The 72,089-nt window shown below is 38.2% G+C and overlaps 2 protein-coding genes and 1 long non-coding RNA gene across 3 annotated transcripts in view; 2 read left to right on the top strand and 1 right to left on the bottom strand.

Annotated features, from left to right (window-relative positions):
• Positions 1-4,482: 4,482 nt before the first annotated feature.
• bend3 (BEN domain containing 3) lies at positions 4,483-25,172 on the top strand. Its single transcript, XM_039747879.1, has 4 exons — positions 4,483-5,069; positions 14,212-14,266; positions 20,818-21,038; positions 21,965-25,172. Exons 2-4 carry the CDS (start codon positions 14,215-14,217, stop codon positions 24,224-24,226), a joined length of 2,535 nt encoding a protein of 844 aa, XP_039603813.1. The 5' UTR covers positions 4,483-5,069; positions 14,212-14,214; the 3' UTR covers positions 24,227-25,172.
• A 20,854-nt stretch (positions 25,173-46,026) lies between these two features.
• Positions 46,027-63,297, bottom strand: mtres1 (mitochondrial transcription rescue factor 1). The gene is made up of 4 exons (XM_039747878.1): positions 63,204-63,297; positions 62,368-62,800; positions 50,394-50,466; positions 46,027-46,675 (listed from the first exon to the last, which is right to left on the bottom strand). Exons 2-4 carry the CDS (start codon positions 62,790-62,792, stop codon positions 46,496-46,498), a joined length of 678 nt encoding a protein of 225 aa, XP_039603812.1. The 5' UTR covers positions 62,793-62,800; positions 63,204-63,297; the 3' UTR covers positions 46,027-46,495.
• A 6,281-nt stretch (positions 63,298-69,578) lies between these two features.
• LOC120525516 overlaps positions 69,579-72,089 on the top strand; it is a 9,286-nt gene continuing 6,775 nt past the window's right edge. The window contains exon 1 of the long non-coding RNA XR_005632967.1: positions 69,579-69,733. This is a non-coding gene — a long non-coding RNA (uncharacterized LOC120525516). The remainder of the gene's footprint in view (positions 69,734-72,089) is intronic.

The following is a 72,089-nucleotide window of genomic DNA, read 5'->3' as shown; positions in this document are numbered from 1 at the left end:
AAGGCAAGTCTTACTGTAGTTTGTCAGGCTAAAATTACTTGGTCTCTTTGTCAAAGAACATTGAACAGACATTTCCTCCTTAATCCAGCTCAATATATACAGTATACGTATATAATATAGGAGAATGAATGGATTACATGCTTTATATTAATCTACCTCTCCAAATAGTAATTTTTGTTAACCTTACACGTTTTAATTACCCCTTAAACCTCTACACACGCTGTACAGAATGGTTTTATTGGGCCTTGGGTTTTCAGCCTGGCAGGGACAACAGCCTTCCACATTTGTCTTAATCTTTGCATTCCCTCACAGTAAACAATATGTTCATTGTTTCATAAAGTTCCTTCCGGAATGGCTTCTATCACTGCAATCCAGCGTGATGATGTTCTCGTTTCCATCTTCTCGGTTGTGACTCCTGTTACTGAAATCAAATGAAACATCTTTTTTCCATTCAAGTCTTAACTGACAACTCCTGTCACTTTGTGTTAAGCGAATCTAAAGAATTCTTTTATCGTGTGTATTTGCTCAGAGAGTGTGAATTACTGTACTGCTGACTCAAGGCTGGCAGGCTTGAAAAATTATGTTTGCCTTGAACAAGACCCTCCTAGGAAAAGAGGATTTGTAAATGACTCATAAACTGATAAGTCAGGCATGTTTTGCTGTTAAATGTCTGAACTTCTTTTTTAAAAAATAAATTAGGACCTCTAAAAGTATGCCATATGGTGAGATGTATTATTAAGCTATCTAAGCTATTATACATTTACAGAAATCCTTAAAATGTATGTAACAACATGAGAAGTATTTTACAAGGTTTTGTTGTGCTACAGACATAATGAAACACTAATGTACTTTTTATGTAAATACCCATTCCATAAGCTATTTTATCATACTTGATGTTTCTTCCATATAAAGTACAGCATCTTTACCTATGAGTAGCATCTTATAAAATCACATTTATTTCATTTTCTAAATCTTAAAACATTACAACAAAAACCAAAAACAAACACTATGCCAAATTTTAAGTTTTATTCTTCCTAACATTAAGTACAATTGGGATATGGGAGGAGAACATGAGGAAAGGTTATGTGAACAGCTTTACAGGTGTCCTGGCCAGGGACCTTGAGTCAACAAGGCTGTGATGCTAACTACCATGACACCATGCTGCCGACATTATACAAAACCAGCTTTGTTTATAGGTAATGGCCATAAAATTGGAAACACATAAATTAAAGTCTTTTCATTGTACATTAAACCACCATTTCTGACCAAAAAAAACTTGTACAAAATTTAAATAACTTTGCAGAGATGTTTTCACTTTGACATTAAATAGTCTTTTTCTGTTTATCAGTGTCAGAAACACTGCTGTGATTCAATGGAAGAATTCTTCCAAATTGTAACGTTTATAATTAATTTTCAAGCTACTAATCACACCTTCATACTCAAAGGATGTTATGTTTAAGGAGACCAATAAATACACAGTGCTCCTTACTATTGGCTGATATCTTGTCCAGAATCAATTCCTAGCACTCAGTAATACATTATATTCTGGCTGTTTAATAATAATCGTAATTAGAACTGAGATGTAGGCTGCATACAATAAAACAACAAAAACAAGACAAAATACATTCTACTCTATATTTTATCTATACAAAATAATTACATAAAAAGCACTGTAAATCTATAAAATATATATATTGTATTTTTAAACTTAAAACACTATCAACAAACTTTCAACATTGTAAAAGTACACCATGTAAAATATGCATAAGGCAACAAAACTCATTTGGATAAAAACATGAAATGTTTGCTTTTAAATTTAATTTTAGCAAGATTCAATATGCGTTTGCTTTCTGATGAAAATCTCAGACATCAAAAGTAATATATTTTTTTTTTTTTTACAAAATATTGAACTGATGAGTCACTGAACATCTACCAAAAGAAGTAATAGGTAAGTGCCATTTCCATGCAGAAAAAAATATTATCATTTAAAAACACTGTATTTCACAGGAGGTGCATTCAACAAATGCTAAGTATACAGTAAGTTTATATCATTTAGTATTAATTTACCTTTAATTTATCCTACAATATAATCATCTTTGAAAGCTGTTGTGAAAATGATCAAATTAGTCCAATCCTTACAGCATTTAAATCTACAAGCTAATTGGTAATACAACTACATACTGCAATAACAACATACAGCATACACATTATACATACTGTGCCATATTATGTCCACTGATGCAGTAACATTTGTGTTACAGAATTTAGGTCTAGCCTGGCTGCCTACCACTTTGATTGGAGTTTGCACATTCGATTCAGGGGCACATGCTTACTTTTGAAGGTCAAATATGTGTTGCCAGGTAAACTAATAATAAACTGCATTATGTCCCAAATGTGCGCTTTACAAAACTGCCAGTCTTTTCTTGTTTATACTTGTCACTGCTGTGACCATCCGTCTATTTTCTAACCCACTCATCTACAAAGTGTTACTACCTCTGGATGGAGCACTGGTTCATTGTAAGACACTTATTCACCCTGGGCCAAATTAGTTATAAATACATTTAACATGAATGCCATTGAGGTGTAGGAGGAAAACTGACATAGACATCTGGAGAACATGCAAACTCCACACTGGCAGTGCTCAGGCCAGAACTTGAACACAGGCTTTCTGTACCTTTAAAGCCACTTGTGATATTATATACTGCAGAGAACTATAACTAAGAAGGACCCCATCCCAAAAAAATCAATATATTCAGAACATATTGCAATTCTAACATATTCTAATATTCATATTGCAGGACTTTGCTTTCAGCAAGGCCAAACTATGTTATTTCAACTGTAACATAAAGTATCACCTAATAGTACTCAATGTATGTTCCATAGTGAAGTATACACATGTATATACTGTAACTTTTCAAACTGTGCACACCAGCAGCAGATGAGAATTTTTTTTACAAACTGAACCACAGGTGAGATTTGAATCAGCATCCTTGATGCATACTTCTTTAGGTACCAGATGGCATACTTTCATATAAATGAATAAAAGTGTCCAGTCTTTTCTAGTTATTAGATTCACTTCCTTGATAGTACACAACTTTTAATATTTTAATGTCTAAATGTTATCAGGCTCTAGACTTTCATTCCCAAATCATAAGAACAACAGTTCCAAGAACTCATTATTTTTAGGTTTTAGAAGTATTCAGGACTCTATGTAATTTATTATCGTGTCCCATCTGATGTATGTAAGTAATGGGAATACTAGTCACGATTTCTAATAGTAATGTTTTTCATGTTTTAGTTACTGGTTACTACTGCACCAAAACAAACGAGATGATTGTGGTTTTCAGGTGGAAACAACAGAGGAAATACACTACACTTATAATCTATGGGTCACTGAAGGAAAGAGTTAGCAGCTATAGTGTCTTGGTGAGGACCTTGCATGAATCATTGACACTTCCAATCTAGTGCAGAAAGCAAGGCATCACCTCTGGCAACTGAGGAAATTCTGCTTCTCTTTCGCCATACTAACACCCTTCAGCACTACTGTAGGGTTTGAGTTTACTGGGTGCATTACTGCCTGGTTTGGTAGCTCCAACTCCCGGGAGCACAAAGCCTTGCATAAAGTGATTCAGTGTGCTGATCGGATCATCGAGACAACACTGCCAAACCTGCAGGATGTTTAAATCAATCAGTGCAGTTCTAGAGCAAAACGGATAATGGCAGACATATTTCACCTAAGCCATGAACATATCTAGTGGCTGCATTCAGGAAAATGCCTCCATAGCCATATGGTCAGGATTATGAGAGGTTGAGGATTTTTTTATTCCCTCAGGCCATACAGAATCTAAACTCTCCTTAATCACTGTCATTTTACTCTGCATTTGGGCACCACGCTACAAGAACAGCAAAACAGCACTTGAAGCTGTGCAGATGAGAGTAACCAGGTGCACCCTAGGACTTAAGAACTTGTTATACTATGACAAACAGAGAATTAAACCTGTTGAGTCTTACGCAGAAGAGACTTTGTGGGGACCTAATTCGGGTTTTCAAAATTCCCAAAGGTATTGATAAAGTAGATCCAGCAACTGTGGAAATTAAGGGGAAGGGCATTTAGCACAGAAGCCAAGAAAAATTTCTATGTGCAAAGAGTTGAAGAAATATGGAATAAACAATCAAGACACGTAGTTGCAACAGAAACCTTGACAACCTTTAAGAAGTCTCTGGATGACATATTGGGACAGTTTAGCTATTATAAACAGACGAGCCTGATGGACTGAATGGTCTCTTTTCAATATGTTCTGTGCAACTCAGGCTATGTGGACTTTTAAGTTATGCCAATTAAGTCACTTTACACCACATCTTCACTTTATACTTATTATATCAAGAATAAGGTTTTTGCATTTAACTTGTACACTGGTATATTTGTTTTTATGCTTAGTGATGGTACTGTTTTTACCAAAACAACGTATTACTGCCATTGTATTGCACAATTGTGTATGTGACAAATATTATATGATACAATCAAATTTCCCAATGGGTTAACCAAGTCTTTTCTTTTAAACTTTTTTTTTAATTTTACCTGTATCCATTTTATTACCGTTTTGCTACACCACTGCCCACATTATTTCTTTATGTAAGCCAGTAATCTCAAAACATTCTTTTTTTTTTTTTTTCCTGAGACCCACCTCCCTTCCAAAAGTGCAGTTCACACGCCCGGGCCTCTGCGTGTCTGTCTCGAGCTTCTGGAGAGGGCGCGTTTCATTTTGCATGTGCTTACTTTTGGAAGGCCGAACTGGTGGCACCTTCTTTCAACTTCGAATCTGCCGGCGTGGCTGGCCAGTTAAAAGCAGACTGAAAGTTGCGCATCTCACACGACTGCCTCCCCATTCCCTCCCTGCGAAATCTTTCCACACACACCGAGCTCCCCACAGACACCCACAGCTGTGCGGAAATGACACAGCAGACATGCAGCGTCACGTCGCGTCGCGTCACGCGGGAGGGCACGCGCTGCAGAAAAACACGGCGGACAGGAACACGGACACCACGCAGCAAGCGCGGGGCTCGAAGCGGTAGGTTTATGTGGCCAGTCATATTTTTACAAAGTCGCTCTGTCGGCAGAAGAAAGTAGAAATAATCGCGCACCGAGTAAGAAGTGCACTGGTGATGATGAGGGTAGAGGGGGGGGATAAAAAAAAAAGTCGTCTGCAAAGGTGTCCCCTGCGCGTGACGCGCCGCAAAGCCATTCGGACGGCGCCCGTGCTTCGTGGAGCCACGCCGCTCTCCTGTTTGTGCATTTTTAAAGTGCGTCTCCTCGGCGTGCAGCCTATCGCGTTTTGGCAGCTCCCTCCCTAGTATTGGCACTTATTATTAATATGCAGATATTCCGCTTCGTGGGCTCCTAACACGTCGTGAAGAACAAGGAAGTATCGGGAGAGTTTAGATTTCACCGAGTGGAGTCACAGCGCCTCTTCTCGTGCTACTGCAAACTGATATTATGAAAGAATAAGACCCGGCAGTTCTACGTTTCACAGACGGGAAGCGGGCAGTGCGGTGACGTGAAGCCCAGGCCGGCGCACCCGGGCCGCGGCTGGCTGGATGGCCGGCCGACCGACCGGCCTTGCGCTGCGCGCTGGAATCGCCGGAAGCAGCCCAGACCCCGACGCGCAGCACGCAAGCACGTCCTCACGTAGGGCGCGCTCGGCTCAAGTGGAGTACCCGCCTGGAATCGCGCACGCCTCAGGAGAGGCTGGCTATTTGGCAACTACTCCGCAGCAGTGGGGCGGGAAGGAGATGGGCCTTTCCGCAACAAATAGCGCGATGCGAATGTCAATGTTCGCTTCTCTTTTGTAAAATCAGAACCATGAAAAAGTTTTTTTTTTTTTTAAACTCTGGAAAACATCGGAAATACAGTTTTGATGCTTTCAGTACAGGCCAGAAGAAAGACACTGGCAAAAGTTATGATTAGGCATGAGACAGTAGCTTAGCCCACGATATCCTATTGCGATTCAGGCTTAACGATGCAATACTCTCATGATAAGACATTTTCAGAAATGAAATGTATTGCATGTTTAGTGTTACCTATTATTAGACCATCGTATATCAAATAATTGTAAAATAAATATAAATCGTTATGCACATACACCAGTTTTAATGTGGTTGTAGTTTTTTTCTGTTAAAATACGTTAGTACTTATGATTACTGTATTTTCCCTGCATTAAATAAAACGTAGTGTATGTTGATTACAATGTGCAACTAAGAATTTCCCTGCAGTCTGTTATGTGACAGTAAATGCTTTCAAACTATAATATAAAGTTACTGCAGAGCAAAACCATCCACATTCTGACTTCTCTCTTTTTTTTTAATTGACATCAATCATGTCCTCAAAAATGGCTATCCTTTTATTTCTTGTTTGAATGCTGTAACGATCCATTATCTGTGTGTCCTGACTGGATTTAAAAAGAAGTTGTAAGATTATATTTTCTTTTAAGAAAAATCAGAATGCCAGCTCTCTGCCTAAAGCTCTGAGACATTTCTGCTGTCACAACATCCCCTGCAGTTGGACACCGTCAATTACCGGGGACAGGCATACCATATCAAAGAACAATAGAGTTCAGTTTATATTTGTATAGCACTCTTCACGGAGTGCAGGCGCAGAGTACTGTGACATATTCTCAAGAAAAGTAAATTATCAATTATACTAATTACCGAGTTAGTACATGTAAAGATACAGAGTTGTTAGAGCACACAGAAAACAAAGTATAAACAGATTAACATAAATGGAAACCAACAACATTTGTCCATTAATTGTTTAATTATATGACCAGTTGACCGTGTAGGAGATGAAAGTTATACTGTAAGAGTGAAAGTCCTGGAGATCTCATCCAAATAGCCACATGCCCACTCCCAGGTATTCTGTAGTAGAATCTGTGCTGAGCCATCCAAACTGATGAGAGAATCTTTCCATCTGATGATTCCCATGTTCCTTTATCTGAGATGGCTTTTCCACAGCAAGAGAAGAGCTTGGCAGTAGAGCAGTGACACCAAGTACCACATTAAAATACAGAGAAGAGTTTAAAAACAGAACAGAGCTCAGTTCACATGCCTGGGCCACTGCGTGTCTGTCTTGAGCTTCTGGAGAGTGCGAGTTACATTTTGCTTGTTTTTACTCCCCTAACAAACAGAGACGCAAAATGTATAGCTAATCCTCAGCTCTAGTCAGGGTATGCTAGTCTAAATGAGTGAGTCTTCAGCCTGGATTTAAAAGCTGAGACTGAATTTGTATCTCTTATATTAGCAGGCAGTTCATTCCTCATCTTCAGGACACTATAGCTCAATGCTCCCCCTGTTATTTTATTAATCCTTAGAAACAGTAGACTGACATCTTGAGATCTTAATGTGCCCAGCGATTTGTAAGTAATAATAAGTTCAGTTAAGTAAGCAGGGCCTTGGCCATTTAAGACTTGATTTGTTGAAAGGAAGATTTTGAAATCAGCCCTAAGGTTAACTTAATACATAAACCTTATTGTTAGCTCAACTATATACAAGTATACAGAGAGATGAAATGGCAAAGTTCAGGGTTCACAGTTTACAAACAACACAGGTAAGACAAGACAGTGTGCACAAATAACCAATATAATTAGTTGTGCAGTGACTGATCTTTTAACACGATAATGTGACTTGTACATAACTTAGAGTGAGATGTCCTGATCTAACATGTGATCCAGTACTGTATAATTTGACCTCACTATAATCTACCTCAGTTTCTGAATCAGTATCAATGAAAGATCTATCAATATTTGGAGCACTTGTTCTCGCATCAGAGGCTCATGAGAACTGCAGTTAATTGCAGCTTGTTGCTCCCAGTAGCATTTGTTTATCTTATGAGAACTGTTCCAATACATTGATAAGTTTGTGGTGTTTTGGTCCCAGTAGAAAACAAGCCTGTGGATGCAGTGGTGCATTTTTTAAATAATGTTGTGATTTGCTATAGTCATCCAAGGTTGCGACTCACTAAATTGTGTGTGCAAAACACTTGATCTGCAGCCCCAGCCAACTTTCACGTACAGTGATATCTGTGTTGTACAGCAACAGCTTTCACCTTCACATCGTTATGCAGACAGTGAATAACAGTTCTGCCAAAGCAGTTTGTCATATTATACCTTAGTACTAATTTTTCATTTTTTCATTTGTCTGTTCTGTTTCTTAATAAACATTGATGAGCATGATATATTTTGTTTTTGTCTCTCTGTTGTGTTTTTCAATAACAATAGATAATTTTGGATTTAAACATAATATCCTGCATAGTGAGGATAAATCATTTTTAAGTAAAGGCTTTGCTCTGAATCTTGTATATGTGCAGCCATACTTGTTTGTCCTGTTTAATTATCCAGTTATATTCATCTTATTTAATACTGTATGGTCATTAATTCTACTCAGATATTGTATACTTGCTTCAGTCAGTTATATATTAATATGGGCCTAACCTTATTCTAACAATATTGGACTCAACCAACCATGATCAAGGGTGTAAGATCATTGTGGGGACCTTGCACCTAAGGACCCATACTTTCTTAAATTTACCAGTTAACCTTGTCTTCCGCCAATAGTACTAAGCTCAGCTAGACCGCCTAAAGCTTAAACTGAAAGTCTTTGGGATGTGAAAGGAAAGCCAGAAAACCCAGAGAACAAGGTAAAAATGCTTTAAGTACAGATCAGAAGTGAGACTCTGACAAATGTTATGATGCACTTATGTAAAATCTATTTATCTGACAATTCTGTTTCTTAATAAACATTGGTATTTAAATTTAATACCCACTACTATTCTTATAATTTACTAGCGGGGTACCCACACATTTGTGGGATGTAATAAAGTGCAGTTGCAATCATTAATTTCTCAGGCCAAAACCAGCTTACTCAAAAGCCAAATTTTCACTGACTAAACCTTCAGTGGGGAGCAACTTTGCGTATCTATGCCAAGTTCCGAACATATTTCTTAGGGGCATTTCCTCAATAAAGCATATGTGCAGGCACTAAATAAAGTTTTTCAATGGGATAAACTGTGAAGTGAAACAAAGCCAATAGCTTTCCCTGTACAAATGGGGAATCTGTGCATAATGTGGCAGAGATATTAAAGAGAGACGGTAGATTCTTGTATGGATTAGCATACCAAACAAACACACATTCAGCTTTATGTATTAACTTGTGTCTAGATGTATTTCTTTATACTACTTATATGATTACAAATTTTCAACATTGATCACACTAGTTATCCACATTTATTCAAACTATTTTTCATTCACCATAAAAAGATGTATTATCCATCTGCTGTGTGAACCAGAATTTTTCATCCTCGATTTTTGAGTAGCTAAAGTCTATTCCAGCAGTAGATTTTCAGAAGTAAGGTAGAACCCAAAACTGGATAGGACATCAGATCTCCACGGGTCATGTTTATGTTCTCTCATATATGGGACATTTTAGAGATGCCAATTATCATAACAAACATGTGTTTACAATGTTGGAGGAAATTGGAGTACCTATGGAAAATGAATGGAAACTCTGCAAAGACCTGCTAATTCTGCATAGGCCAGGCTAGAAATTGCAAACAGAATTTTGAAGTGAGTGACATCGTCACTAGCCACTTTTCCACCCACAAATCATCTTTGACAGTTCATTCAAAAAGTAAAACTAGTAATTAAATATATATATAAATATATAGCAACATCCATCCATCCATCCATCCATTGTCTAACCCGCTGAATCCGAATAGGGTCACGGGGGTCTGCTGGAGCCAATCCATAAATATATAGCAACATGTGTCAGTAAAAACATGCCCAAAATGAACTCATTATTATAAAATATTATTATTCACCATTATAAAGCAAATCAGTTTCATTTGTGCTCACTGTACAGTTTATGGTTGTGGGTGAGGAGGGACTGGAACCCAATATAAAATAAAGCCAAAAATAATTAGAAAAGTGAGCAGACGTGATCCATCAAAAAGAGGCAATGTAATCCTTTGCTGTTCTAAAATAGGACTTTTCATTTTAAAATACATGAATATATGTGTGGAACTGAAAAGAGAAAGAACAGTGAGGTATGTTTTGAACCAGAGTATTTGGTTGTGGATTGTCTTGTCTGTATGGTAAATCTGAAAGGCACAAGAGTTTCATGAATAAAGGTTCTGAATTTTACAATGTGATCAGGATGATGGAGAATGAATACATCTTGTTTTAATTCTTTTTTTTTTAGCATTTCAAAAGGCATCCCATTCAGAGTTGTCATCATTCTGCCTTTTCCCCCTTTCCTTATTGTAAACTTTGGTTCCATGTAACTCTTTACTGGAAAAGGTGGTGTGGTGTGTCTTTGCAATAGACTGGTTATCTGTCCAGGGTGGGTTTGTGCTTCATGCTTGACTGTGGCTTCTTGTGACCATAGATGTGGACTAATTAATTAATAGATAGATACATTCTTCACTGGCCAAGGCTCTTAACCTGCAATTGCTCTGTCCTGGGTATGATGTTAATCCGCATCCAGCCCTGCAAGTAGGCCCTCCAACCTGCAGGGAAAACATGGGGGTTGGTGGGAGAATTGGCACTCCGGCCACTGCAAAAAACATTACACTGATTCCATTCCATCTGAACTTGTGTTGTGCTGAGGTGTCACCTGTTGCATGGTTACACTCAGGTCCCAATCTGGGATCCTGAGTTGGGTTGTCATGTGGTGGGTGCGGCAATGTGTGCTCCTAACCTCTCTCTCTCTGGCCAATGTTTTCAGCCAACTGAATTTGTAGTTTGTATATTCTGAAAAATAATAGTTCAGTTTTCTACTGGTTTTCTATATATTAAGGTTTCAAGTTTTAACGAGTGAAGCACAATGTACTGTAGTGTGTTCAGAAAATGGATAATTTGGTTTCTAATTCTAAAAGTCTGTCCAACTTGAATCGCTTATTTGTAAGTTTTGAGTAATACGTTTCTGACAGTGAGCTATGGGTGAGAATGTTATTGTTCCTTCCCGAAAAGCATTCATTGTTACATATACAAGTGTGTATCTTTTATGTGTCAGAATTTTAACTCATTAGAGAGAACTTTGTGTGTGTTACAGACAAATACAGCATTGTTATAGAAAATTGTAGAACACAGTTAAGAATTATTTTTTACTGTATTGTAAGAAAAGTATATTTCTAAGTATGTTTGAATTCAAAAGTGGCTGAATAAGAATTGTAATTAGCTGAATACATTGACATGAATAAAAAAAACCTTCTGAGTATAGTTCATGTAACACTGTAAACTGTAGCTATTCAAGGTGGAGTCATGGCTATGAATTTTACCATTCATGATATCCAGATACCATAGGGATTACCTGACCATATATTTTAACTTTGTTATTATTATAGGAATGTTACAGAAGCAGTATGCCGAATACAACTAAAATTAGTGCTGGCCATTTTTGTTTTTAATGTAACATGTAAAGTAGAGCCACCTTTTTGTTTATTAAATTGTAGTGAATTCTATAATGATTAATCCATCCATCCATTATCCAACCCACTATAACCTATTAATTTTATTCTGATTGTTAGCTGCGGCTTGATCCCTAATCTAGTTGCCGACTGTGTGGCGTTGTCATTTCCTCCTTTTTTCCTGTGAGGGTTTATTAGATATGGTACGTTTAATGATGTTGCTAACATGGCCCAATATTAGTGGGTGTGCCTTGTGAGGGACTGATACCCTGTTAAAAGCCAGTTCCCACCATAAGACTGGTGCTGCTGGGATAGTTGCAGCCCCCTTGTGCCGCTGTAATGGAAGGAGCAATTTCTACTAATGGATGGATGGATATTACAGCATCTGTCATACATGTATTCATAAGCTACATACATTGACTTTCTTCAATTTGTTATGAATCTTGAGTTGTCTGTTTATTTATTTTTTAAGACTATAAAGAGTAGTTTGCCATTTTCAGGTTTCTTCCCTAAGTTTTTTGAATATGTTAATGTTCATCTCATGAGAAAGCATTATCTACAAGTTACTATTGGTGAATGTTCTGTTTCCTTATATGCTGAAAATAACTTCTGGGGTTTATGCTGATAGACAGAAAGATAGACCGTTGAATGTAGAAGAGAAAAAGAATGTACTTGAGGAGATTATTAGGATAACAGAGGACATGCCAACATTAGAACAAAGGAGGCACATTGACATCGTGTTTTGTGTTATTTTTTTCCCATTCAGGTTTGAGCTTGTAATTATTATTATTATTTTTTTTAAAAAAAAAAAGATAGTTCATAGACATATTAGAAGTGTTTGGTCTCGGAATGTCCGTTTTTAATTTAAATAGTGTACATTTTAACATTTAAGTGTTCTATATACAACAGTCCCTAGTGTAAAATATTTTATCATAGGACATTTTGTCATTCATTTTTCAAACCTACTTATTCTAGTACTCAGTTGTAGGGGTGAAGAATTCATTAATGTTGCATTCATCTTCCTTCTTGTCATTCTGGGCATTGTGAAAAATAATGGTACAGTATTTTGTTTTTTATCAGGAGTGTTTAGAGCCCCATCACAAGTGAGTTAAAAATGAATGGTTTGAGTCTGAATATTTTAGAAAATGTTTTCTATATGCATTTGATAAAATTTTTTTGTTAGTATTTTAGTACTTCAAAGTACAGTATGTTGTGCTGTTTGCATCAGTTGCCTAATGTTGTTAGCTCTTTTGCATAGTGCTCTTTTGGATTCATTTATTTAGAAATGATATACAAGGAGTGAAAAATAATGGTGCTTTACATGTGTTCCATAATTTTCTGCCTCTCTTACTTTTTTCAAGGTTATTTAATCACATTCATCAAGAAACAACATTGAGGAAATGATCTCCAAGATATACTGTACCTAATAGAGGTAGTTTAGCTAAAGCCTCACAATCTATTATCAGTTTATCAAGTAATTTCATTGGGTACTTTGATTTGATAGTCTGGTTCAATTTATTGTTTGTTTTTGTGGCTAATGGTTTTTGTGTTCTTACACAAAACATTAAGGAGGCTTTTGTTACGCCACTGCTTAGCTTATAGTTTGAGAGTGGCATTGATTTTAATTATTTGTTGATATGCTATTTTCCAACAGGATTGTGTCTGAATGGTCCTCCTCCATTACCTATTAAGACTATTAAAAAAATCATCAAAGCAAATTAAGAGCAGAAACCAAAAATCCAGCATGATGATATCCTGGAGTAGGAAGCAAAGGACTTTACATAAAGTAATAGTTTAGCATGACTGGGCTTAATGGTCATGCAGGTCCTTATTTGGCATTCTGAATGAAAGTGCATAAACAAAGCAGGGTCCAAGAAAATTGCAGTGATATTAAGCAAGACAGCAGGTACTGCTCAATATTTGTTTGAAAGCAAACTAGAAGCTGAGAAATGACGAAAGAAAGCGTAACATAAACAATCATTAATATACTTAATATCTTTTTTCTATGATAATTTTCTACTGTGTTTTACTTTAATTCTATAGAATGGAGAAACAACATGTTGAACTGCATACTCTATATATTGATAAAAAATATAGCAGATCTGATGGGACTTGCAAGAGATTATGACATTTCTTTAAATTTTTTTTAAAACTAATAATAATCATCTTAACTGCATATGACAAGAGATATTTTTTTTAAGATTGTTTGGGCTTTGGTTTTTACAGGTATAAAAAATTCAGGAGAAGTTCAGCACTACTTTGTTTTTTTTTTGTCAAATATTATTTAGTGTTAATATAGCTGTTTTTGATTATATTAATAAATTGTGTGATTCTAAATGTACAAAATGAGTTAAAAAAAAATAAAATGTTACAGCTGAAATGGTGCTTAGTCAAAGTTCTTCCTTGTTTCATCAAGCATGTTTATATAAAAGTTGGCCTTGGTTTTCTTAAGGTTCAGTTGTCTTAGCAGGGGCCAGTTAACCAAAGTATAATTCATCTTGAAAAAAATATATGAAACTATTTGGATTGAACAAAATTACATACTTTATTAAGCAGTTGGTTACAACGTAAAGCTATTGGTTTGGAGTTAATGGAAAATAGTGATTGCTTCTGGTTTTTGACTTAGTTTTAACTTGGGCGTGTCTGATTTCTGAAAGTGGATACAGTCTTTTGTAATCACTGATTTATATTTTATGGGTTTATAAAGTAACTACTATGACAAGGTCCTTGATAGCTTATGTTTTTCTCTGTTCTAGAATATGAACCTGCCTGAATACTCAACAGATTCAGAAGGTGAATTGTCCGACCAAGGTAAGAAACAGGACGTATACCAAGTTGGACTTATTCCAAAGCAGACGTATGCCAAGGTACCACTGTACTTTTAATGTGTTCTAGAGAGCAAAGTTTTGTTTAGGCAAAATACTTACAAAAGGTTATACCTGGTTGGAACAATTGGGTATTTGTGAGTAGTCTGAATGTAAAAACAGTTGTTTAACTCCTTCTCCATTACAAAACCCTTTCTCACATTTGCTCAAGATATTTAAATGTTATAATGTAGATGTAAAGGAGTCTTGACTGGTTTGTTACCAGGAGTATGCATGTGTGAGTACAAAATATGCTGGACGTCACCAAAGAACACAGGTCTTATCGTCATGCCTCATTTAATACATTGTACAACTTTTCATGTCCAGTAACTGTATCTGCATTATGTACCCGTATTGTAATCTTTTTGGATAATATAATGCTTATTAAGAAATCCAATTGTCAAATGTATTATCACAAATTCACAAACTGCACAACAAAAGTTTTTGAAATGTTTTGCATTCTGAAATATTTTGTTGACTATGATAGACAGTGTCAAGCCGTACACAGATATAATTTCAGATTGACTTATTCTGTAGAAATTAAAAAAACATGAAATTAACTTTTATTGAATATAATGTGTTTAATCATTTAATATTGCTGAAACATTGCAGATGTTCAATTGAGCTTAAAACAGTTTGCTGTCTTCTTATTTGAATGCCCATCAATAGTTGACCTTCATTGATAAATTCTGCTTTTCCATTATAGCAATGGATGAATCTTACACAACAAGTTGCACTTCATGGTTTTGTATGCTTAAAGTATGTAGTCAACCAGCTGGATGTAGTTTGGTGCTTTGACCTGTTAAGAAAATTGTTGATAACATCCTGGAAAGCTTTCTGTATAGTTCCCTCAGGCACTTACTACCAGGTCTTCAAACCAAGTATCGCCAATGACTTGTTTGATTTTTGGACTAACAAAAATTCCTTGTTTAATCTTGGCACCAGTTATTTTGAGAATTGTTTGACAAATATTTAAATTCTTCACCTTTCTTGTTCTTTGTTTTCTCAAAATTTTTTATCAGTTAAATTTTTTTGCAAAGAAGAGCCAAAATTATATTTGTTGAGTCGACAAGTAGTTCATGTGCCGCACATTACTACCCTGAAATGGCCAGTTCTTTGTAATATAATTAGACACTTTTGAATTATTGTCCCATTTACTGTACTCTATATATCCAAGTTGAAGTGCCACATCTTTCAAACTACTGATGTTCCAGTTGTAGTCATAAAGATGGACAAATGTAATAAAAAAGTACACAAGATGATTTTTGAGATCAGCAGGTCAAAATTCTCAAGATCCCCAAAGTGTCCAGTGTTACATAATAGTCACATTGTTCATGATGCTAAATTTTAAGTTGCATAGTCGCTGCCCTAGTATATGCCTTATGCCTGACCTCTGACTCTCTTATAAAAAATGACAACCCCCAGCCTTGACTCTCTAACAGAACAAGAAACAAACTCCCAAAAAAAAACTTATAGGGAAAAAAGAAATGGAAGAAATCTTGAGAAAGGCAATTCAAAGAGAGACACCCCTTTCCTAGTAGGTTGGGAAAAAAAATGCATAAATACAATACGCAAAAATGAACCTTAGTAATCCCCTTCACAGAGCTAGATGGCAAATCTATCATTGTCACCTCAGAAAAATAATATTACAAACTATTTTGTTCTTGCACAGCACTACTCACCAAGTGCAGGCTTAGAGTGCGGTGAAAACACTCAAGGCAAAATTCAAGAATAGATTATACCACTATCATACCAGAACTATCATATATAAGAATACATATTTGTTACATCAAAGCAAATCAGAAACTAATTAACATAAATGAAAAATGGCAATATATGTCCATCAGTTAATTGTAGAACCACAGCCAGATTCCTGAAAATAAGTTAGACAAGCCCATACATAGTCAGAGTCCTGGAGACCTCAGCCAACAAACCGCCTCCCCCCTACTGGCCATTCTACAGCTGAGTCAGTGCTGGGCCAGACAATCTGATGAAAGGAACACAGCTCCTTATATTGTATTTTCAATTCTTGTAGATTTTCATTAATTTATTGGGTGCTCCTGCATTACTAGTTAGGGAAAGGTGGTAGTTTGATTGGGGGTTCGATTTATTTCAAACCTAGTTTTGTTAAACTTATCTTGCATGTATGGAATATTTTTTGGTTTTATTTAAAAGAAAAAGATTTTGTGTAACATAAAAACATTTTTTGTCATTTTGATTTTCATAACACTTTGTCTAGTAAAACTTTGCAACTATAAGAAAACTGAATTCTCTGAATATGTGTGTTTTTGTGCAACTGTTATCTACCCAAGTTCTTGTATAAATACATGTTGATGTCTTGTCTGTATCAATTCACTCATGGCGACATTTTATCTGACAAAATAGTAACGTACCAAATTAAATACTATATAAATTGTGAGCCTTGCAGGCACCTGTTGTCCAAGAAAACATATAGGCTTTGAACTGCCTAACATTAAACAGCAATGTGTCCAATTTAAAATCACATGGCTTTCAAGTGAGAAAGGACAGCCCACAATAACTTGGAAAGAACACACAATATACACACACTGTGCATGATTCACGTAGAGGAGTCTGGAGAAGCAGAGCTGTTCACTATGCAGCCAGGATTTTCCTGGAAAATCCATGTTAAATTACTGAAACAAATTTTCTTTTCATACCTTTTCTATTCTGAGCTGATACTCTGTGCTTTTCCTGTTAGAAACACTAGAAGCACCATATTAAAAAAGAAAGAAAAAAAGAAATGTTAGTGCTTGTTTTCTTGGTCTGAATTTTGAAGTCAGTTCTCATCATTCATTGAAAAATTGTTCATGTTCATTGTAAGTTTTGTGTATTTTAAGTTATCAACTTTCAAAGTGTTTTATATCCTGTCTTATGTCCTTAATGGGTTGTTATAATGTCAGTTGTTCATTTGTTCATCTCCTAAATAAAAGCACTGTACCTTAAATAATAGCATCAAATTTGCCATCGGAGGCTATGGAGTTTCAAATGCTTACATACTCTGGTAGTAAACAGTTTTCCCGGTTTGACTATATACTTGCAATAAGACAGAGTAACAATAAAAATAGGTAATGGCTTTCTAACAAAATGTTGTAGCATAATAAATGTAAATGGGTATATCAAAACAAATAGAAGATGAAGATTAAAGGTGGGTGTTAGTGTCAAGGCATCTGCATTTCTTATAATACATATACCAGAATTATGTCATAATTTGGAGTGAATTGTTGTCATATTGTAGATTTCCTGTTTTCTTTGTATTATTTATAAAATAATAGAGAAAAACAATTTGAGTTTTTTGCAGAACTTCTATTGTCATTTGTACAGTTTGTGGTTGTGGTTTGTGGTTTTGTTTCTGTCTTTGCTGTCATTACCTGTAGTTTACTGTGATGAACGTGAGTACATTTTATCATCTGTACTAATGATCCCTCTTCCAGAGAAGTAATAGTAATGGAAGTATAAAAGACAGTGTAGATCATTCAAGAATGAAAGAGTTTGTAGAAAATCAATTTAATGTAAAAGTACAAACAGTCCCATAAAACTGAGTGAATAAAAATATAATCACACTCTAATTGATTCCTTAATTTGGAACGACCTGTGAATTGTCTTAATTGAAGTCGCTCCTCTGACTTTATTCAGACTTAAATATCTAGGTTTAAAATCCATTTTTAAAGGGACAATTGGGCTAAAAGTGGAGCTATAGTCATTGAATAGCATCACAATCTAAGTAGGACCTACACAATGCAACATAATGATTGACTTGTGTATCAAATAGTGGAATTTGGTCTAGGAAGCCTACAACAGAAGTTTCAATAAGAGCAATCGCCAGCCTACAAAAATGTGAGCCAATTCATGTTAGTCATTTAAATGTGTCCACTTTGGTGATTTTAAGAACACAAGTACAATATACAGTGGCAGTGAAATGTTGAAAATTACTTTGAATACAAGGTTAACTGATCTGCAGAAGTTTTAAGAATGCAAAGTGAAGTGTCATGTCTGGTGCAGCTGATTTGTGCATTTTTTTGTATGTTTTTTTTTTTTTTTACCTTATTAAATTTTCTGTACACATCTTAATGTATGCATTTTAGTACAAAACCCCCATTTCCCGTGAAACTAGTGATGCTTCTATCGATTGGACACCGATCCTCACTCCAAATGACATAATCTGTAATCTGTAAATTGGCCAATCTAAGAAGAAAATAGGTTTTCTTTCAGCATTTACTTTTCAAAGCTTTACAGTAATGAAGTTGTAGTGCTCCTTTGTGCAAAGTATTATGGTAACACTTGTGGTTTTGATGCTGGAATGCTTCCTGTATATTAAGAACAACTAGACCAATTTAAGGAGACAACACTGAAATATATGCCTTTTTTTATTAACCTCCTTAGCATTAGACCTAGGCATCACTCGGGCTGTAAAACCAGTGCTAAAAGCATTACTCCTGAGCGTCACTCAGCCAATTGTAAAGACTTGGCTCGTATAAGCGTAAGACCCGAGGATTACTCGGCCTATAAAAGTGCCAAAAGCGTTAGTGCCAAGCATTGCTCTGGAAACTGCATAAGCATGTCTTGCATAAGGGACATGCTCAAGTGTTACTCAGGTAAAGGTACAGACACGTCTTCTAGCCTCAGAATAGCGTCTCATAAGAAATGTTTTTAAGCAGCCCAAGTGTACAAACAGTAATGATGAAGTGAATCTGTCTTCAGGCAGTGAAATTGAAATGAACAGTGAAATTGAAAGTGATTCTGATAAATCCAAAAATGATGCTTGTGTCAGTCACACATGTGTAGTGTGCTGTTCGAAAGCTGATCAGTCTGGGAAAGAAAATCCACAAGGAGTCATGCTACTATTGTCCCGACTGTGATGTTACATTGTGTATTTCATTGTGCTTCAAGATATACCACACTACCAACACATTTTGACAGTATATACAGTATTAGAATTATTTGTATCATTAGTATTATTCATTATTATTATTATTTGTATATATACTTTCAACACTTCTGACTTTGTGCTTTTGGTGTTTTTCACATTTTACAGTAGAAAGATCAGATTTGATAAATATGTAATTTTTCAAGCCAAAAAATGCAAACCTTTTTACATGTTTTTTCAAGAAAAAATGTAATGCTACGGAGATTAAAAAAAGTGGAAAAGAGGAATAGCAGAAGTATATGTTGTCTTATTGAACTTGATGTGGACGAAAAAGGGACCACATAGACAAAGACGAGAATGTTCTGCAGAAATTAAAAACAAGCTAATTTAATGAGATATTTTTTATTTAATCTTTTAATTAAAATGGACACTACTTGTCTGAATGTGGACAATGACGAAGCAGGTCACATTTTGAATTACAAGAAAATGAACAGATAAAACAGAATTTGTCCTTGTTTTTTTTTTAGCTAACAAGTCTATTGTTTATAAAGACAAGTATGTCTGTTTTACTTGGAAACTTGTGAAACATGTTAGGATTGTGTCTTGTTGATAAACCTCTCATTATCATTTTATTTTATTAGAATTGTGGCTTGTAAATACTGTATGACAAACATATTTCCTTTTATTTCCACATATGATATAAATACATTGTTTGTGTGTATGTTTTATTAGGTTAAAAATAAGTATTTAAGGGGATATTATTTATTTTATTATTTTTATGGTCATTGAAAAATATGCCTAAAGAATATCATTTTGCTAATAGAAATAATAGGAAACAAGTACTAGCACCATCCTTATTCATTATGAGCTACAAACCCTATATTTTATGCTTATCTGAAACACGTCAAAAAGTAATGTGTTTACATCTCTGAATGTTTACTTTGCTGATCAGGGTGGCAATCTGGCTGTGATTGTTAGGTCAGAACTGAATATCAAAAGAATACTTTATAAATTCTCAACAAGTGTTTGTTTCTAAAACTGAAATCCAGCCCTATACTACTCATCATGCTTTATTGTCCTCCAAAATACCTTTTTATAATAATCTAACTGATTGACTAACTCAGTTAAGTTCTCTTTTGTAGATAGTCTTTGATCAGCTTTTTGAATGTATGCACACCTGCAGATCATGATGCAAAAAAAAAAGTCTCTCGTTATATTGTTTCATTGGTTAGATAGGCATGCTTGAATAATAACAAAAAGTATACTTTCAGTTGGTCTGTATTTTCATTATGAATTTGGCTCTGATGAATGTTTAAAGTATGTCCTACTTAAAATTTTACTGCCTATTTCTAAGTTATTTCACCTATCATATATAATTTAAAATTAGTCTTTGTAATTGTGTTTTCTGTTATGTAATTAGTTCTCTTTGCATGATAATTATACAATAATTGTTGAATATGATGTGCTTGCAATGAAGCCTTGATGAGTAATGTAGTTTGGCAACCTGATGACCAAAGCTGGACTCTTAATTATGTAAAAATACACCATGATTAACTTGCTTGGCTTGATGTTTTAATTGAACATTGACACTGCTTTTGTATAAATGTTTACAGAGAGAAGGGGGAAAGAAAGTGTTAAAACAGAAAAAGAAGTCTGGGATACCTCTAATGATGATTCAGCAGCTTGTAAAACAAATGAAACTAATAAACTGGTCAAACCATGCTCAAGTCTGCAGAATTATGGAAAACGAGCACAAACTGAACTTAGAGCAGATGATCCCGCTGATGAACAAGACTTCCCAATGAGTACAAAGAGAGTGAAGGTTACAGAGGATGTAAGTTTACATACATTTCCAATTTTTTTTTTCTTTTTTATCTTTAACTATTTCGTGTAAACAGTTTCAAGTAGAATAAAAACATACTGTAGATGTGGTTAATAATAAACATTTCTGGAGCATGCTGCAGTGGTCATAGTTTATATATTAATAAATCCTTTAAGCATTTTAATAGGATAAAGATACAGTACTGAAAAATTTTCTTTTCTTTTCATATAACCTGAAACAAAAACATATTAAAATGTTGACATAGCTTTTTTACAATATTTTTGTGCTATCATTAAGTCCAAATAATTGTCTTCTGTTGTGGAAGTAAAACTAGCTCTTGTGTTTACTTCCATCTTTGGATAAATGCTTTATTGTGTATCTGTTTTATTACTGTTTCTCTAACTCTTAGCCATGGCTTCAGTTGCTTTGACCTCTGCAGCTGGAGCCATGGCTTTGACCACAGCTTTTGCTACATTTACAATATTATTGTAATATTATTAGCCACCATGGTTAATATTTCATGCTTTGGTCTGCCTTGTAAATATGTTATGAGCCGTCAGCCAAAAGGTTGTAAAGAGAAAAACACAGCAAAAATTGAAACAAACAAAATATTGTAGATGCAGAAGCAATTGTCTAATACATGACGAAGCAGGCATGTACACTACAGTCATTACATGTTATAAATGTAATCCAGAGAGTAAAGAACTTTTTCTGAATTAAGGTATATTAAAGGTGTCTCATAGGTATCAATACTGGGACAACTTCTCTTTTTAATTTATTTAAATGTAAATGATGACACCAAATTAGGTAGAACTATTTAAAACAGATATTCTAGATTCAGCAGAATGATTACAGAGTTGACATATATTGTAATTTGGCATTTAATGTCTCTGAGATACATATGGATTTGATTAACTGACATTTCTTTAATTTTATAGGACATGTTTTCTAATGAAACCACTGCAGAGGAGCTGCACAATGATCAGACAATCAAGGAACAGTCAAGCAAGTCTAGACTTTCAGCCTTAACACCACCTTGTGAAAATGATTCTTCAAATGAAACAACAAAAACATCTTACAGAAAACCACTCTATGGTATTTCACACAAAATAACAGAAAAGAAGAATGCTTCTGGATTGGAACAGCATATTTTACAAGAGGTTCAAGACAGAGTGAACTATAACAGTTTCATAATGACGAAGTCTCTTGGTGAACATAACCGGAGAGAGTCTGGTTTAATTATGGGCACAGCAACCACAGAAAGTGAATCAAATATATATTCCTTAATAGAGCGGATGTTTTTTATTCTGAACACACTAAACTCCAGCATGACGCAGCTTCATAGCAAAGTAGACTTGCTTTCACTTGAAGTCACCCGAATAAAAAAACGTATAAATCCTGCTGAGCTGGTCACAGAATTCAGTCCACCCCCTGAGTACCAGCTAAACGCAGAAGAGCTGAAGCAACTTATGGATCAGACATCCTCAGCTGGGGATCTGGCATGTAGGTTATTAGTACAGCTTTTCCCAGAGCTCTTCACAGCAACAGATTTTAACATAAATTGCAATTCTTGTGGAATAATGAACAAAAAGAAATTAAATTCACTTCACTTGCAGCTTATTCGCAACTATGTTGAAGTTTGTTATCCATTTGTTAAAAATGACAGTGCCTGGCAGGTAGAGTGTCTACCTCAAATAAATGATTTCTTCAATAGATTTCTGGCACAAAAAGATATGGAAAGTGGACCTCAGGGCAAAAAGTCATCAGTGTCAGCTCATTGTTATGAACCAGAGCAAAGCCAGGGTTGCCATTACATTAACACAGAAGGGGAGGATGGGAATTTGCCTTTGGAATCTCACAGCAGCACAACATCAGACTTTGCTCTAGATGCTCAAGATGTTGTTGATTATCTGGATGAAGCCTCGTCTCCTGGAGATTTTGCAGTTTTTCTTATGCATCGACTCTTTCCTGAGCTCCATGAGCAAGGAAAAACATCCGAGAGTTATTCCTGTTATAGTACTCCAGGAAAGCAAGTGCTTGATTCACAGAGGCTTCAGATAATCCGAAAATATATGGAGATCTACTTTCCAGAAGTTCAAGAAGATGAGAACTGGTTTAAGCTTTGTGTTCAAAGAATGGATGAAGAACTGGAAGGGATGCAGAACAATGAAAGTGGTTCAGAACACACCAGAGACGAAAGTTATGATTCATCCAGTTTGCCTGACGATGTTTCTGTTGTCAAAGTTGGAGATAGCTGTGAATTTGAAAAGCCAGGAAGAAGATCTAAGAAGATTTGGCTTGTTCCTATTGATTTTGACAAACTTCAGTTGGCCCCTCCAGATTTTGAAGTTGCACCAGAGTACTTACTGTCAAAAGAGCAGATTAAAAACAATTATGAATGTAGCTTGTCCATTGGCAACTTTGCATCCCGCTTGTTGGTCCAGTTATTTCCTGAACTCTTCACTTATGAAAATCTGCGAAAACACTATAACTGTAGTGGATCTTTGGGCAAAAAGCAGCTGGATCCATTGCGAATAAAACTAATAAGACATTATGTGCAGCTCTTGTACCCCAGAGCAAAGAATGATAGGGTGTGGACTTTAGAGTTTGTAGGCAAATTGGATGAGAGGTGCCGCAGACGGGATACTGAGCAAAGGCGGTCTTACCAGCTACAGCGCAAGGTGTACATACCGGAAACTGAACATCGAGATCTTGTTAATTATCATGTGAACCCAGAACGATTCAAAGAAGAATTTGAAGGGCCCACACTACCACCAGAGAGAAGCACAAAAGACTTCTGTAAAATACCACTTGAGGAGTTGAATGTTCCTCCTCCTGATTTCCCAGTGCCTTCAGTTTATCAGCTTTCAAATACAGAAATTAGAGAGATTGTGCAGCAGAGCCTGTCAGTTGGAAACTTTGCTGCTCGGCTTCTTGTAAGACTTTTTCCTGAGTTATTTACATCAGAAAACTTAAGACTGCAGTACAACCATTCTGGTGCATGTAACAAAAAGCAGTTAGATCCTGTGCGCCTCCGACTAATTCGTCACTATGTAGAAGCTGTTTATCCAGTGGACAAGATGGAGGAGGTCTGGCATTATGAGTGCATTCCCAGTATTGATGAGAGATGTAGGAGACCAAACCGAAAAAAGTGTGACCTAATGAAAAAAGCAAAAAGAGCAAAAAGTACATCTTATTGAGTGAAATTCAGTTGCATATTCATTTATCATTGAAAAAAGTAGAAATTTCACACATAATAATATAGTTAAATAAGATGAACTGTGAGGTGAAAGGAAATACTAGCACATTTGGAGCGTCGGGTAAAAACATACTTTGATTTGCGTTTGAACCAAAATACTGCCTGTCTTTACATTCCAAAGTATTGGTTGTTTCTCATACCTGCCTGTAGTAACAGTACACTGTAAAAATCATTTTTGCTAAAAACTTTCCAGATATTTTATCACCTGCTATCATTTTAACTTTTTAACAAACATTACCATAAATAGAATTAACTTGTGGTTACAGAAATAGTGATTTTACTTTTTTAACTTTGATATTAATCAAAATTGGAAGCAGGAAATGGGCATTAAAACATGCTTTGATGTCAGCAATTGCCTGTTCAAACTAGATTTATTAGGAAAACAACTACATAAACACAGAATGTCTTTAGATCAGTCATTTTGGAACCAAATGAATACTTGACTTTTGATGCACTATATACTAATGATTGTGAAATACGACTTAATTCCTCCCTGAAAGATACATTTTTGTTTTATTACAGGGCAACAGACTAATGCCTAAAAACTCCAAATAATTCAAACAGTTTGACAAATAAATAGGTGAAATCCGAAACAAACATTAGCAACATACATGAGCAGTAGCTAATATTTAGAGCAGTTGTTTGTTTAGTAGCAATAACTTGGGAAAGAAGCCACTTTTTTACCCTAAGTGTCTGTTCTTAAGTACAGGTAAAAATGTGATTTAAAAAAGAGAGTTTCACGCTTTTTAAATTTCTCTGTTCTTATTTTTTAGACAAATGTTAGAAAATTATTATTTCTAATGAAGGGAAATTTTGTGGCATTTGGTTCATACTGCTTTTGATTATTTGCAGTCAAATCATGTATGTGCGTTTTTAAATAAATTGATGATATCAATATTTTGTTATTTTTACATTTTCCCCTAAAGAGTATATTACAGAAAAAAATGTTTTAATTGTTGACCTAAAACTGATTTCATATTATTAAAAATGATTGGTGAATGTCAGGAAAACATAGTATATGCCCTGTGTTTTAGTTATTTCAGTCTGCCTAAATTTATGATATTTTAGCCATTTTTACGCCAGTTTGAATGCATTTTGCTCTGGCATTTGAACACACCTTTTTTCAGGTTATTTTACCAACTTTAGTGAGCAATTCTGTTTTATTACAATTCTCAGCAGCATGAAAAAAAGATTTTAGCAATCAGATGCACAGTTTTGTTTAAATCAAAACTATTTTCTCTATAACATTTTAAAATCACTTCAGATCCTTAATGAAAAAGCACAAAAACACACAATGTTTTGAGATGCAAGTGACATTAGTCCTGCTAAGCCCTGCCTTACATATCATAGTCACTTCCTTTAAGAAAGACGCCTTTCCTCTATAGTGTACGTCTCTTATTTTAAATGATATGGTTGTTCCTAAACACATCATGACATGTTTTCTACTACCTTGTAATTCAGAGTAATAAAGTTTCGGAAATGACAAGTTTTGGCTTTCATTCCTAAGTAGTAGCCAAGTATTCTGACTGCCATTTTATACTTTAGGATGTCACAAAATTGTTACATGTGAGTTCAGAAATGTCTGTGAAGTGTCAGTTTATAGATAACTCTGTGGAATAGAGAAATGTGATTAAGCACCAAACGAGGAGGCAAGTAATAGGGCTGTGTGAAATGGGTCATTTTTAAGTTTTTGATCATGTGATATCCAATTCTCACAGGCCTAGTATTAGCAATTAGAAGTCAGGCTTTTAGTCAAGAATTTATTAAAAAAATAAAGTAGACAAGAATTACTGGGGTTCAATGGTGACACTACTAGTAATAAGTTAAAGAAAATTGACAGTAGAGTGCCAGGGTGTAATTTTATATGATCAGTGTTTTTTTTTTTTCTTCACTGTGGTGATGGCCAGGTTGTTTCATTGTATGTCAGTCCTTCTTTCTTATTGCCATGCTAATGTACTGATGACATCTGTTCCATTTCTTGTTGCTTTTTAAATTTGGTGAAACCTTGTCCTGTCCTGTGCTATGTTAAGTGTGTATCCACACCTTCCCCTTTGTTCCTTTACCATCTCTGCACTTTAAAGGTCCACCCAGTTTATTTCTCTGCAGATTTGTTAAAGCATTTGGTCAAAGTTTGCCTTCTTAAAGTTAACTGTGATTGGGTTTGTCTTACTGATTTACACAACAAAAACACTTGAAGACTAATTTCAAAAGTACAAAACTGAAAGTCAAGCCGGCCTTCACACTCGCTGCGGTGCCTTACTGTATGCACTGATTTAAAAACCAGTTGACTGCTCAGCAAATTCTTATTATTAAATTATTGACCACTAGTACTTGTGCCCATTTTCCACAAGACAAAAATCAAGTGAAGATGTAGTCATAAGATTGGCAAATAGAAATAACTTAAAGAACTAAACACTGTAATAATTTCCATTGTTTTATTTATGTTTTATTTTATTTGTTAGTAGTGCACATCAAAGCGGATGGCTTTGATTTTTTTTGTTAGCCATAATATCATAGAGCAAGTGATTATATGAAGGCAGTAAGTAAGACATATTAAGCTGACTCAGAAATGTAAGAGACAGTTGCTGAATTAAGGTCCCAAAACTAAAATCTGATCATGTCATATTATAAAGATGGAAGTATGGCTGGGCAGTGATTACCACAGCTACCTCACAGCTCCAATGTGAAACACTCAGATCGTACACTGCATCCGGAAAGTATTCACAGCGCATCACTTTTTCCATATTTTGTTATTAGAACATTAGAACAATCTAGACGAGAACAGGCCATTCAGCCCAACAAAGCTCGCCAGTCCTATCCACTTGTTTCCTCCAAGAAAACATCAAGTCGAGTTTTGAAAGTCCCTAACGTCTTACTGTCTACCACACTACTTGGTAACTTATTCCAAGTGTCTATCGTTCTTTGTGTAAAGAAAAACTTCCTAATGTTTGTGCGAAATTTACCCTTAACAAGTTTCTAACTGTGTCCCCGTGTTCTTGATGAACTCATTTTAAAATACAAGTCTCGATCCACTGTACTAATTCCCTTCATAATTTTAAACACTTCAATCATGTCACCTCTTAATCTTCTTTTGCTTAAACTGTAAAGGCTCAGCTCTTTTAATCTTTCCTCATAATTCAACCCCTGTAGCCCTGGAATCAGCCTAGTCGCTCTTCTCTGGACCTTTTCTAGTGCTGCTATGTCCTTTTTGTAGCCTGGAGACCAAAACTGCACACAGTACTCAAGATGAGGCCTCACCAGTGCATTATAAAGGTTGAGCATAACCTCCTTGGACTTGTACTCCACAGATCGTGCTATATAACCTAACATTCTGTTAGCCTTCTTAATGGCTTCTGAACACTGTTGGAAGTTGATAGCTTGGAGTCCACTATGACTCCTAAATCCTTCTCATAAGGTGTACTCTCGATTTTCCGACCGCCCATTGTGTATTCAAACCTAATATTTTTACTTCCTATGTGTAATACTTTACATTTACTGACATTAAATTTCATCTGCCACAAATCTGCCCAAGCCTGTATGCTATCCAAGTCCTTCTGTAATGATATAACGGATTCCAAATTATCTGCTAATCCACCTATCTTGGTATCATCTGCAAACTTAACCAGCTTGTTACTTATATTCCTATCTAAATCATTTATATATATTAAAAATAGCAGCGGCCCTAGCACTGACCCCTGTGGAACACCACTCTTAACATCGCCAGTTCTGATGAGGTTCCTCGCACCATCACCCTCTGCTTCCTGTGTCTGAGCCAATTCTGCACCCATCTAAAAACATCACCCTGAACTCCCACTTCTTTTAACTTGATGCCCAACCTCTCATGTGGCACCTTATCAAATGCTTTCTGAAAGTCCAGATAAATAATATCATAAGCTCCACTTTGATCGTATCCTTTGTTGCCTCCTCATAGAATTCCAACATGTTAGTAAAACACGACCTCCCTCTTCTGAACCCATGCTGACTGTTCAGAATAACTCCTGTCCTTGTCATGTGTTGCTCAATCTTATCCTTAATAATTCCTTCCATTAATTTTCCTGTGATGCTTGTTAAGCTTACTGGCCTATAGTTGCTTGGATCTGCCCTGTCACCCTTTTTATATAATGGGATGATATTTGCCATTTTCCAGTCCTTTGGAATCTCTCCAGTGCACAGTGACTTCCTAAAAATATGTGTCAAGGGTTTATATATGTACTCACTAGCCTCCTTAAGAACACGAGGATAAATATTATCTGGGCCTGGTGATTTGTTTGATTTCATCTTATTTAATCTGAGCAGCACTTCTCCCTCTACAATTTCCAAATCCCTCAGTACCTCCTTAGTAGTTGTTTACCTCTGGCAGGTTATCCACTTGCTCACTTGTAAACACCTCAGAAAAATGTAAGTTTAGGGCATCTGCTATTTCATTGTCTGTATCTTTTAATTCCCTTTACTATTCCTGATGAACTTGACCTCCTCCTTAACTGTTCTTTTACTACTAAAATACTGAAAGAATCTCTTGGGGTCTTCTTTCGCCTTATCTGCTATATTCCTCTCCAACTGTCTTTTAGCCTCTCTGATATCCTTCTTAATGGTTGCCCTCATTTTCTCATACGCTACGGTTCTCTTTGCAGTCATTAGTCTTATATGCCTTATACAGCAGTTTTTCCTTTGCAACTTCTTTTTAAATCTTTATTAATCCATCGTGGAGTTTTTTAGTTTCCTATTACTTCCAAATTTAGGTATGTATCTGTCCTGCATTACATGTAAAACATTTTAAACCTGTTCCACTGCTCCTCGACTGTCTCCACATTTAAAAGCTTATCCCAGTCTATCCTACTTAGACTTTGTCGCATCTGCTCAAAATTAGCCCTACTAAAGTTCAACTTAACAATTTTAGTCTTTGCATCTGTACTCTTACAAAATACTGAGAATTGTATTACATTATGGTCACTTGACCCTAGTGGTTCAATCACCTCTACACCCTCAATTCTATCCTGATTATTACAGAATACTAAATCCAGACAGGCTTCACCCCTTGTTGGTGCTTTAACATGCTGTGTTAAAAACAGTCACTGATTACTTCTAAAACTCCTGCTCTTGTGCTCCTCCATCTGTAAGGTTATCCCAGTTAATATTTGGATAATTAAAGTCCCCATGACTATAATATCCCCTGTAAACTTGCCTTTTGATATTACTAAAAGATGTGTGTTGAAATTACTGTCTGAATTGGGTGGTCTATAACACACTCCTAAAATGAGACCTTTTCCCTAATATTTTCCAGGTGAAGCCACATGTCCTCACTAAGATGGGGCTCATCATCCAACTGAAGATGACTTACATTTAATTCCTGTTTGGCATAAACAGCAACCCCACCTCCTTTTCTGTTCTGTCTATCCTTCCTAAAAATGTGTATCCCTCTATGTTACACTCATCCCCATCTTTGTTATTTAGCCAGGTTTCCGTTATTGCTATAATATCATAATTATGCTCTGCTACATACAACTCCAACTCACTTACCTTATTTTTGATACTTCTAGCATTAAGGCAAGCTATTTTTAATGTGTTAATCCTTCTATCTTTACGTGTTTGCTTAAAATTTACATTACTATGCATTTTATTTCTACACCATTGTTTGTTCTTCCATGTATAGATCTAAATCTGGCCTGTCCTAAACTCCCTGCCCCACCATTCCCTACTTTAAACAATCCTTGACTAGCCTACACATACGCCTCCCCAATACATTGGTGCCCCTCCGGTTCAGATGTAACCCGTCACGGCGGAACAGGTCCCATCTGTTCCAAAAAGAGTCCCAATGCCCCATAAACCTATACCCTTCTACCCTGCACCAAGATTTGAGCCACGCATTAAGCCTTCTAATCTCCTCAGTCTTACCTGGACTGGCGTGTGGCACAGGCAGAACTTCGGAGAAGACTACCTTGTCAGTTCTGCTCCTCAGCTTGGTACCTAACTCTTTGAATTTGGATCGCAGAACTGACAGACTACCCTTATGTATGTCATTTGTTCCAACGTGGACAATGACAACTGGGTCCACCCCCGTTCTGGCCAAGAGCCTATCCACCCTTCCAGGGAGGTCTCCCACCTGTGCTCCCGGAAGGCAACACACCGTGCGAGACTCTCTCTCTGGAGCACACCTGCGCTTCAATCCCCCTAATGATTGGTATGTTACAGCCTTATTCCAAAATTGATTAAATTCATTTTTTTCCTCAGAATTCTACACATAACATCCCATAATGACAACGTAAACAAAGTTTACTTGAGGTTTTTGCAAATTTATTAAAATAAAAAAACTGAGAAATCACATGTACATAAGTATTCACAGCCTTTGCTCAATAATTTGTCGATGCACCTTTGGCAGCAATTACAGCCTCAAGTCTTTTTGAATATGATGCCACAAGCTTGGCACACCTATCCTTGGCCAGTTTCGCCCATTCCTCTTTACAGCATCTCTCAAACTCCATCAGGTTGGATGGGAAGCGTTGGTGCACAGCCATTTTAAGATCTCTCCAGAGATGTTCAATCGGATTCAAGTCTGGGCTCTGGCTGGGCCACACAAGACATTCACAGAGTTGTCCTGAAGCCACTCCTTTGATATCTTGGCTGTGTGATTAGGGTCGTTGTCCTGCTGAAAGATGAACCGTCGCCCCAGTCAGAGGTCAAGAGCGCTCTGGAGCAGGTTTTCATCCAGGATGTCTCTGTACATTGCTGCAGTCATCTTTCCCTTCATCCTGACTAGTCTCCCAGTTCCTCTCGCTGAAAAACATCCCCACAGCATGATGCTGCCACCACCATGCTTCACTGTAGGGATGGTATTGGCCTGGTGATGAGCGGTGCCTGGTTTCCTCCAAACGTGACGCCTGGCATTCACACCAAAAAGTTCAATCTTTGTCTCATCAGACGATTGTTTCTCGTGCTCTGAGAGTCCTTCAGGTCTCTTTTGGCAAACTCCAGGCGGGCTGCCATGTGCCTTATACTAAGGAGTGGCTTCCGTCTGGCCACTCTGCCATACACGCCTGATTGGTGGATTGCTGCAGAGATGGTTGTCCTTCTGGAAGGTTCTCCTCTCTCCACAGAGGATCTCTGGAGCTCCCTGACTAAGGCCCTTCTCCCCCGATCGCTCAGTTTAGATGGCTGGCCAGCTCTAGGAAGAGTCCTGGGGCCTCATGTATAACGCCGTGCGTAGAACTCGCACTATAACATGGCATAAGCACAAAAGCCGAAATGTGCTTACACACAGAAAAATCCAGATGCAGGAATCTGTGCGTACTCCAACTTCCACGTTCTTCCGCTACATAAATCCCGATCAGCGTGAAAACTAACGCTTCGTGCACGCACATTTTGTAATGCCCCAAATCCTCCCAGAATTACGCCTATTTGAATATGCAAATCAATATAAATCGCCCTTAAGCTCAGCCTTCTGTGAAAAGACATTGGGAAAAGCACGGGGAAAATATAAGAATTTCAACGAATACCAAGTGGAGGCAAAGGAAAAACATACTATTTGTTCAAATAAACCGTGGTTTAATCAACAAAAGGAAGTTGATCGAGTGACATAGCGTGTTGGAGAAACTTGAAAGCTCACATTCACAAAATCACACAGTGCCGGAAATAAAAAAGAAGTCACATATCAAAGTCGCGTGAAAAGCCGAGTTGTAGCCCACTGTCTGAGTGTCATATGAAAGTTTATTAGGGTACAGAGAAAAAAGGCACATGGTGGGGAAAAAGCACGAAATGTCAACTTTAATCTCGACATTTCCACTTTAATCACGTAGTTTATTTTGTCATTAAAATAGAACATCATAAACTTCATCTTAAAATCGTTTAATTAACCAGTTTCTCAAATCACATCGTAACTAAAGTAGCACGTTAAATGCTTTGTTTTGTATTTGATCTTCTACTCGTATGTGATCTATGTGTGTGAATCACTACTTGCTTCTTAAACTGGCTCTCTTCCTCCAACTGGACACAGAGTCCATTACATTCGTGATATTACAGCTCTCTGAATAACTAAAATACTGAGATGTATACGTGATGTCATTTTCATGATGATAGGAGCTAAAGCACATTATTAAACATGTGTTTCATGAGCCTCGTGCTCATGACAAGCATTTATCTTTTGTCGAAATTTGTCGCTGCATTTTTAGCTGTGTTGTTATTTTCTCTTTCTGTTTTATATTCGATATATATTGGCGTGGCCGCCCCAAGAGTCCTTGCTTTTCTTTCCCCAAGTAACCGATCGCCACACAATCAGCTCTGTAATAGAAGTTAAGCCATCTGTAAGCTTAGCCGATTCTTCAAAACGCGTTTAAAGGACATTGAAATATCTTCGTAGTACATTTTAATTATTCTATCCTTCACGACACTCCCAGTGAAGAATATAGATTATTTAAATGAAGTTAAAGTTTTATGTGTATAATTTAACAAACATATTTTGCTGCATTTCACCTTAAAAATGATATCGTCATCATATGTAAATACGCGCTTTATAAAGTGGCCCAGGTTGTGAGATATTATAACTGTAGTGCAAGTTTAATGTGGGGTGATTGTACTTATAAGTACAAACCGTTCTACAAGGAGCAATTGATTGAGTGCATTTAAAGTTCTTGGGATTAAACTGTTTCTGAACCGCGAGGTCTGTACAGGAAAGGCTTTAAAACGTTTTGCAGTGGCTGAGACAGCGTGTGCTTAATGCCGTATACCGATAATTCTCTTTCCGATCAGCTGCTGCTGTGATTCACACTCAGATACAGTGATATAAATACTCGAGTGGTGCAGTGAGAGTAATATGGAAAAAGATGATCCGCTGTGGCAACTCCTAACGGGAGGAGCTGAAAGAAGAAGAAGAAGAAGGAGAAGTGAGAGCAGTTATGGTATTTGGAATACTATGGCTGTTCCCTGGACCATTATATTGTTACGAGTTAATTACAATCAGATGCATTACACTAATAAACAATATGCGGTTAGTTTCTGTGTATTTATGAAGCCGCGTCATGAAAATAATGAGTAATCACACAAGAACAGTAGCACTGCTTTGACGCTGGGTGCCGCCAGTTTGCAAAACCGAGCGGAGAACTGCGTGCTGACAAGGCATGAGGTACCGTGGAAAAGTGCGTGGCTTTACGCCAAGTGTAGGTTTTATACATCGCGATTTGAATGTGGAAAAGTTCTTACGCAACATTTCTGTGCGTACGCACCGTTTATACATGAGGCCCCTTGTGGTTTCGAACTTCTTCCACTTACGGATGATGGAGGCCACTGTGCTCATTGGGACCTTCAAAGCAGCAGAAATTTTTCTGTAACCTTCCCCAGATTTGTGCCTTGAGACAAGCCTGTCTCGGAGGTCTACAGACCATTCCTTTGACTTCATGCTTGGTTTGTGCTCTGACATGAACTGTCAGCTGTGGGACCTTATATAGACAGGTGTGTGCCTTTCCAAATCATGTCCAATCAACTGAATTTACCACAGGTGGACTCCAATTAAGCTGCAAAAACATCTCAAGGATGATCAGAGGAAACAGGATGCACCTGAGATCAATTTGGAGCTTCATGGCAAAGGCTGTAAATACTTATGTACATGTGCTTTCTCAATTTTTTTATTTTTAATAAATTTGCAAAAATCTCAAACTTTTTTCACGTTGTCATTATGGGGTGTTGTGTGTAGAATTCTGAGGAAAAAAAATGAATTGAATCCATTTTGGAATAAGGCTGTAACGTAACAAAATGTGGAAAAAGTGATGTGCTGTGAATACTTTCTGGATACACTGTAGGTGGAATGCTGTATCCCTAGCTTAATTGAGGACTCTGAATTGGCCGAGTGTTAGTCTGTCCCTCACACACTTAAGCTCTTGCCGTGGCCCTTTACTAAGCAGATAAAAACATGGGTGGATGTTTTGAGGAGAGAAGGTAGATGTTAGAGCTGCATGTAACAGACAGGACCCACACAGGAGAGAGAGAATGAACTCTGGAGAGCAGGGAGGCACAAAGATGAAATTAAAATAGAAAGAGGTGAGTGGATCTCTTTAGAACTAAGAAAATAAAGTTGAGTGAATGAGGCTTCCCCATCAGTCCATAGCAGGATGCCGGAGTGAAGAACAGGCTTGATGCCAATAGCACCGCTTTTTCATGAAGCTTCACTGGTTATTCCTGTTTTCTCAGATTTAGGCAGAGGAAAGCCTAATTTGAGGGAATTTCCCATTTTTACTTGTTATGATGTAAGTTCTACAAAAACTCTGAATGTATCCCCATTCTCCAACCACAACCCCCATTATTCAGAGTGTTAATAAGAATTGTGATGATTTACTTCATGACTTTATGCCCAGAGGGGACTGGGCGGTCTCATGGTCTGGAATCCCTACAGATTTTATTTTTTCTCCAGCCGTCTGGAGTTTTTTTGTTTTTTCTGTCCCCTGGCCATTGAACCTTACTCTTATTCGATGTTAATGTTGATTTATTTTTTTATAATTATGTCTTTCATTTTTCTATTCTTTAATATGTAAAGCACTTTGAGCTACTGTTTGTATGAAAATGTGCTATATAAATAAATGTTGTTGTTGTTGTTGATGAGCAGTGGCGGTTTGTAACGTGTGGCACCAGGGCAACGCCCCCCCTCCTAATATCATAAAAACTCTACCTAAATTAGGTAATGTGTACTACTCATGAAATAAATGTATTTATTTCCACAATGTTCCTGGTGTCAGCACATGTCAACATCCATTAAAAATTGGTTCTGACTTGTACTTGTTTAATTTCTATATGAGTCATTATATTTCCAGAGTGAAGGGTGCTGGCCAACTGGCAGTCTATGTAAGAGCTGTCTTTGTCCCAGACACTTCCACATTTATTGGCAGTATTGTTTTAGGTTTTTCTAATCTAATGTAATTGGACAATTGTGAACGCACTATTTCAAGTTCATGTCAGTGGTTCATAGTTCACACCCTTTATTACTGTAGCTACAGATGAATCAGCATGACTTGACGGAGATGTTAACTTCAAGTGGAACTTGAAATCAAAGAGTATTTGGTTATTTCTTTATGAGTTGTTCACTAGAAGACAAAAAGGAGATAAAGGAGCATGAACAGGACCAACTAGACTTAGGATTTCAGCAGCAGACAAGTGATCGAGGATGAGCTTATGCACAGATCTTTTCCGCTCTTGTTATGACAAATGGAGTTCTGGATGTGGTGTAAGTAATGCCTTTTTTTGCTTTCCCATTTGGTTGCCGTTTCAAAGTGTCGAAGCGCTGTGGACAACAACGAAGTTACGAAACCCAAAACACATTTCTGAAAAATGCAAGTGGCATGAAAGTAGCTGCAGACATCTAGAGTAGTGTTTTTCAACCAGTGTGCCATGGCACACCATGAGAGGTAACCAGGTGTGCTGTGGCAATATCAGTATAGCTCACTTGGGTCTGAACATGAGAGGGACAAGTTCTGTAGGTGGTCAAGACCTGTCTGAAGAGGATAGGACTACCTGGCGGAGCTGGCATAAAAGCAGTTCCATGAACATTGTGTTAGAGCACTTCTGATACATCTCCAGGCTGCTAGAGTCCATCTGCCCTGGGTGTGTGGTCGCCAGTGGGTCTCACAGGGCTGGTGGGTAGTGGGCATATGAGATATGACATGATATGACAAAGTAGCCTGGAGATGCCACCAAAGTGCTCACTAAGTGCTGTGTCTGCAAACACTGATCTCGGAACTTCTTTTTTTTAACCAGTGTCTCTGGTACTCCAGCCCCTTCAGCAGTTGAGCACATGTATCAGATGTGGTAAAAACGACTAAGCAAAGACGGGCAGGAGGTTTAGATCATATACCACAATCTTTATTACACAGCAATATGATAAAGAGACTTCATCATGGTTCAAGCAATTAACCTAGGAGGTGCATTGGTTTATGTTACATTTCTTATCACTCTCCTCCTTCTAGCTCTTCCCACCATTACCTAATGTACATCACCTGACTGAAAGTGGCCATCATTACTTCATACCCCAGGAGCACCCACACATAAGACAAATGAATAATTACCTTACAACCATCTCTCAAGTTTAAAGTTTTAGTAGCTGCATTTCTTAAACAATGGCCTTACCTTTTCTTTTATTACACACTGTCGTTGACTTGTCATTACCTCATGTTAGTGTCCGAACAAGCAGGCAAACAAGCCTTTAAAATGAACTCTTACATAATCTAAAGCTAGCTAATACAACACTTTTTGCTTTAACTTGATTGAGAATGCATTGATACATACGATTTAATGCTCTACACAAGCAGCATACCCAATACTAATACATTCTAATTGTCAATGCCAGAGGTTACTCAATTAGATTAATTCCACACAGACAGCATGTGTTTGTGGTTAGTAAGACAGAGGTGTGCCTTGGGATAATTCTGGCTACAAAAAGTGTACCACTACATCAAAAAGGGTTGGGAAACACTGATGTAGACAGTCGCAGGGGGCTAAATGCCATTGGGAGACCTGGTGAAATCACTCAATGTAGGCAGAAAGTAACTGAGAAATTGTCAGGCCTGAAGGAAAGGAGCACAACATTTATGTTCAAGGAAATCTCGGTGCCATGAGCAGGAAGACAGAATAAGATTTAGGTTGGACTTGTCCTGTTGGTGTAGTGGAAGACAGGATGGGGGCGAGTTATGTTTTAAGATGTACGAGGAGGTCTGTGGATCTTACAATGTGAATTTGTGCCCAGGTAAGGTAAGCCTGGCAGACTGGCAGCAAGTGTAGAATAAAATTAGGCAGGGAATGACACTGTGGGTGTGCTAAATGATAAACTGGGATGTAAGATGAGAAAAATCAGAGGACTAGTGATTGTATGATTTGGATTTATGGAATACAGTGGGAATGGCCAAGGCCTGGGCACTCTAATAATAGAGTAAGATTTGGATTGGATTTATGCTATGGATGTGTTATAGGACAGACAGAAGTCCACATTATTGGGAGATTACGAAGGTGGAGGCGTGTGGACATTATGATGTGGGTTTTGGCAGAACGGGGAACTGGGCAAGTTGGCAGAGGGCGGTGCAATTTAGAGACAGGTGTAATATAAACTCTGGGTGGCAGAAGCACCTGTTCTTTTCTATATCTATAGAGCAAGTTATTGAAAGATATAAGGCGACTGTGGATGTCAGGGACTGAAGGTTTGGAGCACAGTAGAAATGGGATAGCTGGCATCAGATTGGGCAGCATGGTTGAAAGGGCATAGTACATTTTAGCCTGGATTGGTCCTAAAGATCTGGTACTGGACAAGACAAAATGTGGCAATGACCACGTGAGCATGCAGAATGACCAGATAGACAGATAGTTATGAAAGGCACTGTAGGTAAACAGAGAGATGTGAAAGGCACTATATAATAGGTAAGTGCTGCTTCCGTTTGTCCCACCAAAAATTGTGCCCTTACCCAAATTATTTTCACCAGCCACCACCGTTCATGACGTACACAACGGTACACAATACAGAAGAATAATTGCATCAAATATTTGAAATATTAAAATGTGTGCTTCAGTTTTAAATGTTTAAAATCTAAATATTCTCAATTGTATTCGAAATTTGTCATTTTACCCACCAATAAGAGGTCCTGATTAGAGGGCTAGGTTCCTAGTAAAGGATCAAATCAAAATTAACTTAATTATCAAACTCACAGACCTTAAAGTAGTCTAAAACGATACCCCACATGCTAATGTTTGCAGTGTGTCATTTTCAACCTTCTGGCAGTGGTTCTTACAGTGCTAGGACCACCAGTAAAGAACCAAATATTAAAAACATCAGCAACCTCAAAACAGCATAAAACATCACTCCACATTGCCTGTATTACCAGTTGCCACTTCTTCAAAAGGATTAACTTTAACCTCTGATTGTCCATTACAGGATGAGCCCCTGAGGTCAGTCAATATGGTACGTACAACTTCAAGTCCTTCTCATTCATTGTTGTTGAACACATTTGTTGTGTTTCTCTTTATCATAAAGGTGTAATTTCCTGCACAAACTATAGTCCAAAAATGGTCTAAAAATGAGGGCAAGTTTTGTCTAGAGGGCCGCAGATAGGAGAGAATCCCACAAAGATTGGCATCTTGCACAACCAGACAACTAGACGAGACAAAGGGTATATCACATGTGGGGGTCAGGAAGCGCAACACAACAAAATCAGACTTCCGTCTGTCCGGAAGTAATGGTTTTAAATATCCAGTCAGGCTTGACAACCATTGGACAGAACTACAGAATGTGTGAGTGCAGTGTGAGGGGTCCTGTGCTGCATGCTGGAGACCTCAATCCTCATATGGATCCTCTAGCGGTACCTCAACAACTAGCAAATTCTGACAGAAATGCCAACATAAGCACATTTCCAGACAGGCAAGATCAATGGATGTGATCCTATACTGTAGTATTGGGGGGCTGCCAACGAAGAAAGAGTTACTTTCACCAAAGTGGAAGTGCAGATGGGTCCTGCTGACGGACGCACGTCTAATTTCACCCAGGAGATTCAGAAATGTTATGCCGTTAGAAATTATTTGAAACTTCCAGATGTAAGGATCAAAAGCCAGGAAAAGAGAAGAAGTTAGGGAACTTTGGCACCCATTACAGAAATACAAAAGAAGGTAACGTGAAAACTTTCACTAGGTGGCAAAAGACTGTGACAGCAGGGCTACAAGTTACTGACGGAGCATCCTTTTGGTCACAACTTCATGACGGAGGTAAATCAGCACTCTGTGGAGTGTGCAGTGCAGGGTTGGATCGTGCCAACTTGTACCCTTTTCTGAACCATAAATATTTCTTCTGACTGGACAGTTTATTAAGCATGCAGGTTCCTCATCAGCCTTTAGGACAGCCTGAATGTGTCTCAACAGGTCCTGAAAAGCGAGGCACAGAGAACCAAATCCACCTGTTTGGTGACTAGTGGTGGAGCTCCATGTCTCACAAGTGACATCTAGCTGATTTCTGCTGACACTGGATGCATCAGTCAGTTAGAAGGCTGACATTGGACTTGAGCTATTCATGTGTTTGAGTGATGTGTGTTGGTAGGCTGTCCAGCTCTGTTTCTCCTTATACAAGTAGCACTAGTAGCCATAGGAGAAGGAGTCAGCACATTGTCACCGGTGCAGAGTATCGTGAAATTCTTACTTGTGTGTCCAACATACAACGCATTGCTCCTCTGCAGCACCACGATCAACATACAGAACTCCATTTTATTAATTTAACAGCCTAGCATTTCTTAGCTGTTTCCACACCACTTATTCAGTTATGTTACTGGTCTTGACTGTGAGAGAAGTCCCCCTGAAAGATATATGAGGAATGGGCTGAGGGTCAAATTGCATCTTATCAACCTGGACGATTCTGACCAATTGCAAGTGCCAAACCTCCTAGCCCACCTCTTGCAGTCCGTCTGAGATATTAATGGCAAAATGAAACTGATGGGGTCCTGCTGTGCTATGTAAAGCTTACAAATATTTAGTGAAGAGTGGAGGGCTCCAAATTGTAGTGGATCCTGCGGCCTGACCCCTGAAGTGATTCCTGGTGTTGCCCCAAAGGTAACTTCAGAGTGAGGTTTAAACACCCGAGAGGGGGCTCGGCGCACTGCTGTATCCCCTTCTGCAACTTAGTGACCAGGAGGGTCTTTGCACTCGTGCTAGCCCTTTGGTTACAAAATAGAGCATCAAACAGCCTTGGCACCTTCTGCGTCACCTGCCCGCTAGTGTCCCGGAGGATTAGTGCAGGTTTCTGCTTTCTGTCCCTTCAGTGCTACACTGGTGTCTTCACGTTTTGGGTTCTCTCAGTCCTTTTCAATCCTTGCCAGTGTCGTTCTTTCTCCTACTGAGCTTCCCTGTGGCACTTTACCTTCCTCTGTACCCTCCTCATTCTGCTGGGCCACTTATCCTTAGCAATTTAGAATTTCTCATTCTTTCCTGCTTTTCTTCTTTCTTTTGGGTATATCAGATGCACCCATTCCTCATATCAAGACAAATATTTTGTGAAACTCGTAACAGAGAAAAGGTTTAGTAGAGCGGCGACTCCCTGTTGAGTGCCACTTTGAGCTGGACTGAAGATTCTGACGCGTTAAACTACTCGTAACTTCTTCTATATGATTTAAAGAACTTAATTACAAAACATTGGTAAATTAAAGAACATAATAAACTTAATAAACGTATTTCCCAAATGCCATTTCCTTTACTGCAATCCTATGTAATTAGATCCAACTAAAATTTTCAAAAAACTGTTGCTCCATGTTCCCCTCAACAGCCATTGAGCGGTCCTAACGACCCTTTGCAGAATTAAAGCTAGAAGCAGGACAGACGAATGGAGCACCCACCATAATTAATTAACTGATACTTACACTTTAATAAAGGCGTTTACATATTCTTATACAAATGGCTCTTACATGCGAATGAGTGTGCTTAAGAGCTCACGACTTCATCGTCTTTCACAAACAGGCAGCTCTTCTTCTAATTTCAAGTGTCATCACATTTCACCCTCCTGCTCCTGCCGCCTCCCCTCTTTCATGGTGCAGACTCTAGTCATGGTGGTCACAGCCCAGTCCCAACTGGACTTTTCATTTTATTATTTGAAAGTAAACCCATTTATTAAATGTGTGAATCTAGAAAAATTAAAATGTAAAATAAATTGTAAAGATGAACCAAAGGGGACATTTAATTTTTAGAAACAGTCACTACTGTTAAAAAGATTCCATCAAATAATTTTACAGAATTTTGAATTGAATATACTTTATTTGTATGAGTTTTACTTCAGTGATCATTGAAATCAAATTTAAAAGTGTAAAACATATTAAACGTAACGTTGATCCTGCCTCGAGTCTCAGCTATTCTTATTGTGGCGCGTTTACTGAAATGTCAGCATTGTAGTGCTTACCGCTGCTGCCCCCAGGTCTACAGTCCTATGCTGCTGACCCTTTTAAGACTGCATGTTCTCCCAGTGCCCTCACTGGGTTTGCTCCAGTTTTGTTCACGCATCCCACATTGGACTAGACTCTAAATTGGCTCTATGACAGACTGCCATCCCATCCAGGATTTGCTTCTACTTTGCATCCAATGCAGCTGGGATAGTCTAAGCGTCCAGCCAACAGCAGGACCCTGACCTGGATAGCCGGTGTAGGAAACAGATGGAGACCTCAACTCATAAATACATCTTAACCATTAGCCTGTCTTGAGGAGGCTTCAACTCCACACACATCTCACTAGTGGGGCTGCGGCTTTTCCCTTTCATTTATTTCTTACATTGACTTTTTGTGCAATCCACTTTAGTCCTGAACAGGGTCATGGGGGTCTGCTGGTGCCTATCCCAGCAAGCAAAGGGCGCAATGCAGGAACAAGCCCTGGACAGGGCACCAGACCATCTCTGGGTGAACAGCCAGACACACAACCACACACTTCAACTTCAACTTGAACTTCAACTTTTCGAAGTGTGCAGCTCCCCTTCTTTGTTGTTTACCGTGATCTCCTGGCTGATATCATCCTCTCTCATGACAAAATATTTATTGTTGGTGATTTCAACATTCACGTTTGTTGTCAATCGAGACCTTTGGTCAAAGACTTTTATCACTATTGGACTCATTTGATTTTATACAGCATATTAATACGCCAACTCACTCTCTCAGTCACACCCTTGATCTCGTTCTTACTCGTGATATTTCAATGAATAGTATTGATTTATGTGAGGTTTCTTTCACTGATTACTTTTCTGTAATGACAGATCTGCATGTTACTGTTGATCTCCTGACTAATAGCCGTCCACCACGCTGCTCGTGCTTTTTAAATTCTTCCATTATATCTAATTTTAAAGCCATTTTCTCTAGTCTTTATATGCATGACCAAAATAATGATATTGATGATTCTGAATTCCTCCTGTAAAACAGTTTTAGACGCAATTGCTCTGCCCAAGATACACAGTAATAAGGTAAGACCTGCTCCCTGGCTAAATGAAACTACGTGATCACTGCGCCGCGCCTGTCGAACTGCTGAACGGCATTGGAAAAAAGATGGACTGACTATCTCTAAACAGATTTTCAGGACTTCTCTTTTCAATTTCCAGGCTGAAGTTAAGAAATCGAAACATGACTTCTTTGCCGATTTAGTATCCCGCCATTCAAACAATCCTAGGGTTTTATTTAATTCAATTAATGCGGCCATTCACTCTCATTCTATGATGGGATTAAATAGCACTGTTCATTCATGTGAGCAGTTTCTATCATTCTTTGTCAGAAAAATTGATACTATCCGCCGTGGCATTGTTCAAACTGACTATGAACTTCCTTCTGTTAATCATGACATTGTTCTAGATTCCTTTAATCAAGTCTCACTTTCAATGCTAAAAAGAACTATTGACACCCTTAAACCAGCTTCCAGCCCCCTCGATATTGTACCACCACGTCTCTTAGTGGAAGCCTTTGATGTGTTGGGCCCATTTTTACTAGCCATTATAAATGATTCTATTAGTTCAGAGGTTGTGCCCTCATTTTTTAAACATGCTGCAGTCTATCCCCATCTAAAAAAGGCAGGATTAGATCCTGGAGATCTAACCAACTTTCGTCCAAATTCCCAGCTCCCATTTCTGGCTAAAATTCTAGAAAAAATTATTTATAATCAATTGGTCAATCACCTTAACTCCAATAATTTATTTGAGATCTACCAATCTGGTTTTAGGCGTTATCATGATGTTGAAACAGCAATCCTGAAAGTGTTCAACGACATCTCTCTTATTACTGACTCAGGTGACACGGCAGTCCTACTCCTTCTTGACCTGTCCGCTGCCTTTGACACTATTGACCATGAGATATTGCTGATGCGGCTCGAACATCTTGTTGGGCTTAAAGGGGCTGCTTTTAACTGGTTCAGGTCATATTTAACTGGTAGACACTTTTCAGTGACTTTAAATTCCTCTTTTTCATCTACTGCTCCTCTTAAATGTGGTGTTCCTCAGGGATCCATTTTGGGTCCTATTTTATTCTCTATATACCTTCACCCTATTGGAGCGATTTTTAGGAAATTTTATATTTCTTTTCACTGCTATGCTGATGATACTCAGGTTTATATTCCTGTCTGCAACTCTGCAACAAATCAACTCCACAACTGTCTGTCTGAACTAAGATCCTGGATGGCTAATAATTTTCTTGATCGGAATCAAAATAAAATGGAGGTGCCTATAGTGGGTCCGTCAGCTAAAGCCCAAATTGGTCTTGGACTTCTCATCTCTTTCTCTGTCTTTTCCAAATCTCAAGTCCGCAATCTTGGTGTTATCTTTAACAGTAATCCTCTCTTTTGAGAAACAAGTTAATTCTGTAGTCAAGAGTTGTTTTTTCCAGCTTCGTCTATTAGGTAAGATCAAGCCTTTTTATCTTCTAAAGATCTTGAGAAAGCTACTCATGCATTCATTTTTTCTCGCCTCGATTACTGCAACTCGCTGAATTCTGGAATTAGCAAATCTCTGATACACAGGTTACAGTTGGTCCAAAATGCTGCCGCTCGCTTTCTGGTTGGGACAAGAAAGTATGACTCTGTTTCTCCAATATTAGCTTCTTTACACTGGCTGCCTGTCAGTTTTCAAATTGATTTTAAAATCTTGTTGCTAATTTTTAAATCTTTACATGGGCTTGCTCCTGCCTATTTATCTGAATTGTGTGTTTTACACCAGCCATCCAGAGTGCTTAGATCTTCTGGTCAGTTGTCTCTTGTTGTCTCTCGTACCAAGTGTAAAACCAGGGGGTACAGGGCTTTTGCAGCTGCTGTGCCTCGCCTGTGGAACTCTTTACCTCATCACATAAAGGAGTCATCTACAATTGAACTGTTCAAAACAAGATTAAAAACTCATTTCTATTCACTTGCATTCCGTGACCTTCAGTAATACTGATGGTTTCCACATTGTGATTATGTAACATTACTTCTATTTATTATGTGTATTATTATGTTCATATATTTTATTACTATTTATGTTTTATTGTTTATTGTTGTTTTTTTTTTCTTTTATTCTATTATTGTAAAGCACTTTGGCCGCAGCATTACTATGTTGTTTTAAATGTGCTATATAAATAAATTGAATTCACAGAGACATTGACACTAACCTAACCAGTCTAATCTTTAGACTGTGAGAGGAAAACAAAACACACAAAGCAGACACAAGGAGAACATGCAAACTCAATGCAAGGAGGACCCGAGACGTGAACACTGGTGTCCTTACTGCAGGACAGCAGCACTACCACTGCACCACTGGTGACAGACAAAAGCCAAAACATCAAAACCCCTGGATAATTTCAAGTGTGAGTTGTGCTCCTCATAATGCGCACTCACAGGTAGCCTTTACGTCAGCCATGTTCTTCACCCTTGTTCTGTTACATCTCCACCATGAAAGATGTTGACTACGGCTGGGACGCAGTAAGCCATGGCATGTGATTCATTAATAGCATGACTGTCTTATCCGGTGTTCACGGGCTCTCAGACAGACAATAAATCCGAGCTGTCAAGTCAGAAATATGATGTGAACACTCAACCAACTTGGAATTAGTACTCCAGCAATTTGGACAAAACAAAGCTACCCAAATTGTGCAAGTTGTGACCTTTCACCTCAGTCAGTTGTTTAAAATTAAACATATAATCTGGTCAGCCCAAAATGCCATTTTTTTGGAAGAATTGCATCTGCAGCAAAGCAACACACATTTAATACATTCATTTTGTTCTTTAGTTCCACAAAAAAATGCAGTTAATCTTGAATTATTTTTTTTTTTAGCAGACCAAGTAACAAATCAACAGCCACCTCACATTTTTCTGAACTGTTCACGTAGAAATCCACATCAAGTGGGAAGGTGAAACGTCACAACTCAGACATGAACACAGCATTAGAAGCAGAAATGGAGCTGCGTTTGTCAGATTGGTGCTGGACTTACATTAGAAGACCACATAGAAAAGAAACCACTTGAATAAAATGTGTTGTTCAAGTATTGCGGAAACGTTGGCTCTTCTGGTCTTTTTTTTTTTTTTTTTACTAAAGACTGCAGCCTGGGATAGTGCAGACCACCTCCAGTAAAGCTTCTGCCCAAATTTGTCAATCAATTTTATGAAACTGCTTATCATAGTTGCAGGTTGTGGAGAGCTGGAGCCTGGTACTCACACCTAATCACGAGATACATCTTTAAAATATGGCAGCAGATCAGGAGCAGAACGCAGGTCCCTGGGGTCATTAGGTGAGTGTGTGAACTGCTGAGCCTGTGTGTTTGCAAATATTCTGACATGGGAGTTCAATGCCCGCTTAAGCCAACAGATACAAAGCGGCACAGGACTCTCCTTGATGGGACTTCTAAAGAAGTCTTCTCATGCCACCCACAATCAGCGAACAGATTGTTAAAAATGAATTTTGTATTTGTTATTTTACTGTTATTGCAAAATGTTCATAAAGACTGTCATTGCGAGAACGAACGGATTCAATTGCTTGATGATCATTCAACTCACATTTTGAGACCACCAATAAGTAGACTTAGAAGACTAACGGAAGTTCATGAAGTATAAAAATATATCATGTCTAATTTGTCAGCAATTTTTATTTTTTTTATTTTTATGCAAGACAGCATTTTTCTGCAGTTACTGTGTTTTGTTATGGATCTGTTACACAAAAAAGTGTAAATAAAAGTGATACAAATCAGAACATTAATTTTCATAAATCAGTGTCTAAATATGACCTGCTAAACACCATAAGCTCTCTAGGAATGAAAGACCAGCCTCTTGAAATCTGAGCTATGGTTTTATTATTTGGAAAATCATTATCAAAAGACACATACTCATGATGGTGAACTCCAGCACAGATGAATGATGCTATTCCATTCCATTAGGGTGGACCCTGAAGTCCCGGACAAATTCATTTTCATAGAAACCAAACAATAAGAAGATAAAGTCACTCATATTAGATGCATAAACGATTCATAATTATTGCTATTAAATAATCATAAAGAACTTTAAAAGGGCAAATCTTTCCAGAATGCCTCACCTTTCCTAGAAAGTAAAGGTCATGTAATTCATTTTGTAGCACTAGAACGGCTAGGCCACCCTTGACCAAGAGACATGCTGTGACCAAACATTTGAAAATACCAATAAAAACAAAGAAATCAAAATGTAAATATGTGACACCCTTCACCAAGGTAACAGTAAGCTCAGATGAACATTTCTTTACTTTCCATGCTTCTTGTTTTTTTTTTTACTTGGATATTTCCTCTTTTGTGACCTTGAGGTTTTTCCATCGCCTCAGTACAACTTTGTATTTTTCACTGTCGGCTGTTTCTCCCAGTATTTTTTTGACTACCACCCTCATGACAGTGGCTGTGTCCTCATCTTTATCTTCAGCCAGCACCAGGTCCAGCGTGTCTCCGATTTTTACCTGCAGTTAGAAACTGTATTTAATTCACTTTGACAAATAACTAAAGGCAAACCTTGAAAAACAGAAAACAAGCAGCGGAACAGACTGTTTTGCTGTTTTTTTTCCATATATTTTTATTGATTTTATTTGAAGCAAATAACATTCCATACAATCAAGTCAAATGTAACAAACCAAAATTCAACCCCCACACAAGGCAAAGGGAGGAGAGCCAGCAACCAGTGCATTACCCAATATACAGTAGATGCTTATTCTAAAATGTTATTGATGAGATCCTGCCAAATTTTTTAAAAAGTTTTGAACAGATCCTCAAAGTGACAATTCATTTTTTTCCATTAATACAGAACATCAGTTACCCCCGACTTAAAAGAGGTGGGTGGGATCCTTCCATTTGAGGAAGATAAGTCTCCGTGGTAATAGTGAAGTTAAGGCAATTACGTTTGTTTGTCCTTCTCCACCTTAAGCCCACCTGGAGGTACACCAAACACAGCTGTTAATGGATTAGGAGGGATTGTGACACCAAAGCTGTCTGAGAGGCATGCACAGATTTTTGTCCAGAATGTTGTTAATTTGGTACATGCCCAAAACATGTGGCCCAGTGAGGCTCAAGCTCGATTGCAACATTCACAGGTTGAATCTTGGCCTGGATACAGTTTGGAAAATTTTAAACAAGATAAATGTGCTCAATAAAAGATTTAAAGTTGAATGATCAAATGCTTTGTGTATACTGTTTGGAGCTGCACTGTATTCTATGCATGGCTGCCTTCCAATTCTTTTCTGAAATGTTAAGTGAAAGATTCTTTCCCCACCGTACCCTGGGATCTTTGAAAGGATGAACTTTAAAATGTTTTTTATATATTGTAGAAGCTGATCAGTATATCTTCTTGAATATAAATAGGCGGGAAGCAAGGAGAAGTGGGCAGATTCCGTTTAGAAAAATTTCTAATTTGAAAGCAGTGGAATAATTGTGTCGATAGGAAGTTAAATTTGAAGAGCAATTGCATCATAGGATACAAAGACATTATCTATATAAAACTGTCTAAATGTTTCAATCCCTGACATTTTCCAAATGTTACATACTGTGTAGATTTGAGAGGGTAGAAGGTGATTATCAGGTACTGTAGAGGTGCAAGAGATAAAAGCTTGTGTGTCTTGAAGTGCTTCCTACATTGGTTCCATATTCTGAGTGATTGAAGGACACCTGGATTATTACTAGTATATTGATGATAATTTGTATTTACTGGGGCAGAAAACAGGGAACATAAAGAAAGTACTGGAAGATTTAAATTTTATTGCAGGCTTGTATATATTCAGCGATCTGTGTCGATGTTGAGGTCTCTATAGCTGGTATATTAGCCTCCCAATAATAAATCTGAAAGTTAGGTAGTGCCATGATATAACCCCTTCTGCTTTAGGTTATTGTAGAGTCGCTCTTTGGATGTGTGGATGTTTCAAAATCCAAATAAATTAGGTTATGATTTAATGTAATTTCATAAAGAATGATGTATATGGTGATGCATTGAAATAGAAAAAGAAGATTGGGGAGGATGTTCCTCTTGACAGTGTTGATTCTCCCTGCTAATGTCAGATGGAGGGTAGATCATCTATTCACATCCTGTTTAATTTTTTCCATGCAGACAGCAAAACTTTGTTGAAAAAGAGGTTTATATTTACTTGTGATGTTTACCCATAGGTATTTAAACTGATCTGCAAAGATAAATGGGAAGGTGTCCAATCTAATATTATGTGCCAGAGAGTTCACTGGAAAAAGCACACTTTTATTCAAATTGATTTCGAATCCAGATATCTTTTGAAATTCTGCTAGTGCTTTTGGGACTGATGGCATGGAATTGTGTGGGTCTGATATATACCGTACCATATCATCTACATATAGTGATGTGTTTTGTTCAAGTCCTTCTCTAGTAATCTTCTTTATCTCTGATCATCTTGAAAGTAAACAGCCAATGGCTCAATGACAAATGCAAACAGCAATGGTGAGAGGGGGCATCCTTGTTGAGTGCCAAGTTCTAGTTTGAAGTAGTCTGAAATATTGTTGTTAATACAAACTGAGGCTTCTGGACTGGTACAAAGTAGTTTGATCCATGCACACATGTTTGGGCTGAACCAAAATGTGTGCAATGTGGTGAAAAGCTAGTCCCATTCAACCATATCAAATGGTTCAAAGATAATAAGATCCCAGTTTAATTGGTGAGTACATGACATTAAACAAGTATCGGAGATTAGAAGCTGTGTGCCTTTAAATCAGGTTTGGTCTTGTGATATTGCCAAAGGAAACACTTTCTCAATCCTAGCGAACTTTGGAGAGTATCTTAACATCATTTTTCAGAAGCGAGATTGGTCTGTATAATGCACATTGTAGTATGTCCTTATTTTTCTTAGAAAAGATGGTAATTAATGCTTGGGAGAAATTTTGATTCAGAATTTTGTTGCTTCTAGCTTCTATAAATGTTGTTAATAGTTATGGAGCTACATTAATTACATTTTTTTTTATATAAAATTCCACTGGGTAGCTAACAGGGTCCGCTGCTTTCCCACTTTTGAAAACAGCAGTGTCAAATGCGCTTTGGGGAGTTGGGAGTGTGAACGTGGACTGAGAGAATAAAACTAAATAAAAAAGAAAACAAAGCTAAACTTTACAAGTATCATAAATTACACCAGCTGTTATAGACTGGAATGAAATGTATGTTTTTATTCTAAAATAGTAAGAATGCGAGCAGCTCACTTCTCAAAACGGACTTGTCCGGGATTGAACCCGTGAAGTTTAGATTACCAGTCAACAGCTGATACCGTTGCGCCACCAAAGTTGTCATAGCAAATGTGTGTCAATGTCGCACCTTAACGCGAGTTTTTTTTCTGCAGTTATATTTTTGAATGGAAGCGCATCTGTTCTGTTATATTCGTACCTTTTGTGAAAGTGTTTCTTTGATATTTGGAATTCAGGCTTCACACATTATAAGCTTCATGTCTACATTTTGTTAATTATTACTAAAACATGAAAAACATTTCTGTTTTAACGATGTATTTACATAGATTGTTGTAGACATGGAACACACATGAAATGCAAGTGTTCCAAATAACGATATAGTATTTGTAAAAGGTGTAATTTTGCTTGACTTCTTACTCTATACAACTCTAAGCAACTGACACGCAGGTAAACAGACTTGAGCTGAGAAAACTGTGTGGGATGGGGGGGGGATGTGATAGCAGGCTGCATGCTGTTTGCTGCTTATCAACACATTTAAAGGACAAATGACGCTGACGGAGTTGTGCGAAGCATTTTAAGGTGGGACGGATCTACGAGTTTTTTCGTAGGCTCTGGTAATTCTAGTGTTAAATAAAGTTTGGCTTTTTCTGTGCTTGTATATTTTCATTCCACTGCTTTCAGGTAAGTGTGATTGTTCTGTCAGAGTAACACACAGTAAATACACTTCCCAGGCCTAGAGTGTACAGAGTGCACTAAGTAAATGTGGCAAAACCCTCAAGCTTTTGTGGCTTTCAGGCGTTTGTTTTAGGTTAACCTGCAAGTTTCCTCTGCACTCTGGCAGCTTGTGCACGTGTCTGTGTATCATCTTACAAGTGGCATTTGAACTTCAACTCAACCTGCCTAGATCTTGGATTAACCAGCCACACAGTCACCTGAATCTCAACAACAAAGCAGGCCTCAAACATATCTTTTTTCCAGGAATATTGCATTACCTACCGTTTTACTTTTCTTTATAAGCTTCTGTCCATTAAGCCTCAGTTTGTTAGCATAGAATGCATCTTCCACTTTGCTGAAAAAGGAACAGTAACTACATTAATAAGAAACAAAACACAATGAAATAGACAAATTCTTTAAAACCTAATATGATCAAAAAGCCAAGAATCTTTAGACGTTATTTTGTCCTGAAAGCAGAAATGCTAACACATGCTTATGGCCCATTCCCTGTTGCAGTACAAGGACAGACATTAACTGGAAACCTTGTAATCCTAGCATAGAATTCAATTTTCTGTTTCTGCTTACAGCTCAAGTACATTTCATTTCATGTCTTATTTGTGCAGTGCCTTGTGAGTGCAAAACAAAATCCCATACAAAATATGGCAGTTTAGATTTTGTTATTCACAGACATGCAGAGCTATATAGATCAAATAAACTGTGAGACCTTCAAAACTCTACATTTTGCAAGAAGATGAACAGAAATGACAAGCTATGTTGGAGTAAATGGCCTGCACTAACCTGACAGGTTGTATGTACATCCTTATGATTTCAGGCTAGTTGTTAGGAATCAGTTTGTTGAGGCTTTCAATAAGCAGTGTAATGAGTGGCAAGAATTTGTGCTGTCCCTCAGAGGGCATTCATGCACACACCAGTCCTAAACACTGATCACTACAGTACTGTTGTGCCTCTGGCTTGAATAGAGAAAACAATGAGAACTTGAGTACTCACTAAAAGAAAAAGGTGCTAGCCAGGATGAAAGGCCAAAAATAAAAGAATTACTTTATTTTGAATGATTCATCACAATACAAGGAGACAACAATTTCTTATATAACAGCAAAAAATCGCTTTCTCCACAGGAGCTGTAGGAAACCAACTCACTGGCCAGTGCTTATGTAAACTGTGGACAAGGGAGCGTAGCCAAAATAAGATGGAACACCATAATCCCATACATCCCAACAATTCAACACCTAAGGAGTCCTATACTGCGAATACCGAGATGACTTGCTCATTGTAGTGGTGTGATGCATGTACAGGCTTACGGTGCCTCTGTTAATAAAAGAAGTGAATGCTACACATTCTAGGTCTCAGGCAGTACACAAAGAAGTACAATTGTAAAATAAAATTTTATAAATCAATGGTAACACTGTTTAGCATTATAGAGTCAAGAACCAAGTTGTTCGGAGGTCTATGTTTCCACTTAGATCATTTAAGAATGGTGTCATGAACCTGTTCTTGAAGTAAATTTTGAAAGCTCCTTGTGTGTGTGACAGCATTAACTGACACTGCTCTGGGTCTGTTGATATTGTTCTGCATGCATGAAGCAGGCCAAGTTTGTCTCTGCCTGAAATATAACATAGCCTTAACCGCCCTTTGACTCATCACAAAATCAATATGTTTTAAAAGAGATAATGTGCCCATTTTTTCCAAATTGTTTTATTTACAGTAAATTTCATTACAGACGGCATAAATCTGTCATTCATCTACTTGAACCTATTCCTGAGCTGAAACCCTTTAACCTATCTTGTTGAGAGTTTAATTATTAGAAAATTGTAAATTTATTCCTAATATTTAGGTCATAATTCAGGATGAATACTATCCATCCATTTTCTTAACATGCGTATCCAGGGCAGGGATTGTGGAGATGCTGGAGCCTATCCTAGTAATTATCAGGCACAAGGCAGGAACAATGCATGGATGGGGTGCAAGTCCATCGCAGGGTGAAGACACACACACACACGCAATGGGTCCAATCCACCTAACCTGTATCATTTTGGATGGTGAGAGGAACCTACCATTTTTATTACCTACACACTTAGTGTATAAAAATACTTAATATATTGGTTAAGCACCAAAGCATTTTACTAACACTTCACTTTTATTTACATAATAACTAAAGTGGAGCTAAGGGATGTAAAGGATAGGCAGTTACTACTATTCATGACAGGAGCTTTTAATTAATTGGCAACAGTCACACTTGAGGAGATTTCATTTTCATTTTTTGTCATGTCATATTTACTACCTACTGTGGATTCATTTTCTTTGTCATTTTGTAACTATAAGTATTTCCCATCCCCACAGATGTTACTCTTCTGAATATCACCATCCTCAGGAAGAAGTGGATTTTAAAATCTGTTAAACATTGCTATGAGCTGAGACCAGTGGCTCTCCCAACATTGCCAAGGCGGGCAAACACATTTAACTTTTAGCTAACAGGGCTCCTCCTCAGTACCAACCACAGACTCATATCCAGTGTGAATTTAAGATGGCTCTTCAGGATTTCCTGTCAAATAGCACTGCAAGCTGCACAGTAACATCTGATGGCTCACTTATCATTCATCCATCCATCCAATTACAAAGCTTACTTATGGTAATCTAGTGTTGGGCCTTGGAGGTGTATGACAACATTCAGCCCAGGGCAGGAATAAATCTTGTATAAATAACAAAAAACAATCTTTGCATGGCTGAGCACATTAATGAACAAGTTCAAACCTAATTTAAACTGCTCCAACAAATTTGACATGCATATCATTGGCAAATGAGAGGAAAACCAAAATAAAATACCCACAGAGACACGGGGAGAACAAGCAAAAGCAACACAGATAGCAAAGGGGTTGGCACTCAAACACCGTCTGCTGGAACTGTGAAGTAGCAGCTTTAACAAGGCACCACCATACTAGGTCTCATTTATCAGAATGTGTACAGTAAGTAACAACAAAAACATTTAATTAGTCGATTTTATTGCTGACACTGACAATTATTAATGTCTTTCACTTTCAAATTCCTAATGCATTTGGGCAAAGACTCTGCCTGCAGCCAGAACATAAGAACACAGTAACATACTTTATTTTGGATTTATCGGATTGGCTGGCCAAGCAACATTTTAGCCGTGGAATGGCCAAATGGGGGAGACAACTTGATGGCTGAGGTCTCCAGGACTCTAAAAATATCCAAATCTTATTATGTGACATCATCTACTGTTAAATTCTGCTCCGTACTTCTAAAATTTTTATTTTTATACTGTATTAAGGATTTGTTCTGTTCTGTGTATTGTATTGTCCCCCTTCTTTTGACACCCACTGCACGCCCAACCTACCTGGAAAGGGTGAACTGCCTTTCCCAAGGTTTCTTCCATTTTTCCCTACTGTACAAGGTTTTTTGGGAGTTTTTCCTTGTCTTCTTAGAGAGTCAAGGCTGGGGGGCTGTCAAGAGGCAGGGCCTGTTAAAGCCCATTGCGGCACTTCCTGTGTGATTTTGGGCTATACAAAAATAAACTGTATTGTATTTTTTTTCCAATAAAGATTCTAATGCTGTGGGATAGTTTATAAGCTAAATGTGGAAAAAAAAGTTGTTGTTAAGATAATTCAAAAAAATAAATGGGCTGCTTGAGATAAACAGCATAAACTGAAAGTACACACAGATATATATTTATTTATTATATACACAGTATATATTCTTTTGTCATAAGTTGCTTTAGGTCTTGGCACTGCACTGGGTTATTTTCTAACATTCTAACACTGATGACTGTTAAAACTAATTCTGAAGAAGGTAAACAGAAATATCAGCCTCATTTCACATTTTAGTTAATATATTAAGGACACAGCAACCCTCGCCACGAAAAGTGGATGGGAAGAGGAGATGAGATATTTAGGGGCTTTGTGAGGCTCAGTAGAATGAATACCTAACTCAAGACATTCAAGTTTCTGCACAAGAAAATAAAGTCAGCACTCCCAATATCACCCAGCAGGGGTCAGCTACACTCCATTCTTCAAGCACCTTAAAATCATTCACCCTGTGTTTCCACAGTTCTTTTGATTAAAATGAAGAAATCAAAATAGTAATTAAAAGAAGCAGAAAAGAAAATGTGGCCATTCAAGCATGATGACCATCATTCTACTTATTAAGCAGATTTGAGCAACATCCATTTTACTACATCTGGAACTTTTATTACATGTGTAAATTTCTTAAATGTTTGCTTTCACTCTGTTCACATGAAGAGCATCAAAAACAGATACAACTAAAAGGATTTCTTCTACTTTCTCTTTGCCTTACAGCCAGTAGACTTCAAAAGCTAAAACGTTTAACCATTGCCAGTGCATACTCTTTATTGTAATTTACAGGAGATCGGTAGTATCAGGAATACGCTTAACACCAGTAGCTTGATATCTACCTTTTATAACTAGAAACCCAGAAGTCAGGCAGGTCGCTGTTCCTGCAGAATTTGCTTATTCACCCTGAATGTGTGTGGAATTTCTTTGGGTTCTCTGGTCTCTTCCTATACCACAGGCCAGGTTAGTCAGTGGCACTATGTGACTCCAAGTCAAATCTAAGTATTGTTATTATTGTAAAAGACATTTTCATATAAAGTGATTTAAGAATCAGTCTAATAGGAAAGCACTATATTAAACAAAATCTGAATAAGACAGAACAGTTTAAATCACTATTTCCCAGTCCTAATTCTCAGCGCAAACTATGTTTGGGGAATTGAACCAGCCAATTCTGTCACCAACTTCTGCCTTTGATTCATTTTCAGTTTATATATGCCACCTCTGTTTCTCTCAAGTACTCCAAATCAGTTCTGCTCAACAGTGTGCATTTCACTTTCATCAAAATTCACATCTGACACACAAGAATGAATTCACACTTCTGGATCATCCTGCTCCTTTATTGTTTTAATACGAGCACACATAAAATTGAAAGAGTGTGCTTGATGTAGAATGAATTAATAATTTGAAGTTATGTCCAAGTTTGTCTTTTCTGCACTCACCTACGCTAACTCACACATACAGTGCATCTGGAAAGTATTCACAGCACATCACTTTTTCCACATTTTGTTATGTTACAGCCTTATTCCAAAATGGATTAATTTCATTTTTTTCCTCAGAATTCTACACACAACACCCCATAATGACAACGTGAAAAAAGTTTACTTGAGACTTTTGCAAATTTATAAAAAATAAAAAAATTGAGAAAGCACAATAAAGCACATAAGTATTCACAGCCTTTGCCATGAAGCTCACAATTGAGCTGAGGTGCATCCTGTTTCCCCTGCTCATCCTTGAGATGTTTCTGCAGGTTAATTGGAGTCCACCTGTGGTAAATTCAGTTGATTGGACATGATTTGGAAAGGCACACACCTGTCTATATAAGGTCCCACAGTTGACAGTTCATGTCAGAGCACAAACCAAGCATGAAGTCAAAGGAATTGTCTGTAGACCTCCGAGACAGGATTGTCTTGATGCACAAATCTGGGGAAGGTTACAGAAACATTTCTGCTGCTTTGAAGGTCCCAATGAGCACAGTGGCCTCCATCATCTGTAAGTGGAAGAAGTTCGAAACCACCAGGACTCTTCCTAGAGCTGGCTGGCCATCTAAACTGAGCGATCGGGGGAGAAGGGTCTTAGTCAGGGAGGTGACCAAGAACCCAAAGGTCACTCTGTCAGAGCTCCAGAGGTCCTCTGTGGAGAGAAGAGAACCTTCCAGAAGGAAAACCATCTCTGCAGCAATCCACCAATCAAGCCTGTATGGTAGAGTGGCCAGACGGAAGCAACTCCTTAGTAAAAGGCACATGGCAGCCCGCCTGGAGTTTGCCAAAAGGCACCTGAAGGACTCTCAGACCATGAGAAACAAAATTCTCTGGTCTGATGAGACAAAAATTGAACTCTCTGGTGTGAATGCCAGGCATCACGTTTGGAGGAAACCAGGCACCGCTCATCACCCGGCCAATACCATCCCTACAGTGAAGCATGGTGGTGGCAGCATCATGCTGTGGGGATGTTTTTCAGCGGCAGAACCTGCTCCAGAGCGGTCTTGACCTCAGACTAGGGGTCTTGACCTCAGACTAGGGCGACGGTTCATCTGTCAGCAGGACAACGACCCTAAGCACACAGCCAAGATATCAAAGGAGTGGCTTCAGGACAACTCTGTGAATGTCTTTAGTGGCCCAGCCAGAGCCCAGACTTGAATCTGATTGAACATTCTGGAGAGATCTTAAAATGGCTGTGCACCAACACTTCCCATCCAACTTGATGGAGCTTGAGAGATGCTGCAAAGAGGAATGGGCGAAACAGGCCAAGGATAGGTGTGCCAAGCTTGTGGCATCATATTCAAAAAGACTTGAGGCTGTAATTGCTGCCAAAGGTGCATCGACAAAGTATTGAGCAAAGGCTGTGAATACTTATGTACATGTGATTTCTCAGTTTTTTTATTTTTAATAAATTTGCAAAAACCCCAAATAAACTTTTTCACGTTGTCATTATGGGGTGTTGTGTAGAATTCTGAGAAAAAAAATGAATTTAATCAATTTTGGAATAAGGCTGTAACATGACAAAATGTGGAAAAAGTGATGCGCTGTGAATATATTCTGGATGCACTGTACATCAGGAGAATGTGAGAAGTCTGCATGCACTACAACCAGGTCAATGGCTCCATGAGGCTGCTGGGCTACCCACCATACCGGCATGTTGCTCTCACAGAACCATGCATTTTCCAAAATTTCTTATAAGCATAAAACACATGGCAGGCTTTCTTACAAAATTGCAGGTACTCTTTTGGCACAGAAAAATACCAGAAATAGGGACCTGATGAACCAGTGCTGTAAACACAGGGGGGCAGCACTGTAAGTCCAATGAAGTGGGCTGTGAAGGATTTGCAGGTAAGTCCCAGTAAAAGAACTACAGTCACTATAGCTTTACAGGTGGTCTTCTAGACCTGCACGCAGACTAAAAGGAATAATCCAAGGATGACAGCACTATCCAGATACAAACCAATGTTTCACTAACATGTGCATCACATGGTATATTATAAAAGTAAACAACCATTTTCAGTGAATGTGAAATTGCTGTACATTAAGGCACAGTGTGCAGTCAAGACTAAAACCAGGAAAAACTGCTGGTCATTCTGACAGCTTGACAAGAAAGTTAGCAGAAAAAAATAAAAACATTTGTACTTCAATTTGAACAGTGGAAGACAAGTAACAGACACATTTTAGATTTATCGGTTTTGTTGTGTCTGAACTGCAAAGAATGTGTGGTTTATTTTTAGTGAGCAGTTATCTCGCACTGAAAACACTCATCTGCCCCTGAGAGGAGTAACTGTAGCACGGTTGAATCTTGCCTTATGTGCATTCAAAAAAATTTTTTTTAAATATACAATGATGGGAAAAAAAGAGATGCAATACTCTTGCATTGTTGAAATATCAAAAAACAAATGAAAATAAGAAAACAAGAAAAAGATAACAACCATAAACATTAACAACAGTTGCCTTGCAGTCTATCAGTACCTTGTTTAGCCACCACAGCTTGATATCTTTGACACTTATGGCCCCTGAATCAACTTTTGTGAGATCTTAACCGATTCTTGCAGTGTTACATCATTGTCATCCAGGGCATCCCAAAGTAGACCATTGGGGCGAAGTTCAAGACCAAAGGCAGGTACCTGCGCACCAGGGGCCTCATGTATAAACGGTGAGTACGCACAGAAATGTTGCGTAAGAACTTTTCCACGTTCAAATCGCGATGTATAAAACCTACACTTGGTGTAAAGCCACGCACTTTTCCACGGTACCTCATGCCTTGTCGTACGCAAGTTCTCCGCTCGGTTTTGCAGACTGGTGGCACCCAACGTCAAAGCAGTGCTACTGTTCCTATGTGGTTACACCTTATTTTCCTGACGCGGCTTTATAAATACACTGAAACTAACCGCATATTGTTTATTAGTGTAACACATTTGATTGTAATTAACTTTTAACAATATAATGGTCCAGGGAACAGCCATAGTATTCCAAATACCATAACTGCTTTAGCGTTGTTACTCTCACTGCACCTTCTTCTTTCAGCTGTTCCCGTTAGGAGTTGCCACAGTGGATCATCTTTTTCCATATTACTCTCACTGCACCACTCAGAGTATTTATTATCACTGTATCGGAGTGTGAATCACAGCAGCAGCTGATCGGAAAGAGAATTATCGGTATACAGCTTTAAGGACACGCTGTCTCAGCCACTGCAAAACATTTTAAAGCCTTTCCTGTACAGTTCAGAAACAGTTTCATCCCAAGAACTTTAAATGCACTCAATCACTGCTCCTTGTAGAACTGTTTGCACTTATAAGTACAATTACCTCACTATAAACTTGTACTACAGTTATAATATTGCACAACCTGAGCCACTTTATAAAGCGCGTATTTACATATGATGACAATATCATTTTTAAGATGAAATGCAGCAAAATATGTTTATTATATTATACAGGTAAAACTTTAACTTCATTTAAATAATCTATATTCTTCACTGGGAGTGTCGTTAAGGATAGAATAATTAAACCTGTACTACGAAGATATTTCAATGTTCCTTAAACGTTTTAAAGAATCAGTGCTCTAAGTTTACAGATGGCTTAACTTCTATTACAGAGCTGATTGTGTGGCAATCGGTTACTTGGGGAAAGAAAACCAAGAACTGCATGGGCGGCCACGTCAATACATATTGAATATAAAACAGAAAGAGAAAATAACGACACAGCTAAAAACCCATGCAGCGGCAAATTTCCACAAAAGTTAAATGCTTGTGTCATGAACACGAGGCGGCTAGTGTCTGCAACGGACGTGGCCATCCGCCGTGCATAAGCTACCTCACTGACATTGGCGGGCGAAGGAGCCACCGATTCTTTCTCTGCCCAGTGCCACCACAAACCTAGAGCCCTCTGAGTACTGCTGCAATAAATAATTTCATTGATGGTCGTGCACAATCGCTGCGCTGTAAAACCCATGTTTAATAACGTGTTTTAACTCTTAATGATATCACGTATACATCTCTGTATTTTAGTTATTCAAAGAGCTGTAATATCACAAATGTAATGGATTCTGTGTCCAGGTGGAGGAAGAGAGCCGGTTTAAGAAACAAGTAGTGATTCACACACATAGGCACATAGAAGATCAAATACAAAACAAAGCGTTTAACGTGCTACTTTAATTATGATGTGATTTGAGAAACTGGTTAATTAAACGATTTTAAGATGAAGTTTATGATGTTCTACTTTAATGGCAAAATAAACTACATAATTAAAGTGGCAATGTCGAGATTGAAGTTGACATTTCGTGCTTTTTTCCCCCCACTGTGCCTGTTTTTTCTCTGTACCCTAATAAACTTTCATATGACACTCAGACAGTGGGCTACAACTCGCCTTTTCACAGCGACTTTGATATGTGACTTCTTTTTTATTTCTGGCACTGTGCGATTTTGTGAACGTGAGCTTTCAAGTTTCTCCAACACGCTATGTCACTCGATCAACTTCCTTTTGTTGATTATACCACAGTTTATTTGAACAAATAGTATGTTTTTCCTTTGCTTCCACTTGGTATTCGCTGAAATTCTTATATTTTCCCCCGTGCTTCTCCCATTGTCTTTTCACAGAAGGATGAGCTTAAGGGTGATTTATATTGATTTGCATATTCAAAGAGGCGTAATTCTGGGAGGAGTTGGGGTGTTACATAAAGCGCGTGCACGAGCGTTAGTTTTCATGCTGATCGGGATTTATGTAGCAGAAGAACGTGGAAGTTGGAGTACGCACAGATTCCTGCATCTGGATTTTTCTCTGCGCAAGCACATTTCGGCTTTTGTGCTTACGCCATGTTATAGTGCGAGTTCTACGCACGGCGTTATACGTGAGGCCCCAGTACTCACTCCTCAGGATAGCTGTGACTACAACAGCCATTACTAGCCTGGCAATGTTCTGCTGTAGGGTCAGATTGTGTGGCCTCCCATAGGGAATGATGATTTGCTGCACAGTTTCAGCCCTTTAATGTACCTCATTAAAAATAAAGTGTTGCTCTGTCCAGTCTGCATGGTGTATGCCAACCCACCCCATAGGCATCTGCAAATTGTTCTCCTTTCCTCCTCCATGTGCTTGCTCACCTGTCTGTTTGAACAGGGTGATTTTCAGCTCATCCATTAAGAGGAACTGATGCTATGGCTGTGGAGTCCATTGTAAACTCAAGGCAGTGAAGCATGATGTTTAAGAGATGTAAGGCCAGTCTCTCACTTTCCTTTTGCCAATATCTGCATTATGATTCATCAATAATGTGGCATATCATTAATGACCTCTCAGATAGATCAATCTGTTGCACCCAACCAGTTTGGGTACAGTCACTTGAGGGTGACTAGATCTGTCCTGTCAATCGCTTGTCTTCTGTTGAGACACAGTGGTATGAAACATTGTGTCTAGCAAGGCTGGTACAGAAACTGCAGCAGATCAATGACCCTTTCCCTTGCCTCCTGTGACATTTGTGGCATTTCACAATGTACAGAAAATGGACTAAATGTCACCTATGACTTGCTGTGACCTATGAATTAAAGGATAACTTTGGTCTTTTCCAAGTCAAAGTTATTTTTTCACGATTATGACATATATTAATTTGACACATAAAACTGCATTCTAAAGTGGGCTGTGTCTTGTACACCACCAGTTCGTAAAACCAAAAGTCATTCTAAGTATGTGCCCAAAACACGTCAAATGGCTGTCCTCAGTCAGGATAAACTGTTGTAAAACTCCAAAATCATCCTGTGTTGCTCAGCTCCTCACTCTGTCACAGAGAATGTTTTCAAAATGCTACGACAGTAAAAAATCATTTAAAAGAGTTTCTTCAAGCTAAAACAAATGAATCCTGTATTGTGTAGAACAGTGCTGATTACACTCACGTCACTCCTGCAGTCCTTTCATAATGTAGCTGGGATGAGATTGTAAAAGTGATGTAATTAAAACATGTCCGCCATATGTTTTAAAACTTAATAAAAGTGTCAGTTTGCTAGGATGTAAAGTAAACTGAAATACGCTCACTAATTGAAGCCTTGGATTTACACTTTGCACAAAAGGTCAGTATTATTTAGCTCACTGAATCCCAGTGTAAGCATAAACTTTATTGTTTCCCAGCACAATAGCACTTCTGTTATTAATTAGCTGCATATTACTCTAAAAATGACAATCTATGTTTTCGTTTTTTTTTGTTCTCTATGTGTATGTTGTGTTCCAAGTCCTCTACCATACTCGATCTACAGTACATATATGACCACATGGCTGCACCTGACTCAGCATCAATGTTAAGTTTACTGATACAGCTGTGGTAAGCCTGATTTCTAACAAAAATGAGCAGGCTTACCCAGATGAAATGGAGATTCTGACACACTGGTGTAGCACAACTGTCTACTCCTGAATGTCAGCAAAACAAAGGAGCGGATTGTAAACTTTGAGAGAAAACAGCAGAGGCACTATCACCCCCACAGTATTAAGAGCACTCAGGTGAAGAGGGTGGACTGTTTCAGATACTTTGGTCTCCATATCAGACACTTTGATGAAGAAGACACAACAACGTCTTTACCATCCACTATTACGATTATCTTGGCAGGAAGTATTACTGCCTGGTTTGGGAACAGCACACAGCAGGACCACAAAGCACGGCAGAGAGTGGTGCAGTCAGCTCAACGCACCACTGGGTCTACACTTTCAAACTTCCAGGACATCTATACAATGCAATGTGGAGCCAGGACAAATTAAAACTATCAGAGATACCAACCAGCCCAACAACGGCCTCTTCTCTGTGCTGCAGTCAGGAAAACATGACCAGTTCAGAGACACTGAGAAAAGGAGCTCCTTTGGACAGTCCATCCACATCCTAAATGGGTCAGTGTCTAGAGCTACATGATGCCCTACTGTGGACCCTCTTACAATTAGTTATTTCATCATATGCGAGTCACATGATTCACAAGTCTGGTATAATGCATATTGCATTCATTTAACATTGTGATTTCTGCTGATATTTGTAAAGTCGTGTGTTAGTATGTACTGTCCTTTTATATTCTTCTTCAATGTAATGTTGGAGTTCAGCAACCAAGCATTTCACTACATACTGTACTGATTGTATAACTATTCATGACAAATACAATTTGATTTGTATGGATGTCAGCAGTGTAAAGCCAAAATGAAAACTTACTTGCGGGCAATGTCCAGTCCAGCCTTCATAACAAAATCATAGCGAAAGGACTGAATTGACTTTTCCAAATCTTTGAAATCCTTGGGCAGGTTAGGGTCAGATTGAGGGTCATCCTCATAATCGCTTTTCTCCGGATCGTCGTCATCTTCCTCCTCCTCCTCTCTAATCTTTCTGTCTTTTTTACTGGACTTGCTGCTTTTAAACCTGACAGACATTTCCGTCAGGCCAAGCCAAACCATCTCATGGTTGTTGTTAAGATGTCTTTGCGCGCTTAGCAGGCATCTCCTATTGGAATGACGTTCATCTATGGTTATTTTGTGGCACCACGCCGCGCAGCACCGACTCCGAGTTGTCGACCTCGGACACCTGAAAGCCAGCTGTGTCAGCTTCCTTACGGTATGGAAATAAATCGGCAATGTATACATGGCATGTCCTGAAAATAAGGAACATTCTGAGGTCAAAATATGTCCTTTTGTATAACTAAATAAACAAACACACACGTGTCACTAAAATGTTGCATGGATTTAAAACGGTGTACAACATATATGCATGTAGCAATGGAAAACAAATGAACGCAAACAATAACAGTAAGACTCAAATGTACAAGGTGACAATCAAATCATTAGGTGCTCCCTAAGCACGGTCACTCTTCTACAGAACACTAGCAGGAGAGTCCTCTATAAACTGACTACTACTGACACATTATTGCTAAAGTGCATTCATTTTCAAACAGCTCTAAGCATAAAATATCGCTCTGCGTACTAAACTGCAACAAATCCAACACTGTACTGACAACATACCATAAATAAGTAACTAAAGACATGCTTCCCACCTACCTGTTGAAAGGCGTGCACTGCTAACATTTCACCGCTCAAAGAATCCTGCGCATTTTTTCCAAGAGAGTCACACGACTAATAAAGCGCATATAGAAAAGACAGCAGAGCCCCCTCGTGGTAGTAAACAAAAGGTGTTGACTGCGCACGCACCATTCCACTTCAGCTTGCGTATTCCCACTCCTGCTCCTAACAGCACTCCCAAGAAGCAATTCGACTTCACATCATTGGAAGAACGCTTGAAATATATTGTTAGCATTTTGTGTATATTCTGAAACACGTCTGGCAATGTAAATTTAATATCAGATCGAGGACGTCCGCATCAGCTTCGCAGAAAGTGAAGTCTAAGGCCGGAGTTATACTTCACGCGACGCGACGCATGCTGCAGCGGACGCTCCTGCTACGCAAGCGTTGTAGTGTTCATACTTGCGCGCGTACTTTACGTAAATCTGGAGGAATCCACCAGGTGGCAGTGCGAGATATTATCACGGTGAGAACATGTTCGGCTTCTCTGTGTTGTGAATTGCCTATAACGCCTATTAAATTCTGATGACACCTTACCTCAATATCTCTGAAAAGGATGTTTATTGATTAAATCCTTCAATTCAGAGATGTGTCCATTCCAGGAAGCATTGTGCACGAGTGAGAAACAGTCCCTTGACGAAGCCTCGGCTCATCGCATGGTGAATACAAGCACACACATACACTAGCGTCATTTTAGCGGCACCAGATCCCCAAATCTGCATATGTTTGGAAAGAAACCGGAGCACAGTGTGGAATACAAGCAGGAAACACCAGCAACATACCTCCCTGTAAAATGTAACATACACACTTTAATGCATTTCATCATGAAAGTGATATCAAGTATAAATCTAAAGATTCTAAATGTGCAGAGAGTTGGAATATCATACATTTAATTTGTTCTGTGTGGCGATCTATTGCTGCTTGCCGCTGCTGTCAGGTCCAAGAAGCTCGTAGCGATTAAAAACTGGGATGACGTTTACGACGGTCTGCTTTAATGATAAAGTAAACTACGAAGTTAAAGTGGACATTTCGAGATTAAAGCCGAAATTTCCACTTTAATCACAAAATACTTGTTTTCACCGTGTCCTTTATTTTTTTCTCAGTGGTTCAAATATAACGCTATACAATATGTTGCTGTTGTTAAGTTGCAAAAATAAAAAAGACGATACAAAAGATGGTATGTGAGACTTTTAAAATGTATCGTGTCATTACGATCGGGAATATGCGACGCTTGAATATAAAAGCACCACAAATGCATCTGTATGTCGGCATTTTGCTTCACCAGTTTGAACCACTCATCAAACAACAAAGCGCGCACATCGATCCCCGAAGGATCTCCATAGAGGCTTGCTGTCACATGTAGATAGTAAACAGAGACTCTGACGTCACGTTCCGACTTTTAGCACACTGCGCTGACGGCTGCGCAGCTTATGAGAACGCAGTTGGGCTGCGTCTGTGCCGGTCTTAATGTCTGGGATACAAGCATGATTAGAGCACGAGTTCGGTAGTCGTCTCGACTCCCTCCAAGTACCGTCAGTAACTCAGTATTTAAAAGTAATACTGGTGTGTTGAACAATGCATTAAAAGTGGTAAAAATATTGTATTGAAAAATTAAAGATTGTTTAATCAGTTCATCAAGTTGGAAACTTCAGCCCAGTAAATGTGTTATTTCATTAGGATATACCATAGATGTGCTACCCATCTAAGACGGGTGGAAATCTAACGTTTGCAATGTACCATGCAATGCATATATCTCTTATATGCCATTTGGTATGGAATTTGTAAAAAGGAGTGTACTGTACATGTTTGTGATGTGCTGTCTATTGGAATGACAGAGACACAGAAACCGGATAGGCACCGAGGCAGACATCCAGACACTTGTCCTTTTATTAAATTGCTTAATCTGCTTGACCGAACACACGGTGGCACGGCTACCATTGTTATTAACATTCTCAGACTTGGTTAATTCAGTTCAAGGTCACGTGGTATTAACTTAACAATGCAGGTAGACTGTTAATGTCTAGACTTGATTGACTTTAAAATACTGCTTATGATTTACAAAGCCTTAAATAATCTCACTCCATGTTATATTTCGGAATGTCTTACACCTTACACTCCAAATCGTAACCTTAGATCCTCATATGAGTGTCTCCTTAGAATTCCAAGAGCTAAACTTAAAAGAAGTGGTGAGGCGGCCTTCTGCTGCTATGCACCTAAAATCTGGAACAGCTTGCCAATAGGAATTCGCCAGGCAAATACAGTGGAGCACTTTAAAACACTGCTGAAAACACATTACTTTATCATGGCTTTCTCATAGCTGCATCTTAGTTAAATCCTGATGCTCTGTATATTCAATTAATTATCATTATCATTCCTGGTGGCTCCACAATCCGTACTAAACCCTGCTTTCTCTTCTGTTCTTTTTCCGGTTTTCTGTGGTAGCGATCTGTGCCACCACCACCTGATCAAAGCACCGTGATGTCCTCACATTGATGGATTAAAGGCCAGAAGTCCACATGACAGTCATCATCAAGTTCTTCCATGAGAACCCTGAATACCATGAGGCCTGATTGATGTCATTAATGTTAGGTAGAATGCCTAGAGGGGGCTGGGTGGTCTCGTAGCCTGGAACCCCTGCAGATTTTATTTTTTTTCTCCAGCCGTCTGGAGTTTTTTTTCTGTTCTCCCTGGCCATCGGACATTACTTTTATTCCATGTTAATGAGTGTTCCCTAATTTTAATTATTTATTTTGTCTTTTTTCTCTTTCTTCATCATGTAAAGCACTTTGAGCTACATTGTATGTATGAAAATGTGCTATAAAAATAAATGTTGTTGTTGTAGATATGAACAATTAATTGATTGGAGATGGTGACAATGACAGAAAGCCGGGAGACAGAGCTGGAGGAATCAGAGTTGATGATACTATGATTTTCGCTCAGAGTAACAAGGGCAGACAGGATTAGAAATGAATATATCAGAGCAGAGGTGGTGAACTTATTTATTGGTGGGGCCACATTAGGAAAAAATTCAGAGACCGGGGGCCAGATCAGTTCCTCACAAAAATCCAATCAATTGTTACCTGTGTATGATAAAATATTCTAACCATTAACCACCTCCATTCTAACCAACTTTATTTTACCATGTAAATATATAAAAACAGAATTGTTGCTGTTTTTAATATTTTTTTTAATGCAGTAAACATTTTATCTAAAGCACTTTTACATTGCATATGACTGGGATATTTACTGAACAGTAAAACAGGGTATTGAACATACTTCATCACTGCTTATGTACAATTTACCCAGATTGAGTGGTACACTATATATATAATATATTCAATAATAATCATACCTAAGACATTCTAATCTGCTCCATATAACCTCAAACTCACTTAGTTAAATTGCACGATGAATATCACTTCTGTATGAAGAATATAATCCATGTAACTGCCATTAGATTAGGCTTCTACTTAGAAGAAGACACCTGGCATCTTTTTTGCTTTAACCAGCTCTTCAATATCCGGAGGGAGCCTCTGAGTAATGGCAACATCCATCCATTATCCAACCCGCTATATCCTAACTACAGGGTCACGGGGGTCTGCTGGAGCCAATCCCAGCCAACACAGGGCACAAGGCAGGAAACAAACCCCGGGCAGGGCGCCAGCCCACCACAGGATGGCAACATTCCTAATGTCATTTAAATGTGTTTGTGTCAGGCGAGAATGCAGTTTTGATTTCTTTCCATTTATAACTGAAAGTTCCTGCTCACAAATCTAAGTACTTCCAAAACTCAAAATTCCTGAAGTAAAGGCTTTCAGTTGTGGATATTTTGGCAGAAGATACTGGTAAAAGGTGTCCAGACCTACAGTGACAAATCTGTTTCTCAACACGGAATTGCACTGTTAAGTCAATCAGTTCCATTTCCAGGTCTATGGGTGCATCAGACGGATTGAAGATGAAAAGTGAGGTAAACGTCTTGATTATTGGATATGAGTCTGTTCATGATCTGAAAATGGTGCTGAAAATCAGTTTTCAGTGATGTAATTTTGTTCTTGTTTTGATCCAAGTTGTCATTCACTCCTTCGGTACTCCATTCTTTCAAACAGGGACGATGTACAGGACTGCTGTGTCTCCCACAGATTCAGTGACTGTCGAAATGCACTGATGCTATTGAAGTACTGTAGTAGAAATTGACATCTTAATTAAAGTAAGAAACTTATCCTCTATCAGGACAAATCTGATAAAACCTTTTTAGTCAGTAAGCAGGCAGGAGGAAAGCTTGTCCATCTGCATCATTTATTATACCTGCAGGACCACGCTGAGAAGGCAGCAGTCTGTTAACAACCTGATGAGAATGGTCACATATTAAAGGTGTAGGTCTGTTTTATGAACAAATGAATTTACATAACAGTTTCAATCAAGGTATACATTTACTCTGGTTGGTTTGTTGGTTTGCAACCATATGACTTTTATAAAATAAAAGATTATTTAATTACATTCTTATTCTTTTTATACAGTTCGTGGTGAATCACTACCCTTGAAATTTCTGTGTATATAACAACTGTCCAATCTTCTTGAATACAGGACATCTGATCTCTTAGTCATCTTTCAGTACATTTTGTGTGAATGTTCAGGAGCTGCTCCAGCCAGTCCACTGCCCTAATGTCAAATGCATTACGTACAGAATAAAAGTCATGACAGTTATGATGATGACAACTGTAACAATCAAGATAAAAAAATGTACTGTATATATATTTGTTTCATTCCAATAAACACTTGGCAAACCCATTCTTGTAATTTCTGCATTGAGAGCAAAAGAGATCTAGAAATTAGCAATTCAGGTAGCAATGCAGTTACGACCAGGGAATGGTTAGGATAAAGACCTGCAGCCACAAGGGGTCCCAGGACTGAACTTGAGACCACCTGATCAAAGCACCGTGATGTCAGAAGCAACGTGGGTCAGAAGTCTTGTGTTTTGCACAACGCCCAATCTAAAGTCTTCATAGATCGACCCTGCCATGGACTAACCCCCATCTAGGGTTGGTCGTTCATTTATACACCAGAAAAAAAAAATCTTCTCTAGGGATGAAAATTATAAGGGGCAAACGCTGTGAAAGGTGGTGGTTTTATCACATCTATAAAGGCACCGCAGCTCATGTTTAAAGCAGTGGCCACAGTGTGCTTGAGAATCACCCGCAGCATAAAGTCACCGCCCGCCGGTGAAAAATATCACGAATGGACAAACTGGTGTACCCCCAACGGCAAAATGTCGAAGTGCCGGTGCTTACCGGGCTACTTCAAGCATCTCTACATCAGATGTAGTTTTGCCAGTGTCGCATTTTCACTCTTTACTTGTATTGCACATATTTAAAATAAAACAACATTATATACACGTACCAGAAGGCCTAGCGCTGTGTTAATGTTTTTTTAATAACAGCCTACTGTCAGATAAACATTTGCGAGCTTTTCATAGCCGTTTGCTTTAATCTACCAGCAGAGGTCGCCTTTCGATCGCAGCGAGAGTGAAAACGGCAACATGCTGGTGTGGCAGCGTGGTGGCGCAGTGGTTAGTGCTAATGACACCGCTAGACTCCAGTTTAAACTTTAGGGCACGCGTCACCCATTTTCTTCATTTCTTTCAGATCTACTGCTTTGGGCTCTATGCTTTATCTGTTCTTTTACACTGATCACAATCGGAGTGACATCAGTAATCAATCAACCCAATCCTGGGCCATGTCACCGTCTATGTCAAGTTCATGCCCTCCAGATTTGTGGATGTGAAATTTCCACGGATAACTCAATGAGCTTCTGGTTATGTTGCCTGGCATCCCAAAATTTGTTATGTCTGTGGTTTGGAAGTGCATGTGCTGGATGATGCAGCTTGTAACGGAAAATGACTGAATGGATGATAATCTAAAGTCATACTACTTAAATATAACTCACATTCGTTAAAAATAACGAAAACAGCATAATATATACAATAAATAAATGATTATGTCTTCATATAAACATAAAAATATCGAAGCGCACACATTACAGAATTAAGCATTATGAATTATCTGGTCTTTACAGTTAAAAAATATTTTGGATTTAAATTCTTTTACATATTCAGCTAGTGTTTTACAAACTCTTACTCAACGTTGATCTGACTTAAGAGGGAAATTCGATGACGCTCAAGTAATGAAGGCACGGCTGGGTGAATTCCACGTTTTGTTTGTTTCCCGGTAGTTATAAAGATTAGAAAAAAAAAAAAGTCTCAGGTAAAACAGACCAACGTACATCTGGCTATTGCTATGGACAGCAGTCAATCAAGTGGTGCTACGTCACTCAGCAGCCTTGATATAAAGTCGCATCAGGCAGCTGAATTAAAAGCATCAGTCCTAGAGCGCCGCACCTGTCGCGTCGAAAAAAATCAGAACAGCTGTGGATAAAGAGATCCTGGAAAAATGACCAAAGTGACCCTTATATGCCTGGGATTACTTGTCCTGGCCGCCTATATTCCAGTACAGGTATGATGAATTGTTTTTCATTTTTTTTTAACTTTTGCTTTTATGTATTTATTTGTCTTACTAGTAGAAGAACTCAACAGCAGTTACTTCTGAGTTACTGCTGAGTTACTTCTAAACAACGGACCTGCATTCAAGTTTACTTGGATGCATTCTATCTCTTCTGATGCAGGCAAATCGAATTAGTCATTATCAATGAATACATTTGGACTTTATTACTTAAATATAACTTACATTTGACAAAACATAAACGTGCGCATAGATGCATATCTGAAAAGCCTCATATTAATTTTATTTTAAAAATGTTGTCTGTGTCTGGGTGCAGTGTATCCACTACAAACTATTTGATTAATACTATAAATGTAAAATTCTTGGAATTTGTTTTTCTTTCTTTCTTTCTTTCTTTCTTTCTTTCTTTCTTTCTTTCTTTCTTTCTTTCTTTCTTTCTTTCTTTCTATTGTCATTAAGATTTTTTGTTTCTTTGGTAATTACTTGATATTTCCCATAATCTTCTTTCTTTCAGTAATTATTGGCATGAAACACTTACGCGTCCCCTGAAGCCCTCCCAAGTCCCCCAGCAGCTCCTCTTACCCCACTCACCGTCCGAGCACCCTGGCAGATTGTGGCGCGCTGAATGTTTATTTCTGCGATGAAAACGCTTGCTGACTATTTCTTCAAAATCCACACGCACTCCAGTTCATGGTGAATTGAAAAAGCTATTCTTTCGTTAAGATGAATTATTATTACTATTATTATTATTATTTATCTCTATTCGCATCTTTCATAATCGTCTTTCTGGCCGCACTCGGTAGTAGCATAGGAGAAAATAAAATAACAGCACATAATAAACCGCTGCTTTTTATTGCTTAAGCTAAAAGGAAACCATCCATATCGGTTAAGACTAGAACAGCTAACAGGTGTTCATTTCAGATTTTAACAGTAATAAACATGAAAAGAGCGGTGAGCGCTGTTGCCTCACACGTCCGAGGTTCGGGGTTCAAATCTTGTCTCTTAGTAACTGGCTGTGTGCACTTCGCCCATTCTAAACTTTTTTTTCGGATAATCCACTCCGGTGTTTCTTTCTCATCTCAAAGACGATGTTAGGGTATCTGGCGGCTAAAAGTGGGTAAATGTAGGTGTGTGCGTGCCCCATAATAGTTCGCCGCCCAGTCCACGGCTAATTTCAGCTTTGCCCCTATGACTCTGAGATGGAATAAGAAGTTTCGGAGAATGGATGTATGGCATCATAGAGATTTTTTTTTCTCTCGGATCGGAGCGACATTGTCGCTGTGTCTCCCTTTTTGCGCGCTCGAAACTGTATACTAACTAAGGTATTTTCGCGCACAGAAGACAAATAAGACAGAATGCAGCAATTAAAGATCAGTGTCATTATGAATTTTCCGCTGACTTACTGTATAATATGAATAAAAAACAGTCAAAGCATTGAGAATGTTTTTTTTTTTTTAATGTGAGGATACTGGCACATAAAAGCAAAGGTTCATAATCTCAGACGAACGTCTTTTTGTGGGCAAATAAGCGATTCAATTGAAAAAGCTTGCTTGATGTATATAACAACGTCCGATCCACAAAGCTACACGTTTACCCGCAATATTGATCTCCTAAAATTGGCTACTGTTTTTGACAGAACTGTAATGCTCACCTATAGAATATCGGCTTTGACGATGTACGTAGTAATCAATCTACACACCCCTCAAAACTCCGACTTCGATTGTTACAGTCCACATTGGCCGGTAATAAGCGTCATTCACTGCAGCATCTCCGGTCTGACGCGTTCAGAAAATGCACTGATGTTGGAGTGCATTTAACTCAGCGCGAATTACTAACGAGTACAAAGTAAAATCCCAGTACATGTTCTTCTCTCCACTTTCTAAACCGCTTTTCCATTACAGGGTCGCGGCAAGTATGGGTTTATTAGTACGATCTCGGTAAACAATCCGGACTGGATGTCAGATAGGCTAATAAAAACCCGTTAATGAAACAAGGCATGGTTATGGGGGGTAAGGTAGAGATCGATGGACCGGATTAGCTGAGCGCGCAGTATCTTTCTGCTTTTAAAAACTAAAATACTTTACCGACGGGACTGGGAGTGTGTGTCTGGCATTTCATGTCTAGTTTTAGTGAACTCGTCTTTCCAGTTTCAATATTTCATAATAATTTTAAATATCAAAGTATTAAAAAGGTAAGAAGTGTATGAAAGGGTGCTCTTTGCTCATATTGATAAATAACGGCAATGGAATCGGATCTGCTGCCTAATTTGTTTCACCACCTTAAGACAGCTTTCCGACTTTTGGGAGGCACGGTTACGAAGCAGCCACACAGCACCACGGTCCATGCTTCC

The sequence above is a fragment of the Polypterus senegalus genome, chromosome 3, assembly GCF_016835505.1.
Source record: "Polypterus senegalus isolate Bchr_013 chromosome 3, ASM1683550v1, whole genome shotgun sequence".
Classification (NCBI taxonomy): domain Eukaryota; kingdom Metazoa; phylum Chordata; class Cladistia; order Polypteriformes; family Polypteridae; genus Polypterus; species Polypterus senegalus.
This window is presented reverse-complemented; position numbering and strand designations above follow the sequence as displayed.

Bases quoted from the DNA above. Each gene is read 5' to 3' on its own strand.
- mtres1 (XM_039747878.1), bottom strand. From the start codon at position 62,792: ATGTATACATTGCCGATTTATTTCCATACCGTAAGGAAGCTGACACAG. The intron at 50,467-62,367 runs GTAAGTTTTCAT...TTCCTTTTTCAG, and splicing joins GGACTGGACATTGCCCGCAA to CAAAGTGGAAGATGCATTCT. The intron at 46,676-50,393 runs GTAGGTAATGCA...TTCTAACTGCAG, and splicing joins TTATAAAGAAAAGTAAAACG to GTAAAAATCGGAGACACGCT.
- bend3 (XM_039747879.1), top strand. From the start codon at position 14,215: ATGAACCTGCCTGAATACTCAACAGATTCAGAAGGTGAATTGTCCGAC. The intron at 14,267-20,817 runs GTAAGAAACAGG...AAATGTTTACAG, and splicing joins AGGTGAATTGTCCGACCAAG to AGAGAAGGGGGAAAGAAAGT. The intron at 21,039-21,964 runs GTAAGTTTACAT...TTAATTTTATAG, and splicing joins GAGTGAAGGTTACAGAGGAT to GACATGTTTTCTAATGAAAC.